The sequence below is a fragment of the Aythya ferina genome (genome assembly GCF_964211825.1).
Source record: "Aythya ferina genome assembly, chromosome: 20".
In the NCBI taxonomy this organism is placed as follows: Eukaryota; Metazoa; Chordata; class Aves; order Anseriformes; family Anatidae; genus Aythya; species Aythya ferina.
Genome location: NC_140318.1, coordinates 7,257,884 through 7,329,972, shown reverse-complemented (window position 1 = coordinate 7,329,972; position 72,089 = coordinate 7,257,884). Strand labels below are relative to the sequence as shown.

Below are 72,089 nucleotides of genomic sequence, written 5' to 3'. Positions count from 1 at the left end.
AGGGAAGGAGAGAAGCCGGAGACTGCACCGCAACGGGCACTGCCATTCTCAGGTGCTCACTCTAATCTCCAACACGCAAAGCCTGGTCAAAATATTGTCAGATTTGTGTCAAATTTTATTACAAATCAAAACATAATCCTGGCCTAGGGAAGAAGAGATGAGCAGAGAGACAGTTTCTAATACCTTAATTTAACAAACAACACAGAGTTATTTAAAGGGAAATATAGTATTTTTAAGAAAGCTGAGTTATGGATGCGAAGCTCTGTGCCTGCTATTTATTCAAATTTAAACAAAGAGAAATGGCTGAAAAAAATCTGTTGTTTCTTTTTTTCCTCTCAAAAGAGGTGTTGTTTTTGTTTTGTTTTTGGTTTTGTTTTTGTTTTTCTAAATAAAATTGTTTAGAATTTCTAAAACATTTTTGTTTGTGTTAATATTTGAATATTTAATAACATGAATGAAAACTGCCAACCTTCTCTAGTTATGGTAAAATTTTTCCTCTTTTGCTAGATGAGTTGCAGAAGTGCTTCTCATCACAACTGCTATCCAAACACAATCACTGAGCAATCCTTCATTCCTCTTGGTCAGAACGGATATAGCTAATTCCCTGAAATTTTAACATTTGTTTTTGTTATACATCAAAATGCAAATGCAAAATTACCCTCAGATCAAAAATGTCACAATATTATTGGGAAGCATCATGATGCTTGATTTTTATGAACATCTTCTACTCCAACAATTTCAAGCTATTATAATGAAAAGCGAACATAACAGGAAACATCAAATAATATTTGTTCATTGTTTCAATATAAGCCATGTGTTTAAAGAACATTGCTTCAACAGTGTCATCAGCATGAACATTTTCACTACAGCCAAAAGAAAAAGTCCCACTTCAACAAAATGAAAAAGAAACTGTGCTTATGTTTTCTTCTGCTGAAAATGTGATGGAAATTGAAGCATTAGTGCGACATGCTTTTGTTTCAATACAGTTATGCTTTTGTTTCAGTAGAATAATGAAAAAAAAATCATTCTTTTTAATTACAGATCTATTCTCCTAAACCTCAAATAATTGTGCTGGGGATTATGCACAGGGGAAAGGGGAGGTGTGGGGGACTGGCAGCAGACAGCAGAGATCAGGTTGAACTCTGTGCTCGGCTTGTTCTTTATTCTCTGGCAACTTGAATGAATCTGATAGATGTTTAAAGACAGAAATGATAATATGGTGTCTAATCAGTTTTGCAGATCCTGCTCCTTTGAGTAATGGGACTCCAAAGGGGTCTACAAATGGGATGGAGAGGCTCCAGCAGCTGACAACGAGAGCTCTGGTGACAGCATTTTCTTGTTGTTTCCTAACTTGTCATCAGATTCAATCAACACAAAGGTTGACTTACAAAGATGGACAATAAAATATTTATAGGTTCCTTCTCTGGGAAACTGGTTGGCCCTGGGAAGAGAGACCAAGGTGAGGAGCAGAACGGAAAAGAGAGTGAGGTGAAGACCACAATGAAACTGGCTTAATTTTCACTTGAAAAATGAAAGAGAACAAAACTGACCTTAAAGTGAATCCTTTAAAAACTTGATGCTTAGGCAGAGAAAAAGTAGGGCTTTAAGGATGGGGAAGGTATCAAAATGAAGGAACCACATTTGAGGGAGCAGAAGTTTTGTCCTCTCAAGGTGGCATGGAGAGATCTCAAGAGGCTGGTGGAGGATTTCTCAGTGATTGTGTTTGGACAGCAGTTGTGATGAGAAGCACTTGCACAGCCCATCTAGTAAAGAAGGACATTTTTTACTGTAATTAAAGAGGGTTGGCAGTTTCCATTTGTGATATTAAAAAATTAATTATTAACCAAAATAAGCAGGTAGATTAGTTCTGCAAAGTCAATCTAGATTTTTTAACTTGACGTAGGGCCAAATGGCATGAAAACAACAAGTGTTTGCAAATTTGCTACAGAGGAAAAATATTAAAAATAATAATAATAGCACACCCAAGCAAATAACATATTTGAAGTTGGACGGACATCTAATTTCTACAAATTATTTTGCTTCAATTTGTCAGTAAGAAAAAAAAAAAAAAGCATTAATAATACAATACAAAGCGGAAAGGTTTTAAAAAACTCTGACAAAAATTGTTACAGTGAAAATGTTGAAAGAGACTTTTTGACATTGTTTAGTTTTTCTCATGCGAAGCTCTCTTTCCAAACTGAAATGTTAGCAGAGAAACATGACTACACAAATGGTTTCAACTCAACCAAAGATCCAGCAAAAATAAAAAAATAAAACAAGTTTTGAAAGGTGGATTGAAATCGGTGTGAAAGGGGGAAAAGGCAGCAACCTGCCCCAGATGGCCTAGGGATGCTGAAAGTGCTGGGGGACTGCTCTTGCAGCAGCCAGAGCCCATCCTTGTATCCCTGGTGCTACTACACATTGCTTGCACCTAAGTCTCTGAAAAGACAAACTTTGCCCTTCGTCAGCCTTTTTAATTCAGACAGAGGTGTTTGATACCAGCAAGGTCTTTCCATTTTCTTTTTTTCCTTTCAAATAGGGAAATGTCTTTGAAAGACAAAACTTAGAAAAGGGACTCTTGCTGTCTTTATTTTGTTACTGCTCTTACTATTATTATTTTTCCAGAGGTTTTCTTAATTATTATGCACAAACAAAACTGCCAAGGGAGAATCTGAGCAATTCTCTCAGAACTGCAGATGAAAGTAATGGGCTTCTTAAAGACTTTATTTACATTATTGAACACAGGGAGAACAGAGAGACCCAGACAGACATGCTCACATATTAAAAGGACAGCTTGCCTGCCCCTTCAATATTAGCCAGCTGACTGTCAGATCACTGTGGGTTTGTTCCTCACAGGTTTATTCCCCTGGTAGCTTTGGTGATGGAGTACTGGTGGGCCCCACCTGGGTCCCCCAGGCAGAAGCAGCTTCATCTGTTGTGCTCAGGGAGACCTCATCTTTGAAAGTTTTGAGGGCTGAGTTTCCAACTTGCATTGTTTTTGCTGGAGATCAGGAGAGGGAGAGAGGTTGGACATTGATAGCTCTATTTTTCCTCCACCTTTCCAGCTCTTCCTCCATCCTTCCCCAGCTATGCATCAGGGAGCTGGAAGTTGAAATTCCAAAAATGTGGTGGAATTTTCAGGCTCCAAATGACTGTCCAAAATATTGCTTTTTTATATCACCCTGTACTGCTACAGCCCCCACAAAAAAGACTTCATAAACTTCTCATCAGAACTTTTTGGAGTGTGATTTATCATGATCTGAAATTATGGCATTTTAATTTCATTTAAAGTGTTTTTAGCTAGCTCTGTGAACTCTATTTTGAATACCTGTGTAGTGCCTGAAACGGGAGATTTAAAAGCACTTCAGGAAAGTTAATGAATTATGCTTGCTGAGAACTACGTCAGGAAGCAAAGTGTTATAATTTATAGTCTTCAGATAAGGAAACCAAGACATGGTTTGTTTATAATTCTTCTTCAAAGCTATGCCTTGAAACTGTGTCAGAAGAAAGAATAGATCCATTTGGTCTGTTTTGGTCTTTTTTTTTTTTTTTTTTTTTTTTTTCTCCTGATGCAGAATCAAAAGCTCTACTGGATATAGAAGATATATTTTGTTGCAGCACTGTCAGCCCTTAAATTCTTCTGGATTATCCTATAATTTTCACCTTGCTGCAAGCTGCTCTTCTTGCAGACATTACCACGAACACAACACTTGCAGCCATCACAGGACATTAAAAAAAAAAAAAAAAAAAAAAATCAAAGGCAACTCTTCTCTGATGTACACTGAAACTCTCAGGTGATGTCCTGGCTTTTCAGGATGTGGCTCACTGCCCTGCAAAGTCTCAAACTGGCTGAAGATTTAAGAAGACCCAATGTCCAGCGGAGAACCACCCGCTGACACCTGCCTTATGCTGCCACAAAAGCTGGATTTGGCTTCCTCCCACGCTGCTGCTGTTGCCAGCACCAAGGACCATGTTGGGCAGATGGCTCGTCCCTGCCTGGGATCCGATGCCGGCACCACTGCTGCAGCGCCACGCTCGTGGCTGGCACGGGGACTGGGAGCCAGGAAGGAGACTCATGTAAAGGGGGTGAGTGGTCAGATTGATGTGACGGGCTTGAATCTCAGACTTGGGTTTATCTGCAGGATGGAAATGGGGTGGAGGGGCTGTATGGTCTGTGCAATTAGATGCTGACCCCTGTGCACATTATGTATTACCATATGTGATCTATTTGCTGAATTGTGGTAGGACCAAAACGTTCCAAGCAATAGTATGGCCTGGCTTCCTGACATGGTAAATAAATAAATAAATAAAATAAAAAGCAGCAAAATGTGCTTTTTGTGCTCATGATTTAGTCTAAGAGCTGTGCTCAGCAGACATCAAGGAATTCATTTTATTTCGTGGAAATGTACCTGTCTTTTCTATCATGGAGAAGTTTTTTTCTTTTTGTGTTTGTTTTCAGATGTTTCTAATAACACTTTTTGGTTGAAAAATAGCAAACTGTCAAAAATGAAAATATTTTCAGTAAAAAGACTGTTTTCATGACTTTTTTACACATTGCAAAAACATTATTCCTTTTAAGATTGCCAAAATTTCCATTTTCCTGCTTTGAAACAAAACCTTCCAGATTTCCCCTTTAAAATGACTTGTCTGTTACAAACTGAAGTAGTTTTTTTAGAAAATGCCCAAATCAAAGCAAAATATTTCAAAATTATTTAAATTATATTTTCCAGAGCTCAATTTTGTGAACATTTTCAGCAGTTTGGCTTCCCGTGCTGCCTGAGGATGAGACAGGGCGTTCATAAGCAAAAATAAATAAATAAATAAATAAATAGGTTTACAAGGCAAAGAAACCATTTTCTCCCTATTCCACTGAAATGTTTTACTTTGTCTAGCAGTAAATGACTGGTTTTTACTTCACGTGCAGGTCAGGAACAGCCTCCATGAGCTTCCAGGCTTTTAAGGTCAAGTCCTACTGGCTTGGAGGCTGCAATGTACAGCTGATATCGCAGGGAGCTGGGCTGTTGCTCTCCATCTGCTCCTATGTGAAAACAGTAATAGGAACCAGCTCTTGCTGTAATTGTGTTCCTTCAGTTAATTCTGTCCCATTAAGCTCAAAAAGCACAATCACACCAAATCGTGGCTCTTCCTTCAGTGGCAGTGCTTAAGGATGCTGAAAACTACGTCCAAGGAGGAGCACACACAATGGACATGGGTCCCTCTGGATGACAACGCCAAGGCTCTCCTGCCCTCCAGGGCCAACCCTGTCAGCTGTTGGCTCCTTTTTTTTCCCCCAGTGAAGATCTTCCTTCATTAACACTTGCCCTCATTGCAGTACTTTTGCCTTTTCAGCTTCTTCCTCAGCCGCGGGATATTTAACCCCTGTCTGCTGGAGGATATTGCCTTTTCAGCAAGAAGAGGTTATTGCAATCGAAACATGGGGTTTGTTAAACTGCGCAGATAACCCTGTAATTCATCCTTTGTCATTTCCCTGCGCTGGACACTAGGCAGATATCCGTGTGCTGCTTGCTCAACCCTTTCAAATGAACTGGCCATTTATTCCCAAAGTTTAACAGAAAACAATTTACAGAGCCTGCAACCCGCTACGCAGCTGAAATGTTCCAGACGGAGAATGTGTTAGTCACATCTCCGGCTGAGTTAATTTACAATTTAGGATCCTGGGAAGGACGGAGTGTTGAGCAGAGCTGTACCCTGTCAATCAGCCTCACAGAGCGAGCTCCCTCATAAGAGTGCCCTCAAGAGATGTTTTAAGTGCTTTCAATACCAATAGGTCATGTTCGCCTCTCACTTATGTCGGCCACTCCATTGGCATCAAAGGAATTGCTCTTGATTTACACCCGTGTAAGTAAAATCAAGCTCTTCAAGCACACCACCATGTCCTGATAAAAGCACTGCACACCTCCTAATGAGAGCTTTTCCTCCCTGGTCCTGCTCAGAAACCCAGGAGAGGTGATGCCCAATATTTCCCCACCAGCTCAAGTGAGACTTGGCATTCTCTTTCCTGTGTTTGGTCGTGTTATTTCTTCACAAAATGGTGTCTAATTATCCATACACAAACCTGTTTAATACTAACAGAAGCATCTCCAAATTCCATCCATGGGATGGGGCAGGGGATAAATGCTCTGCTTCTAAATTTCACACATCCACCCCTTTTCATGCACAGGGCAGAGCCAGGCTTAGGAACAGATCCTGAGCCCCCACTCCAGCAAATTGTGCTGCCTCCATGTCTGCTGGGAACTGCCAGATATTCTGCAGGCTCTCGCTCTGCTTTTGACTTGCTCTAAACCCAGGGAGAGAGCAAAGCAAAGCTTTCTAAAGATTTGCAAAAACCTTTGCCCTGCTCCCACCTCCACCTCCAGCCCCGCCAGAGAAAGAAGCATTGAGAGCCAGGAGCCACAGCCTTGCACTCTGAGATTGTTAATGAACACGTTTTCTGTAGATAATTATAGGGACTGGGATATTGAAAGCACTTAAAACATCTCATTCTTTTAATTCATTAATTATATTGCAATTACGCAATTCTCAGGCACTCGCTGGCACTTTGGAAATCAGCCATTCTTGGGAGACAGGGCAGGGATGGGAACTGGGGAGGGGGAGAGCAGAAAAGTGAGAGAAGGGATGATGGGCAAAGTCAGAGGGTTTGGCAAGGTAAAATGGGTCTGAAGAGCAGGTAACTAGAAACCAGTTCAGCTCAAACCCCTCTCTCATGAATTTTAGTGATGTCTGGTAGCCTTGCACCAAAGTGCTAACCCTGCAGTTATTGTTATTCTAGACATGCTGCTGCAGATATCTGCTTAGGATGGATTTATTTCGCCTTCTTACACCAAAGTTCCAGCAGCTCCACACCCCTGAGGAGCTGCTTTTTTTTTTGGGGGGGGGGGTACTAGTCAATAAGTCGATAATGTTATTGACTTGGCCTTACAGGGTACTCTATAGACTGGATATCCTGGCATCTATGGGGATCCTCAAAGGTCATTGCAAAAGGTCCATGAAGATGGTCTCCTTAAGTTTCCCCTTCTATTTAAAGTTCTCTGCTCCCCCTGCTCAAGGGATGCAGCACAAGAAAAGGGTACTCCAGAGCAGAGCTGATGTTTCCCAGCTGACCAACAGCTTTCTAGGGGCCATCATTCACAGCAGTCATTGCCAGTTCCCCTGCAAAACTGGGAAAGGGCATGCAAAATGTTGAAAATCATCTTTTCTGCCACCGCATGGGCTGTCAGCATAGTTTACATCCTCATAGGATGTAGCAAATATTAATATGCTAAGGAGAGCAGAGAACTCGCTGGCCTGTCAGAGAAGCAGGGTCCCACTCACTCTGCCTTCACAAGAACTCCTCCTCCATCACATAGATGGGTTTCACTGTGCACATCACACCCACAATCCCCAAGATGTGTCCCAGCTCTGTATCAGGATTAAAGATTGGGTCCAAAGCCCCTGATTTCTGTTAATGCTCTCCAGCAGTGGAGAATAGCGTGGGCAGCCAGGAGAGCAGGGAGCCTCAAAAAGCACCGCACAGACCCAGCCTGGCAGTCCCCAGTGCCAAAACCCCAAAAGGGCTCTTTGGCCTGCAGTTTTTCCAGAGAAGGCAGCAGGAGCCCAACAGGGAATTTGCTTTTCCTGCAATTCTCATTTGTTTCAGGTGATTTTCAGAGAAAGGGAGAAAAGCACGATGGAGGCAAGAGAATGCAGTCAGCAAGGGCTGACCAGGCTTCTCTTTTTCTCTCCTGCCCTCCTGGGATCTTTGGCCTCTGTCTGAATTGGCTAATTTTGTATTCACCAGCCTCTCTGTTGGCTGTAGGGAAAAAAAAATAAAAAGGGAAGAAGGGAAAAAAGACAAAAAAAGAAAACCCAGATATGAAAACCTGGGTGCAGCAAGCAAAGAAATAGGGAGGAAAATCTGTGCTTTTACATCATCATCCAGACAACAAGAGAGGAAAAAGTGCTGGGATTTACCAGCGATGAGGACCTGGATCTGTTGTGATTCAAAGCCAATATTTTTCCCCTGCACATCTCAACCCAGCCATGCTTAAGTACACAGCAGAAGGGAGCAGATACAGGTGTGATGTGTGACATAGGAGTTCAGACTAGATGGCTCCTGCAGTTGAAGCCAGATGAGAATAAATCTTAAGGACAAAAATATAGATGTGCATATTTCCCAGGAATTACAGCATTAGGACTCCTGTTAATTGCTATTTTGGTCTCATTAGAGAAAGAAACATTCACTAAGCGTATTCACGCTGCAAATGGGATTCATAACAATTTGTTTGAGTCTGAAACCACTTGTACCTCCTCCTGGAGCAGAGCCAATGCCTATATTTAAACCGAAAGGCTGAGGGGAGCTGACACGGAGGCTGGTGCCATGTTGGTGTGTTTATTTATAGGCAGCTGCATGTAGTTTGCGTGCAAGAGGAACATGAAGGCAGTGGGGAGTGCATGTGGGTGGCTGCGGGTTTGCTACCTGCTTGTGCCCAGAATTGATCCTTACCCATGCAGCTGCTGACACGAGGGACGTGTAAAGCCATCTTGGGGAGAAACAGTCAGCTTTGGGGCTCTGCCTTCAGGAGCCAAAGCTGCCCAAGTGCAGCAAAATACCTGCAGTAGCAAAATACCTGCAGAACATCACTGCTTGATTTGAGTTGTATTTGACCCTTGCGGCCTGCACGCCTAATCCCAGCATTGATTCTCTATGGACTAGCCTGCTTTGCTATTTTCTTCTGTTATTCTTTTTTTTTTTTTTTTTTTGCTTAATTTTCTTTTTCTCCAAGTCCTGTCTGGGAGCTGGGGACAACAGGGCAGGCACAAGGCTAAAGCCCAGACCGCTCACAAGCTGCTTCACTGCCAACACACAGCAAGCTCAAAGGCTTCTCCTCTGCTCCTGCCTCTGATTGCTCCTGCAGAGGGACGCCTTCCCTCCAGCCCTTCCGGGGGGTGGGTGAGCTCTGCTGGGGAACTCAGATGAAGGCATCAAAACAAGAAAGCTGCTCGAGGAAGTGGCAAGGCAAAGGAAGGGCATCAATCTGATAAAGCACATCTGAACCCACAGGCGACCCAGGGTGACTTTCCAATGATTGCGGCTCGTAACATCCGTTACAAAGGATTGTCAAAGCTTGGCCAAGAAAGAGCATAAACTGAGATGGATTTGATCATATCAAACTGTTGGTCTCATATAATGCACTGCTCTTCCTGAGCAGAGGGTGAGGCATGAAGCAGGAGCTCCCAAATAATTGCAGTGGAACAAGACGCCACAGTGAACGGGTCCGGACAGTGGCACGCCTGCAGGAGCCTGCCAGCTGATCACTGCTTGAAGGCCTTTAAAAACCAAGATGGGTTTTCAGCTGAAGAGATTGGCTCTCTTTTTCAGAGACTGTTTTGTTCACTTAATGTTTTTAATTATTTCTTTTCCTCAGGCAACCAGAAAGCCCGAGGATCAACAAGTCTCTGTTCTCAGCAGTGCTCAGGCGAGCACTGGGAGAGTTTCCATTTGTCTTTTTCTTTTTTTCTTTTTTCTTTTTTTTTTTTTTTTTTTTATTTCTTCTGTAGTCTTAAAACAGATATATCTCTATCAAATTTGGTTATTTTTTTCTAACAAAAAAAAATGTTGCTCTTATTCTTTTTTCCCTCTGGAAAGTGTGTAAGATTATTTTTCAATTTTGTTGAAATATTTCAGAAGAGAGAAAGAAAGAGAGAAAAGGAGTGAGGGGAAAAAAGCCACAGTGTTTTCCTATCGTATCAGTTAGTTGAAATCTTAACCGAAATCTGTCCTGAACAGAGTCTGGAGATTGTTAAATCCATGGCTACATCTGCCTCAATCAATCCTGCACTGTAGGTGGGATATAACCAATTCTAGAAGGGAAGAGGTAGAAAAGGGAAAAGGTCTGAAAAAAAAGAAAATTTAAAGAGATTTGCACTAAAAATTCAAATTTGGATAAATATATCCACTCCTATGAAGGTTCTCCATCCTGGTATCAGCTGCTGAGCCAGAAGTGTGTAAATGGAGGGTAAGAGCCCTGCTGGATGTATGGAGACAGACTGGACAGCAAGGATGAATGTGGAGATTCATGGCCGTTTCCCCCTCAGGAAGGGAAAATCACTCCCCTGCAGCAGGGGAATGCTCCTGGGGGATCACAACATGTATCTGGGGACAGCAGACACTTCAGGAAACTCGTGGCCACCCGGCTTCTCTGATGCTGGCCTCCATGGCCCTGCCACAGGGTGTGGGTGGCTACATCTGAAGGAGCTCATGTTTGGCCAAGTCTTGAGGCTTTTAGGCAGATCTTTTTCTTGCTGGAATCAGCTGGAGAATTACTATGGAAGGATCTCAGTACCAACCTGAACAACACAAACTGTTTATATAATTTCTACCAGAAAGCCATTTTGCTCCCAGAAATTCTTGACCAAGTCATGCTCCGTCCTGCACAGATCTGCCTTATGATAGCACGACCCAAAAAATTGAAAACAGTGGAGCGCAGAGAAATTCCACCTGTGAACGTGCATTTAATGCTGTTAAGCTGTTTCAAAGAGCCTAGTCTCATGGACTGGTAACTCAGTTTCCCCATGCAGACGTGTGAAGGGAGCAAAAAGCTTTCAAGCACAGACAGCCTGGGGTGAAAAATAAACGCATGTCATACAGACATGGCCTGGGATGTGAGTGATTGTTATCATTGCAGATGCAGAGACGTGCCATTTCTTTAAATCTTGTTTTTTTTTTTTTTTTTTTTTTTTTTTTTTTTTTTTTTTTTACATGCAACTAGCCTGTGGAAATGTACTGCACTCACTAAAAGGAGGCAACGCTTCCAAAGGGGGTAATTCAACACCTCAAGTTATAATTGTTTCCTAATGCAACATCTTTATCCTATAACACAAATAAACACTTGCCGGTAATGGTGTGCTTTGTTAATTACAATGATTCTTAAAATCTGCCCTAAATATGCATTATATTACAGCGACAATATTATAAATGAGCATCGAGTGACATTCATATCACCTATTAATAGCTGGAGGGTTTTGGCAGGTAGGATTCTGGGATTTATGCAAATGAAGAATGTGTTCTTCTATTCTAATTTCAGTGGATCTCCTCTGTAAACTTCTGCTGTGCTGAATTAATGTCTACAATGCGTTTTGCTTTTTAAAAAATAAAAAATAAAAAAAAGAAGCCACTTACATATATTATAGAGGGATAATGAATTATTATTATTCAAAATGTAGTTTTGTTGCACTCATTTGCATATAATGTTTAATTTTTACAGAATATTTCATTTTAATGCATGCAAAAATGATCAAAAAACTCTCAAAATATGCTAATGTAAATTCTATTGCAACTACACTTCAGCCTTTATTTCTGGGACTTTATTATAAAACATTAAAAAAAGAAAGCTCAACATTAGGATAATTTTTAAAAAATATGGCAATTGTTATGATTTAAGTGCAGGGTGAAACTCCCCACATGTCTCCAATTACTGAAAAGCCTTGGACAAAAATACCTTTGTTGGGGTATGATAGAAATCTCTTTGAACTCAAGGAAAAAGGCATCCAGGGATGTAGTTTTCTGTTAGTTTTGTTGCTTGTTTTGTTGATTTTTCTTAATTTTGCAGTGGGTGGTGTGTTTAAAGGCACTGATGAACATCTCAGCTGGGTTCTGCTGGAGGCATGGGAGTGCTCCAGCAGGGACCAGGAGCTGCCCTGCTGAGGACCTCGAGGCACAGCACCAACCTGTCTCTGTGACAATCAGTTTTTCCAATCTGTAGCATGGGGATTTTATTATATATCTCAAGACAGGCAATTAGGATACATTCATTAGCTAAAGACTCTTCTATCTGTTCTCACCTCATCATCAAAAAGTCCTCATTGGTTCCCTGCTAGTCACTGCTTTACAACCCTGATAACAGGGTTACTGTACTACTGTAGCTAATGCCTTAAAGTCCCTGTCCACTATTGCTCCTTCTGTCCTGCTAAGGACAAATATTATTAAAAGACCCCACAAGAGTGCTGGAACAGCCCTTGCCTGCTCTGCTCAGGGCCATATTCAGATGATGCAGAATTGGGTTTGGTCTTCTCTGGGCTCTGAGGGGTTCCCGTGCCAATTGCAGCTCAAAGGTGAAAGCAGTGAGTTCCAGATCATGAGAGTGTGTCATGTATAGACTCTTCTTCTGCTCTTATTATACCAAACCTTTTTTTAAATCTTCCTATCAATTACAATGATTCAATTAAGCACCATGTTCTGGATTTACACACACAAATGTACACACATTCTTCTAAGGAAAACCAAAATGATCATCAATTCATATCTAAATGTCTCTCTTTTTTTTTTTTTTTTTTTTTCCCCACAGAGTTCACTGACTGGTCTGTGGTTTGAGTGCCTATCTTAAAGACATCTGCTACTGAAAACCTCCTTCCTATGTATATAATTAAGGACATTATTTTACAGCACTCACATTTTTACAGTTTGGCATCATTTCTGTACATAAAAGCTTTGGTACTTCCATCTCTCCCTTATTGCATTACACTTGTTTAAGTTCAGTAGTTCTTATTCTGGGAATAATACTGATGGCCATTCTGCAGCCACAATTATTAAGCCAGGACCTATAAAAGGAGATGAGTTTTGGATTGCACCTATAAATGATGATATGTGGGTTTCTAATGCTTTTCTGTGACTAGAAGTCCTACATCAGATGAACTCCACAGAAAACTACCTGCATCCATACTCTGGGTTGCTTTTAGAAAAATCAGAAAAACTTTCTCCTGGGCACTCCTGTAACAGAAAAGAGATGACAGACTCCACAAGGAAGCACCTTTACCACTTCCAGATGTGAGGGCTGGTGAACAGCACATGGAAATTAAACATGCTGGGAAAGTCTATCCAGGGAACAACACCCATGCTGGACTTGTAAGCAAGGGCGTTGGAGATATTGCCATGCTACGCATGCATATCGTGCCAGAATGATCATAAATGTTCAACAAATAATGAATTATAATAACATATGACTTCACAATATGGACTCCGTTCATATCACAGCTGTCATGAACTTACATCCTCATTTATTTGGAAAGGGCATCTGCCTGAAGTATGCTAAACATAGGGAAAGGGAAATACATTGGCTAAATTGAAAAGTGATGTTTTTTGTTTTTTGTTTTTTGTTTTTTGTTTTTTTTTTTTTCTGATGTTTTTAGTATTCAGCTTAGCAGAATATTTTACTATAGATCGTTTTTTTTCAAGAGTTAAGCATGCAAACCAAGAGGTTTATTTGAAAGACAATAAAAAGGGAAAAAAAGAGCTGAAGCTGGACAGATTTCCAACTTTTTTTTAAGGGAGAGTTTCTCCTGCCACCCCCTGAGCCCAGCCCCTGCTGACCCAGCACTGGGGGAAGGCGAAGCACCTGGAGAGCAGGGATGCTCACCGTCTGCAGGATTCCTCCACCCCAGCACTATTCCCTTCATAAATCATTCCTGGAGCTGAGCTCGGGATCAGGTTTCTCCCCAGCTGAAGTTGGGGGACAGCTGAACACAGCTCACCGCCTGTCCTCATCCTTTGGTTTGAGAGCATCAGCACTCTCTGCTGCTTTGAAAGGATAATCCTGTTTGCTTTAACCTTGCTGTTAGTACTCAGGAGCTGCCTCATTTTTTTGTCCACTCTGACAGCTCCTGGTCTGGTACTGCAGTCCTGTTATTATCTCTGCGAACTCTGTTCGGGGGTAAACAGGCGCAGAAATCGGGGGAGAATTCGGGGTGCCTGGCTGACAGGTGGGGGGGATGGCTACCAGCCTTGTCGTGCCAGGGAGCATCAGTGTTAAAGTGATTAATTTCTCTTCTCCATTACTCTAAATTAGCTAAACAAATCCCTCGCTAGGGCTGTCATGCTGATGTTCAGCATGCAAATCGTTTCTAATGAGCGGGGCACTGTGGCTGGTGGCGAGCTCGTAAATCTGTCGGTTCTGATGCTTGGTTCCTGCACCCAGAAGATGATATTAGTGATGAGGCAGCGGCATGCGGTTACTGCTTGGAGAGAGAAACCTCGATTGGGAAAAGGAGGAAAAGATCTGGAACAAGAACATGAGAAGGGGGCAGAGCAGCCCCTATGCAACCCCAGGCCAAGCTCTGCTTAATAACCTCACCTGCAAGGGAGAGAAAATGTCCCGTGGTCTGTGCCATGAAGGAAACTTTCTGCAGAGAGAAGGATGGGGGTTGTTTTCTTCCGAATGGCAATGACTCAGCTGTGCTTTGCAAGCTAAACCCTAAGCACAGTGCCCTCACTTTCACCCTGAGTGCAAAATCCTAGCAACAAAACCTCGCCAACCTTCTCCAGAAGTTTCAGTGGAAAGGGGTTTTCAGTGAATACAAAAGGCTTTTTCAGTTGAAGGTGTTTGCCTGTTTTCTACAGAAAAATATTGATTTCAATAGTAATCATTAATTTGCTCAAACCAAATGCCTTTCAGCTAAAATGTGAAAAAAACTTGTTCCCAACTTTTTTGTTGTTCTTTGTTTCTCTAACAAAATGTCATTACTTCCAATTGAAAAACAAGCAAATAAAACCTTTGCCTCCACCAGCTCTATTCCTTCCCTGATGTCCTGGAGGAGTCAATTCCTCAGCCCTCAGCCCAGTGAGAAACCCTGGAGGGATCACAGCATCTCCTCTGCTTCTTTGCTCTTTTCTCCCCACACTGGGATCACAAACATGTCCTCAACAGAACTCCCACCACCAACGGGATTTGAGCATGTGCCTCAGGGACAGGCATGTGCCTAAAGCTTTTTGTTTCATAACTAATGATTTCAGGAGATGCTTTCGTGGCCTCATGCTGAGATCACTGGGTGAGGTTAAGGTTTTCAAAGGATGCTGATACGTAGCTCGCAGGAATTTCAGATGCAGGAAAGCATCTGCTTGCGCTGCACCCTAGGCATTCTGCTGGCTTAAGCACCATTGAAAGTCCTAGTGGGTGTCCATTGGCATTTTTTGGCACTTACTGCTTTTGACCATCTACCTGAGTAAATTAAAATACTCCGTTGGGTGAACAATGATTCTTAAAGTCATATTATTTTTTAATGAGTATCCAGGCAACAACAGAGAATTTATGAAAATGTTTGCAAATTTTTAATATTTCACCCACTTCAGCACGAAGACTCAAACCAGGAAGTATGTTATTCATTATTCATTAATCCTTTTCCTCCCCCACCTCCCTTTCCTGTTCACAAGCATCATGTGTTGCACTTGACCAATCATAATGAATAATGAATTACTGGCAAACAGTCTAAAGCAAACAGTAAAAGCCGATAGGTTGAAAAATTATTTGTTCATCCTATTTGGTGAATACTTACAAATAATAAACCCATTCATATAAATCAGGATCAGTTCATGACAAGTTTGCTAACTGGACTAAGGCTCTGGTTCAACAATACATTAAGCACATGCTGAAGTCAACAGGATTTTTTCATTTGTGCATATGATTAAGGAGTTGAAAAGTTAAGCAACTTGTTGATTCAGAGCTTGGCTTCTTAACACACTTCTCACAACAAACAGCTCCATCCATCTTAATGAGCCCAATCCCCAGTGTTCAATCTCTGGGAGAACGGTAAGAAAACAAATGCATCCTCTCCTGAGTCCCCCCTCCAAAAATCTGCTGAAACATTTCTGTATTTGTTTCTCATATAACTCAAAGGCTTGCCCACTTCAGTGCAGCACTCAGGCTCTGTGCTGACAAGAGGGGCAGCCAAGATCACGTTTCCTTCTCAGCATGTTTGTGATGCTGGCTGAAACTCATGAAATGTCTCTTTGGACTGGTAAAACACAAATTTGAGCTTGTTTAGCCCTGGGGCGCTGAAGCCAAGTTTCTGGTAACAGTAATTCCTGGTTCTTCAGCTACACAGGCAGCTTGTCCTGGAAAAAGAGGCTGGAAGGCTCTGTTATGAGGAGTCAACACACGAATCCAGCAGCCCTGGGGGAGTTGGTGGTTCAAAGGAAATGCCCAGGTGCTTTGTCCAGCATGTCCAGTTTAGGATTTGATCTGAGGCCCCCAGAGTTTTCTGGCCCTTGAGAATGTTTTTAAGCCACAGCCTTGTAATGAACTTCTATTTTGCAATCTTTGCTAAAACAGATTTTTGGCTATTTTGAAATTCTGACAATGTAGTTTTAAAGGAGAGAGAGAACAAGAGAGAGAGAAAGGACAGGAAGGAAAGGAAGAAAGGAAATAAGGAAGGAAGGGAGGAAGGAAGGAAGAGAGAGAGAGAGAGAGAGAGAAAGAAAAAGAAAGAAAGAAAGAAAGAAAGAAAGAAAGAAAGAAAGAAAGAAAGAAAGAAAGAAAGAAAGAAAAGGAAGAAAAACCCTACTTAAGATACTTTTAAGATACTTAAGCAGAAAGCAACTTTTTTGTTTGTTTTGTTTTGTTTTTAAATAATCTTTCCCAAATAAATTGTTTTTTAAAAAGGATGAAAACTAGCTTTTTTTTAAGAGAAGTTATGATCAGCATAATTTATGAACTAATGTACCTGTTCCAGTATGAGCCTGTTACCATGCACACTGGTGTTTTATTTAGCAATCAATCTGTCAGAAATGGTTATGCCAGTAAAGACAATGCAGATGCCATTGGTGATAGACATCATATAAAAGTTTGAATTGTTCTATCCATATTTTAGAGAAAATAAGCAATCTTTGGAGCAAATATCATAATCATAATCTATTCATTTGTTAGAAGCACTTCACAGAAAGATCTGACTGCCTTCTGTGGATGTTTGGACATGTCATACTTTTGCACCCAGGGAATCCAAACAGCTTTCCCTAAAGTTCAGAATAAAAAAAGTTCTATTTTATTAATCTTTTGATCTAATAAGAAATGCTCATTACAAAACATTATTATAAAGCTTCTGGGAATATAAATCAATATGTATGTTGCCCCCCACTCCCATCCACCCACTCACATGTCCACAGTTTTTCTTTTTTGTACCTGAAGACCTTTCTGGAAGTTAGTAAGATCAGCCAAGACTGGACAAAGCAAGAGTCCAAAGCAAGAGACATACCTGAGGTCTGTTCCTGAGCCAGGATCAGTCACTGTAGCCCAGGGAGGAATTCGAAGAGAAATTCAAGTCCTTGTGAAGCTGTGATTAAATATTCAACATCACCAATGAGGGGAAGGAGAGCAAAACCAGCAGCAAAAAAAAACTTAATTTCTTTTTTGTTTCTGTTCAAATACAGAAACCTTTGGTGTCCAGGCAGAACTTTTCTTGGGGATTTTTAGAAATGTTCTTCTTATATGAGACCAAAGAAGGAGGATTATGTCTGCTGGAAAGTAATGAGTTTACAATTGGTTATCACCATCCAGGTTTCTGAGGATCCCACCAAAGCAAGAAGGTGGAGGTGGAGGACAACTGTAGAGCTCCTCTGCAAAGGTGACAGTGCAAACACCATTGTCTCTGCCAGGCATTAGAGACAGACAATTAGCAGACAATTAGCAGAGATCCCTACTCCTGAGCCACTATCTGGGTCTGCAAGGTATATGTACATGATGATGAAGGAACTTTTGTCCAAAGTCCTTCATGGGCCACCTGCAAATCTCTTTACAAAAGGAACTTCAAGATGCTTGAAGAGGTCCATGCAACTGGGCAAAAACTGCTAGTCATCCAAAGCAGGCAGATTGTTTAATCCCTGGCTTTTCAATGAAATATGTAATTTAGCTGAAGTTTTTGTACAAGGTGGAATTTCGTATCACAAACTGCTGCTGATTCCTAGAAATGGTGATGATAGAAAGGCAGGAGACACAGTTTCAAATCCCCACTCCAAAACAGAGCTTTAATTTGGTTGTTCATCCCAATAGCCTCAACAGTCTGTTGATTATTAATGGCTATTTCTGCAGACTGTTAGTCCTTTCACCAGAAAGAAATCTGTTTACAGTGGCAACACAGCAGAAAGACCTGCAGCTTTGGAGGGCTCAGCACAATACCAGCACTTCCATCACTTTGGGCTCTTATGTTCCTTTAGAGATCTCTTTCTACTGCAACAACACAGAACAAATGTTCCCCAAATTAACTCTTGAAAGACCTTTTTCCTCAAAAGAACTCTGAGGCAGAGCCCCTTCAAAGCAGGGATATGAACTGGCCAATGGAGTGAATACCTAAGCAGCCATGATTTCTCTGGTATTAGAGATGATGTGACACCAATTGCAGGACTGTCTTCAGAAAGAAAGAGCAGGTCCTTGAGCCTCACAACATGATGTGAACAATTGTGGCTGGGAACTGCAACCTCTCAGGCATAAGAGAAGCCCTTACTATCTTTGTGCATCATGAAGCACAAAATGGAACCCGCTCTCAGTTGGGTCCTTTAGCTGCCACAGTAAAATAATATTATTCAGACAGAGAGCTCAGAGCAGAACTGAGCTCAGTTTCTCTCATATGCACTGATGGAAAACAAAAACAAAAACAAAAACAAAAACAAAAACTGAAAAGAGGCAGTTTGTGACTTGGCTATGGGTCTTAGCAGGTGTCACAGCTTCAAGTCTTCCACATGGTGCCCACTGCTGTGATGGACACTTTGCTGTGGTGGACACTTTGCTGAAGGACCTCACTTAAGGACTGATCACATGAAAAAGATACATATGCATACAGTCTCTAACTACTTTGCTGTTCAAAATGAAAACTAGAGGTTGAATTAGGCTTATTATGGAAATTGAGAGGGGAAAATTCCTTGTAGTGACTGCAGTGGATTTGGCAAACAAAGGGTTAATGGAGTCAAGAAGGGTCTGATGAGTTTGAGATCTCTGATAATGAGTTGCTAAAACTGGCTGGGATAAGAACTGGGAGGACTGAGAGGAGAGTGGTCACCAAATAATGGACTTTCTTTGGGGTGGGAGGAAAGCAAGGCAGGCTTTTGTCTCAGGAACCTTATCAGACTATGAATCAGTAGTATCTAAACAGGGTAATCACCTAAAGAAAAAGAAAGCTTTCCTAAACACTGCTAGTCATTGAGTTAAGAGATCTGCAGGAAGGATTAAAAAAGATGAGGGATTATCCATGAAGGCAACTGAGCTTGTTTCTCCCAATCAGGGACTGAAAGACTGTGCTTTGGGGGTGTAAAATAGCTCTCTGATTCATTTGGGAGTGAAAACTGTTCCCTCATTGGGGTGATTTGCCTATAAATCGTGAAGTTTGCTCTGTCAGTATGTGTAGAGCATCTGGCTGAGTGAGCTCTGTAGTGTGCTTGGGAAGGTTACAGTAATGAAAATGTATTTTCCATTATCTTTTATTTAGAAGTGTTTTTGTTTTTGTTTTTTTTTTTTCTTTTTTCTTTTCTTTTTTTTTTTTTTTTCCCTAAACAAATACAAAGATCAATTATATTCAATATAAGTGGAAGAAATCTAGATCTGACCCCTCTCTACTTCAGCAGAGAAGTGGTTAATCCATTGGAGTCAAAGGAAACAACCTTGTGAAGTAAATGGGCTCAGAATATGACCTGCTGTTAGTGTGCCGGGGGTTGGGATTGTTCTGGAATGACATCAGTGTACTAAAGAAAACAGTGCCAATTAAGTGCTCTGAATCAATTTACATGCCCATAGTGTTACCTTTGACACATGCTTTCAGCAGTACCCTTGAGATGACTGTTTTCCCTTGTGATGGACATTTTCCAAGCATATTTATTTAGATATGACAAACTTGAATATCATGAGGAGGTGGAGCAGCTGTCTGCACTTCTACTCTTTCCAGCCAACAAGTTTCAAGTTTTTCTCTCCCCCTGGCTTTCTTTCTTCCAGACGCAGCAAATGCAATTCCTTGCATGGCCATTACAATGCAAATTTAAGACATGAGCCATTCAATGTGATAACGATTTTAAAGTGTGGCTTGTCTGCAAAATGGGAGCCCTCAGAAGTGCACTGTAACCCATCCAGATTTACACTTGAACACACTGCCATCAGGAGCACGACACTCCAGCAGCACTAAGTCATTTCAGCACGAATGCAGTCTGGTAGATACCTTCAGAAATCATCATCACTGTGTTCTTGTATGGCAGTGTACAACTTGTGATAGGAGATTCAGTTTTAAGGGGCCATGAAGATGACTTGAAGACCAGGCTGCTACTGCAGGAGCGACATATCATGCTCTTAATAAGATAAGTGATATCACTGTTTTGTTGTCCCTTTGGTGAGCACCTAACTTGGGGCCCTTGCTTCTGTATAAGAGTGAAAACTGCAAATTCTTGGAGATCAAATGAGCAGAATGTGAAAGGGAGTTAGAGCTGTAGCATAGGAAGAAAAGGAAACCCAAAGACGTGGTGAAGTTACATTCAGGTGATGTTGAGGGGTCTTCACTCCACTCCCATTCAGTGCCCAGGTTTGTATGGGTGGTCAGTGCTGGCATGGGTGCATGGATACGGACCTGAAATGGGGAAGGAGAACAGGGAAGGCAGAACCTCAGCACTTCTGTGTGTGTGCTCTCCTGGGAAACGCTTGTGTCCTCATTGGGAAGAGTGCAGAAAAGAAAGGATGTCCCAGGTGAGGTGCGAAGTTGTGAGGCTCCCTCTCACCATCCCTATTCCAAGCCCCCCAGGAGAGTCATTACCTCCAATTTAGTTCCACGAATGTCAACAGAAAGGCTGTAATCATTTGTTTGGCAGAGGCAGGGCAGGCCTGAATGTCGGAGGGACCTGTCAGGGTGTCACTTCATCTCTCGCACACTTTGTTAGAGGCTGACAGCCAGCTTGCCATTACCACTGCAGGGCCAATTATCTCTGCACTGCAGGAACATGCCCCACTTGTCACCCCCCCTTCCTCTCCCACTTGCCCTTCCGCTGTGGATCATTAAAATGATTTTGCACACACGAAACACGCGCACACGTGCAGCTGCTCAGCTCAGTGCATTAAACCAGTCCCAGCCGTGGATTCCTCAAACCTGTCACCATGGGCAGGAGTACTGTGGAGTGGAGGGGAAAGATGTACTTTTTTTTTTCTTTTTTTAATATTTCAGAAATTATGAGACATTAAAGGCTTGTGTTTCCCCCTGGGTTTAATTACACTGAATGTATTTAAACCGCTCTAATAAGTAGTAAATCTCTGAAAAGCTAGAGAATACAAGAGGGTTTGTCACCTTCACACAAGGCAGGGGGAAAGTAGTTCTTCATCCTAGAGGGATCTCTCTGGGATATAGAGAAGGGGGTTTTAACCAGCCTCTGGGGCTTGGTCTTCTTCATTCTATACCAGGATGCTGGAAGAGGTTTGAAGTTCCCTGTCACTGACCACACAGCTTCACCTCTTTGGGCACTTGCAGAGGTGTTCAGGAAGCCAGGGCTCTCCTGTTCACAGCCAAAGCCCAGTGCCTTCCCATGGGCAGCTGTATCAGGGGCCCCACACCCCTTATATCAGCACTAGGGATGAGCTGTGCTCCTAGGTCTCCAATTGCTTTCCTTCCTCCAAGCTTCATTTCCCCTGTCCTGAGCATGCACAGCTGATATCATTCCACTCTGAGCTGAGATTGCTATTCAGGACAAACCTTTTGCCACTTATTCGTAAACTCCCTGGCCTCTGGAGATCTTAGACAGACTGTCTTCTCCTTCACCCTATCCAACCATGCCATCTTTCTTTTTTTTTCTTTTTATTTTTTTCCTTCTCTCTCTCTTTTTTTTTTCTTTTCTTTTCTTTTTCTTTTTTCTTTTTTTTTTTTTTTTTTTTCATTGCCACTTTTGTAAAACAACTTAAATGTCATCTTCCTGCAATTACCCACAGAAGAGAGAAATGAATAGGAACATTCCCACAGGGGTCCCTGTCTTAAATGAGGCTTTTGTTGTTATAAATTGTTACTCAAAGCAGTACAAGCCTTTGGAACCACTCACGTGTTCCTGGTAACTTGAAGCATGGGGCTTTGAATTCAAAGAGCTTGTTTGGAATCTGCCAGCCTTTCTGGAGGTATGAAATCTGAACACGTAAGTCATAGCAGTAGCAGCAAGTCCTTTTGCTTGAGGCTAGCTGCCACTTCACCAGGCAGAGGTGACTTTGAGTGGTGCCTGCCACAGGATCCTTGTTCCCAGGCACCTGCTGGCCCTTGGTGCTTTCCTTGCATCTGCCTTGGAGGGACCGAACAAGGAGAACATAAAGTAGTATGGCTTCAAAATTTTCCTTACCACCCTGAACCACAACCACCCTGCTTCAGAATAGAAGTCCAATGCCCTGTCTCAACCCCAAAAGATGCAATATGACCTAGTGGTTATAAGGTCTAAGTTTGAAGAAGGCCCAGGAATCCCTTTGCTTCTCTGCTGCTACCTGGGGCTCCTTTGGGTGAAGGATTGCACCACCCCTCCCCACATCTCTGCTTCCCCATCTGTGAAGTGTGAAGGTAGTGGACAGCCTTCCCAGAGCATGTGGGGAATTGCTGGGAGGTTTAACATGAAATGATTTAAATCCCTCTTCTGAAGGCTGGGAGAAACCTAAGTGTTGGCTGAGCTCCACAGTGAGCTGCCATCCTTGCCTGCAGCACCTGAACAGAAAATGCCATGGGAGAGCTAAGCCTTGGGATTACATGGTTGAGAAAAGTAGCTTCTTGTTTTAGTTTTCCCCCTTTCTGTGGGATTTAGGTTTGGGAACATAAACTCCAAGCTTTGAGCAGGGTTATGGAAAGAAACCTCAACAGCTGTACAAAGCTGATCTGCTGCACTCCTGTGTGAGCTCAGGATGCTCAGGATGGAAAGCCAAGACCCACCAACCATGTAACCCCATAGCAGAGTCCTCTGGGAACTCAAGTAGCAATGTCAGACTACTGCTACCAGGCCAGGCCATATATATTTTTTCTCCTCCATGAGAAGGAACTGGATGGGGCATGGATGCAAAGCACTGATATGACCAGAGCTGCAATGCCAAGTTAAGCTGCCAGTCTGAAATTAAACTGTGTAATGAGGGTGTCACTCAATTCTGTAAGGCTCAGGGAGGTGAGAGAGAAGGGAGACAGCCTGGCTCTGTCATGCCACACATACAGGCACACACTTTTCTCCATCCCCTGCCTGTACCTCTCCCCACCACAGAAAGAACAAAACAAAACCTACCGCATCTTCCCAAACAGATCACAAAATCAGCATCCTTTGAAAAGGGGCTAAAAAAAGATATTAAACTTTAAATACCATTTCTTTCCATGCTGCTAAGCAGCTTATTTATCACAGCGTGAGCCCACCTTAAGAGCTGTGACGACAGAAAGCTCCGCTGGTAATTACTGCAGAGAGCCAGCAGGCATGAATGAGTCACCACAATGCCAGTGTGCAGCAGACAAGGTAAGGGGAGACAGACAGACAGACAGGGAACAAGGGCCAGCCAAGCATGGGGCCTTGAAACCCTCTTGGGAAGGTGTGCTGGTACATCTTCTTTGCCTCTTGCCAGGAACCAGGTCTCCAAGCAGAGAGAAGCTGCTGGAGCTTGCTCAGAGGAACATCCTCAGGTCTGCATCACCCCTTTGGGTACGTGGTCCTGCTGTGCCAGAGGAAAATAAGTCTTCTTGTGCAAAAGACCCTCAGCTGGTTTGGTCTGTGCATACATTCAAGTTGTGCCCTTCAGAAATGGTGCTGAGCAAAGATACCCTTGGTTTATTGCTGGCTGTCCTTCCTGCTAGCAGACATGCTGGCTTCCTCAGCAAGCCCTGTCCTCCCAGCCCCATGAATTGGGGGGGAATTGAGCCACTTCAGTTAAATGAGTGACATCAGAGTGAATCTAAGGCGACAAGCTGAGCCTGCTGGGAAGGGCAGGCAGCTCAGCACCAAGAAACCTTGGCAACTCCTGCCTAGCCATTAGAATATGTCCCCTCCTCCTGTGCAGTGCTGGAGCTGACAGCAGGGTCAGCCCATGCCTTGCAGCAGAAACAGCAGCTCTGGGAGAAAGGGAGATCATCTCCCCTCGCATCCTGGGAGATGACAGTAGGTGCCATCCTCCTGCCATCCTCCTCTGAGAGAATCGATGGCAGATGTCATCCCTCTTTTTCCTGTAATTGGATGCTCTCAGAGCAACTTACTTCCAAGGTATTTTAGGAGGACTTTACCATTGCAAAAAAAGCATTTCAAACATTATCAGAGCCTGGTGATGGATGCTGAACAAACACATGCAGCACTAAAATTTACTGTGCCAAAGAGTTGACTGAAATAACCAAGTCCCTTTGCAGAGGGGAGAAGAGCTGCCCACATTTACTTCCTAGTCCGGTGGCTGAGTTGGGAGCAGGACTCAGATCTCCTCTTTTCTGTCCACCAGGTTTCTTGGAAAAGGGCCCAACCTGTTCTTCAAGATGGTAATTAAATGGGACACCAGCCCTGAGCAGTGTCTGATTTAGCCTCACACCTGGTGGGCTTAGTCACCAGCACACAGCCTCATCTCCATAAGAACAGTGCCTGTTACCTGGGCTCTGACACATCAAATATGGTCTTAAAATAGCACTGGGTTTCTGACTGAGCTCCTCTGGGATTTCTCCAGATCTGCCTTTCTTGCCAATCACACTTAACTACTGGTGTGGTGTTCTCTAAGAGATGAAAACTTTGTGGTCTTTCACTCCCCCTTGCAAGGGAGCTCATTGCTCCTCTCCCCAACTGTTCAGGTTCCTCTTACAGCCTTCTGCAGGGCCTGGTGGCATCCGTCTGCTGTGGCTACTCCCAGGAGCAGGTCTTTAGGCTGTAGAGATGCAGAAGTAGTCTTTGGCAGTCAACCCAGCAGTAGCAGATGGAAGTGTGAAGTGCAGGAAGAAAGCTACAAATAGCCGAACAAGAAAAAACTGACATGTCCTGGGCTTGCACATCATGAACCCTTTCAAGCTGTGGGATAGCACTGACTTCTGAAAAGGGCTATTTTAGGCAACATCTCATGAAGTTTGGCTCTCTTCACACACTGGCCTTCATCTGCATGTGGAGAAGACAGTTCCTACACCAGCAGCTTCTTTACTATCACTTGGTTCCCTCCAGTGATGAGCTAACACAGAACCATGTGGAGCATCACCCTGAGCAGCAGGGAGAGCCCTAGTGGTCTTCTGCATGCATCCCTTCCAGATAACGATCCAAAGTAGCTTTCTCGTGCATAAAAAGCCTGAGGTTCACAGGTTTCTCCCTGTCCTTCTGCAGAGCCATGACCTTCAGGAGGGTCAGACAAGTGCAGAGCCATGTGGCTGCTCAGCTGACTTGTTAATGGCCGCCCCGCTTCCAGCAGAGAGGCCTGAGGGGAAGATGGCTTTGACTCCAGAAGGGAAACGGCTATTTCCATGGACACTTATCAAGATGGTGGCTCCGTGCCATCATTTCAATCTGAGGTCCTGACTGGAAACTTCCAGCAGCCCCAGCAGGAGCAACTTGGGTCTGGCCGTGCCAGTAATGAGGCCCAGCTGGCACCTTGGCCAGCAGCTCTCTGCAATAACCCTGCCAAGAGCTGGCTGGGACTGGATGGCAGCAAGGATGAGGAGGACAGGAGTTAGGGAGGCATGAGTGTGGCACCCATCAGCTCTGGAGCTGCTCTGTTGCTGCAGTGAAGCAGCTCTGTGTCATGGGGATGAGGAAAACTCCCCCTCCCCAGAAGGCCTGGGAAGCAAATTTAACTTCCCCCCATGACCTTCAGAGCTCCTCTGGGCTGATCTCTGTGATCATGACTTAGTCTTTTCCCAGTTAAGCATCTTTGGAAGCTGCCAGGTCCTGATCCCGAGGGGCATCTCCATAATTTCTGCTGCACTTCAGATCCTGCAAGAGCATCTCATACTGTCCATCTCCCCCACTACTGGCCATGATAGGCTGGAGCAGACGGGTGAGACAGTGGCATGTTGTATATTTACAGTGCCTGTACCTAACCAGCACATACCAGCAGCCAAAGACTGCACAGAACAGAGCAACTTTTACTTTTCAGAGGGAAGAGACAACTACAGAAGCTTCACGGGCTGGAGGAAAGAGGGATTTTCCCCTCTGATGTCCCTGTAACCATGCAGCAAGAGCTGAGGCTGCATTTTTCCCATGCGGCCACCGGAGGGCAGCCCGAGGGAGGGAGCCGACCCCAAACCTCCCCCAAAAACGGGGCTGGAGGGAGCTGCGGGGGGGCAGCAATAGGGGTGCTGGGGCCGAGCAGTAGGGTGGGCTGTGGGGTGCAAACCCAGAGGGGAGTGGGCAGCAGGGAGCAGCTGTAACTGCTGGGGGAAGTTTAACAGTGCAGCGTGAACTAGTTCAGCTCTCTGTTAGGGAGAGGAATTTTATGCCTGTGAGACGAGGAAACCAATTAAAAGCGTAATTCAATCAGTGTGGTTTAGTGGCAGCTTTAAGGGACCTGGATGGGGCATCAGCAAGGAGCTGCCAACACACGGCGGTGGTGTCCAAAGAGGTAAAGCCCCTTTCTAAACAGAGCCTCAATGAGGGATATTTGTAGCCTCCAGCCAGGTCAGGGCTGAAGTTGTGACAGGGCAAGTCGTAGCTACTGCTGACATGAGCTGGGTTTAGAAATAAATCAGGTGGATCTGACAGATCCCTCTGGACACCATGGTAAGTCCTTCCCCATTGAAGTTGGCAGGGCCAAGGGATGTCATGTTAGTGACCGCGGGGCCTGGCTTTCTCTGTTTGAAAGCTGCTTTGATAAAAGCATGTAGGCCAAAATATTCATCTGTGGCTCATGATCATAACCACCTTTGCTCTTAGCATCACTGCAGCACCCGGCAGGAGTAGGCCAAGCTGCTGTGCAAGCACAGGGCAGTCACCAGGAGGGTTTGACTCCCCAGAAATCGTAATTGAATGCTTTGGATTGACCTCTTGGATTGTGCTCACCCCCTGATGGAGCTATAGGCATGTCTGTCCTCTTCTGAAATACAGAGAATGGTGTGGCAGGACAGTGTGGCAGGAACGATGTCTTGGAGACATTAGAGACATGGATTTTGAGCAAGATATAATATAGTCCCAAGCTGCTTGCTTGAAATGCAGATGTGCTGTATTATTCCCAGGGGAAAAGCAGTAAGGGACTCTGATGAACTGATTTTTCCTGCTTTGATTTTGCAATTTCACTTGTTCCTCCCATTGCATCTCAAAAGTCCCAGTGGTTTAGGTGCAAATGTCTTTCTTTTCCATGCACTGGAGGCTGCATTTCAATAGTAGGTGAAACAATGCTTTATACAGATATCTGCAAAGTGATTAAGGACCCAGCAGCAGGAGAGGTTCTACATGTAAGTAAAATATTATGGCACCATTGAAAAAAATAAGGACTTTGCCATTTGGACATAAGTCAGAGTGACCTTTCTTTTCCCTAGTAGACACCAAGTCCCAGCTTCGTGTCAGGAAAGTGAGCGTTGTGTCTCTGACAGCATTCAGAACCAAAGAACATTTACTGTCTGTGAACTCACTTTAGCCTAAAAATATAAGGGTATCTAGGGAAAGAAGACTAAAAGGGAGATAAATGATGAGGCAAATGATTTAAAACTGTTTGGCTGAGGTCACAGTCTGTAGAAAATGCTACTTCTGTGAGCAAAGACTCAGATTTTGTTCTGTCACCAGTATGTACATCATACACAGCCATGAGTATCTTGCCATCACTAAAATGGGCGTCATCTCACTTTTTTCAGGAGTCTGTAGGAAATAAATACTTTGCAAGCCATGATGGACTCACATGCTACAACAATATGAACTACGTAAATACCTAAAATAGACCCATTCCTGTCAGCAAATATCCAGACATTCTGAAATCATTCTCATCAGCTCAATTTCCAAAGATAGATGGTTCCAGACTAGCCTCATTTCTCCAAGGATTTTTTTTTTCTTTTTTGAGTCAGAGAGGGAAAGAGAGAGAGAGAAAGGAACACTAATGTATTTAACCAATCTTGATTTCAGTGTAATATTTCAACTAAACCATATTAGTTTCATTAGTTTTGCTGAGAATTAACATCAGACTTGTAAACTAGTCTCTGCTAATGGTTAAAGGGCAGATGAGAACAAATTAAGCTGAAAGAGGAGTGGGTTTTGGAAGTCAATGAAGGTTTATTCATGAATGACCTTGGGCTGTAATTTTTCAGCTGTGGTCAAGTATTTGTTTATTGGGATTTGGGAGGCAAGGTTTCACAGAAGCAGGCAGGTATTGCACAGAGGAGGATTTGGATGATCTCAAAAGCTGGGGTAAGGGCCTGGCATGCAATGCTATAATTCACAGTTACATGTGTTGGGACTGGGAACACATCCTCTGCAAATGTCACGAGAGCAGAAACATCAGGGTTTACAAGCTGATCAAAGGAGGACTGTGAATCACCAATGAGTTTTGTCCATGAAAATGTCAAATGATATCCTAGGATGTACGAGGCAAAGAATTCCCCAAAGAGATAGGGAGATATTAATGCCATTATGCAAAGTCCTAATGCTCTTTTATCAGGAATATGGCATGACAGCTTTGGTCACCCAGGGTCAGAAAAGATAAATTCAGTGTGGATGGATTCAGGGAGACCATTTGAAAGGCTCTCCTTCCCTTCACTCAGTTTCTGAAACGTGACTAGAAGAGTTTAGTTTGGGATAGAGTGTCTGAGAGAAGGTGATCCCTCTCTGTACGGCAAGGGAGGTAAAGACCCAGGAGACAGTGCAGTGTTGAAACTAGAGAAAAGTATCAGAATGAAATCTAGTGGGCATGCACAGAGCTGGCAACTAGAGTAAGGCAACTAGAGTAAGGTGTCTGTATCTAGATCAGTGGGATTAAAAGCAGCAAGCAACCTTAAACCACCTTCAGCAGCCTGTGCATGAAGTGCTGCTAAGGGGCAGTGAGGAGAAGGGAGCTGGTAGTTTTGGAGGCCGTGACGGTGTCTTTTCCACTAAGTTTGTGGCGAGAGTCATAGCTGTATTATGCCCATGATAATCTGAGGATGTAAAACAGAGGGTGTCAGGACTAACCATTTCTAGGCCAGGCAATAAATCTGGGAAATACCAAGTGGGATTCTGGACACATGAAACATAAAGAAGCCACCATCCAAAATATACTGTGCTAACTATGGAGGTATTGCCTTCTCCTTGCTAGAGAAATATGTCTTTTGGCCTAAAGGTCGTATTTCTGTTTTTCCACTTACTCTAAACAAAGGTTCCTTTTCTAGCCTATCCCCTAAGACAACTGAGGTCTCCCCTTCACCTACACATCCTTCCATGCTCCCTGAAAAGGGAAAACTGGGCTGTTGGCAGCCTGTGCCAGTCCTCCCTAGGAACTGAAGCAATTCAGAATGTACTTGAACAACTCTCCTTTATTTTTCAACAAGCAGGGCTAGACTGGTCTCCTCTGGTTTCCATGTGTCCAAATAAGCAACCTCTCTATAAATCCATCCATAAACATGTAATCTGTACTGCATCAAAGTCTCCTTTGGTATAATCCCTAAAAGAGGCTTTCACATGAGAAAAATATGGTCCATTCATTCTCTTGACATTCGGTGCTGCATGGTTAGTCATCTCAATCTCACTAATGCCCAATAAGTAAAGGATGTTTTCGACAAGTCCTGACTAGTATGAGATACATAGAAAAGTAATAAAACATATTTCAAAAAGAGATCTGTTATATTTTCAGATCACAGTAAATCTGAACATAAGCCATGTACAATACCGAGCAGCTCTTTCCTCTGTGTCATACAAATGCAGGCAAGCTTCATCTCCTTCCCAGCAAGCCCCAGACAGGTTACACCCGAGATGTGCTGGGAGAAATCTCTCTGTTCAGCCTTTTGAAAAGGAACAGAGAAAAGGGCCATGGAGTTGCTGTCTGTGGTTTGGGAAGATGAAAGCTCTGCAAAGCAGAGTTTTAACTCCCAGAAAGAGTCCAGATCCACAGCAGTGTCCTGGAGGAAGACATCAATAACAAGGCAGCCCATGGTTCCCCAGCCAAAGGCAACCTCTAATTAACATGGGCTAATTATTTGTCTGCTGCTTGGAAGAAGATGACTTAGGCAGTGGGTGAGCACAAGTTCCCTGGAGGCTGGTGTTACCCCAGGAGGGGATTTCACCAGTGTCTTCCATGAAGTCAGAGCAGGATGGGTGCCTATTGCTTTTTCACCGCTGATTCAGCATCCCCAGCTTTGCCAAGTGTTCAGGCTTTCGAGCCATTTACATCCAAAAGCAATCGGAGAAATCATTTGACAAGCTTCATCCCAAGATGTTGGCAGATAACCAAGACCAACTTTGTTACTCAAAGATTATGTTTGCAGTGAAATAATTTAGGGATTGAGGGATTATCCAACATGGGCCCACAGCCCAACACCACCAGAAGTACCAATCACCTCACAATTCCTGACAGTGGGAAACAATCTCCAGGAGCTGAGATTATTTTTATTTATTTATTTTTATTTTTTTCCTCGGATAAACAAAACCTTTCTGTTCAAACAGTGCTGTCTACAAATCATTAAGGCGATTGGCTGATTTACATCTGGCATTACAGAGGTCAGAACAATAAAACATGGCTTTATTTTTCAGCGAACACACACTCTCTGCTATCCTTTATGAAGGCTGTCAGAAGCCAGTGCACGGGGGGAAGTGAGGTGGGATGCTGCAAGGAGCTAGATGGGGAGGACTGGGAATTAGTAGTGTCAGGGGGATATTGCAGAAGTGCATTTCTAACAGGGTGGAAGTGGGTTTTGGTTGTTGGAAAGTTTTATGACAAAAAGTACTTTTTAATATTTTATTTTATTTTATTTTATTTTATTTTATTTTATTTTATTTTATTTTATTTTATTTTATTTTATTTTATTATTATTTTTTGAGATGACCACTGTGTTACTCCCATCAGGGAGCAGATTTTTGCTTGGCTTTTTGAAAATGGATATGTTGTGGCCCCATGACTACTTCCCACTGGAAACCCCAGCCCAATCAGGGAAATCTGCTATAAAATGTTTTTAGATCAACGCTTACAGTAAATGGAGCTTTTTTAAATTAAAAGTATTTAGCGGCACATTTTGAAACAGTACAGGGCTTTATGGCTTTGGCATCCTTGACTCCCTTGTGCTCAGAAACCAGGAACACAGTGGGTTTTTATGTATCTCTCCCAAGATATTTTTGTTATTTTTATTGGGGTATTTAAAATACTGACCTTAAATAAATGTACTGGGGCCAAGAGATGCCGGGGACAGAGCCTGACAGTTAACTAAGGTCCAGGTCCTACAAGCTGCTGCTCACAGCTGCACTCAGCTGGCTGCAAGAAGCAGCAGACAGCCCCATACAGCTTGTTTGTTCGGATTATTAGACAGCATAATTAGTGGCTAGTGCTAGATCTTGTGCTGCTTCCTCATTTTAGGAAATCACAGTTAACAAATTGCTGTATCACTCATGCCTCATATATTTTTCAGAAATACCACACTGAATATTGTCTTTTCTACATACAAAAGCCTCACCCCTCCACAAAAGCAGAAAACTATCTGAAAACTAAGTGCACAAAAAATAAAAAATAAAAAATAAACATTTGCTCTGAAAAAAAAACCTTCGTCTTCCCTGTGTCATTCTGATCAAAACCTTGGTTAAATGCCAGACAGCAGGTCACAGCCATTTTCTTAAACTCTAGGGGCATCAAATTTTCCTGTCCATCCCTCAGCCTTTCAGGCTGCTTCCCTTAATGATGATATTGATTTTGATTTTAGTTTCATCTAGTTTTAGTCTATTCCAGTGATGGACTCCCACTGCTCCCAACAGGAGATTATTCTATGCTCTGCCAGACCTCACTGATAGGAATCTTTCCCTGACATCCAACTTAAGTTTTCTTTTTTGTTTTGTTTAAACTTTTTATGCTTTGATTGGGTGAAGTACTTAAAGCCAGGAGTTAAGGGTTAGAGAGAGAGGAGAGAGAAGGGGAGGGGAGGCCAGATGAGATAAATTGGCAACCAACTGCAGAAATGTGCAGAAGTTTCCTCCCGAGGCCTGACTTTCTGTTGCAGCCATAGGTTCTATAGAAAATGTATTTGCCCAGAATCCTTTGTAAGGGAAAGAAAGGAAAAGAATCATTATTTAGAGGAACCTGAGCCCTACAGGAGACATATCAAATACTTTCTGGATTAGAAAAAGGGCTGTCATTAAGATGTGAGTTTCAGGTTAGATTTATATATATGTTTTATACATACTTTTAAAATCACCTAGAATTGACTCTGATTATCTATGTGGATCATTTTGCTACTGTACCCTCAAATATTCTTATACTGCTGTAAATGCCACATCAGTCAGATGAGAAGACCATCTAGGACACTATCCTGTCTCTAAAAGTTATTAATAATGGATGCTAGGGAAGAGCATAGGAACTATCACTACTCCCCATGGACCTTCCTAAGCAATTCTTCTTTCTTCTTTTCGTACATGCATTTCCCAGACTGGGAGTCCTTGTAATCCCCTTTCATTCCTCTGATTAGAGTGGGGTAGGATCAGTCATAGGCACGTTGGAAGATCAGCAGATGAACAGCTCAGAAATCTCCTGCATTCCTCTATCTGCTGCCTGGAGTTGCAGCTTTTGAGCCCCAAGGGATATAATGGGAGTTATTTTGTGAACCCAGACAGTTACAAACTCACATCAAAAGAAGTCAGACATAAAGATCTCCATGCAATAATCTACTGAACTGTGAACTACTGAAAAATCTACAAAGAAAATTGCTTGGGAGGAGCAAAGGAAACATAAGACATAGAAGGAGCAGAGGAGGAAAAGTAAAATAAAGTTGGGCAGGAGGAAGTCTGTGAAAATCCTTGATATTGAACTTGAATTCCACTTAGGACAGAAGTCATGTACATTTTAAGGCCAAAGGAGGCCATTAGGATGATTGCAGCCTGATGCTGCAAAACACAAACGGCAGGAGCTCACCCAGTGATTCTCTCATCAAGCCCAAGAACTTGTGATTTTAATTCAAAAGTACAGCCTTTGGAAAAGTTAGTCAGCTTCACAAAAGAGGCTGACTCACTATACCTCTTAGGAACCTGCTCTGATGACTAATTGCTCTTATTGTTAAAAATGAGCCTCTAATTTGCGACATCAACACTGACAACCTCAAATTCCAGCCACCTGATCTTGGTCTTTTATCTGCTAGAAGTAACTGAAGAAGTGGGTGTGTGTGAAAGAAAGAGACACTAAGTCTTGACATAAAGTGTTTTCCCTGTAAACTGCAGGCTGAGGGAGAGGCAAGCCAGTGAGCCAGGAAAGAAATGCAATAACGCAACATGATGACCAGGGCAGGCATGTTATTAGGGCACTGCTGACAGAAGGGATTAGATTGAGATTAGGAACTTTTGGATTTCGTGAATCTTTTGATCTTTTGTGGGGACAGGAAATCAAAACCAATCTCTTCCTTGCTTACTTCAGGGAACAGAGAGTGGAAGGAACAGAGTGATGATGAGGAAGAGACACTGAGGTGCAGAAAAACAAGAAAGTGGGTTTTTGCAAGAGCAGCAGCAAAATCAAGGGAAGATACACAGCAAAATGGACTCAGGTGCAAAACAGTGCATGGAGAGGTTCAGGATGAACAGGTAAAACAAACGTGATAGCAAACCAGAAGGTATGGACTGGGGAAAGAGATGCAAGAGCAGACAAGGAGCCAGAAAAGACTAGATACATCACATGGTGTCTTCTGTTTCTAATTCTCTGCTAATAGATCTAAGCCCTGATTGTTCTACTTGAAAGCCACCAACTTCAGTGATGTTTTGCACAACAGAGAAATATGTATCAGTTGTACATGGCTGTTGCAAAAATCAACAAGTAATTCCTAATTTAAAATGTAGAACTTAACCAAATACTGGAAAGCAAGATTTTTTTTCCCCTTCTGAGCAGTTTATTACTCAGCCGTATAAAAATACTGCTACTAGTGAAAGACAAATTGCCCATATATTCTGATTTTTGCATGATGAATTCTAAGGTCACAAAGAGTCTGTTAAACACAAAACGAAGGAACAGAAATTGTAACCAAGGAGTTCTGGCAAGACAGATGTTAAATCTGCACAATTTGACAAACTTGATTCCCTTGCCAAGCATTTCTGTAGCCAGTTATGACCGTGTCCCTTCTAAAAGCCTGTTAATAAGACCAGCATATAATTGTGGTGTCCTGTATGTATCAACAGCCAGTAAGATTAGAACTCCTTGTTGACTGGTGGGAGTCGGAGTTCTTGCCCCGTGTCACTGGAAGGTAATTTCCTTTAGCTCTGCAATAAACTCTCTGCATTGACCTAAGACCTCCAACATTACGAGTGGTTAACAGCATCCATAAAAATAAAATGTGGATACAAAATATCTGAATTTAAGTAGATTTGCTGGAATTTTATTAATTTATAGAAGTTGAAGGTTATGCCATATGTCACTAGAAAGTAATTTTCTCTGGATGTGCAATAAGGGCTTAGATTTGATTTATGACCTAAATATTGCAAGATATTAATACATCTCCACGCCAGATGGTAATGTACATGTGAGGAAATGTACCTTTTCTATTCTAAAATTACAAGAATTTTCTTTAATTTACTAGGATAAATTCTATCAATGGCATTCATTAATTTTTGAATGCTCAGTACTTACGGGGAACATCCCCATCTCTCAAACAGATAGCTGTGTTATTCCTCTATGAAATATATTCAAAATGTTTTCAAAAACTGCTTCAGAGACTATATATGTGGTACCCACATGTATATCTGCTAGAGTTGTCCAGACTTGACATGCTTCTTGAAACAGACAATGTTTTGGACTCCTGGGATCCAATTTAGATACTGTTGGGGATTACAGCTGCAAACAAATAAGTGGGAAATATGTATTCAGAATCTAGTTACAGAAGCTAACAAAAACATCAGGCAGGTTGGAAAGAAGGGCTCCTTTACAACTCCAGGGCAAAAATTCATGAGAAGGCTGAACAGCTATTTTAAAATTTACCGATGTGTTCTTGTGAAATGCAAAGATATCCCAAACTTTGTTTTCTAGGGACAAGAGCTGGCTCGCTATTTTCCGCTCTTTGCTTACAACTGCATTACATCCAGTGATTTCCTGGAGAGATGTTAATATCTTATTTATATACTAGGTAAACAAGATGCACTATTCTACCACCAGAATAAAAGCTGTGCACCAGGACTTCTCATATTCCCTGGCTATCAGTGCATAAAATCAACCGTTATGCCAGTTCCTTTTGGAACTACAAGTCCAGACTAAATAATAAAGGTTTGTTTCAAAGGATTTCAATTTCTGAGGAAACTCCAGTCTCTCAAAAAGCAGTTTCCTTGTGAATGAGGGGGTCTCAGTACGACAGTCATCTGCCCCATGGGAGGACCACAGTGTGTGATGGGAACTGATGTCCAGCTGAGGAATCAAAAGCACAGGCAAGAAGAGAGAGGCAAAGCACACATGAACTGTTCCCAAATCCTCTTGCAAAGTCCATTTTAATGTTGTTCCAGTACAAAACACAGCAATTTTGATTTTGCAGGTGGACGCTTTCATTTCAGATTCACTTCTCCTCTGCTCACTGCCATGAACTCACCTTAAATGTGACTTTAGCACAAATGGAAAATGTGGTGGAGGTGTGATTTTGATGAGGGAAATGATATCATTTCCAAGGCTAAGTAGGCATTATTCAAATGCATAGTGTTGTGTGTTTAGAGTTTTGCTTCATAGTTTATTCATGCCCTTGGGTCACTTTTCTGCTCTTAGCGTGGAGCCAGAGTCAGATCTACGCTCGCATTTCCTTGGCAGCCACTCTTGTTCCCGGGCTGTTTCTTTTTTTTTTTTTTTTTTTTTTTTTCTTTCTGATGTTTGCCTCAGCTCTGCCTGTTGCATTTTTTCCTGCATCCTCGTAGGGAGCCATCTAAAGGGCCTCCAGGCTCTGGGAGCTCGGGGAATGGTTTACACAGGTTCTGTCTGCAGTGAAAGACTGGACCAAAGGCTTTAAATGCCTTGTGATTGCCTGCCGGGAAGCTGATGGACATGTGAACAGCAGGGGTCCCATCAAATGATGGAGGAGAAGGGTTATTATTTCCCCTACCCTTCCCTGACATCCCAGACCTGTTATTTCAGGGCAGAGCAGCGAGCAGAGGAAACAGAGCCTGACTCCCTGGCTAGGTTAGCATTTCAGATGCAAGACACCAGGTGGCTGGAGTGACGAGAGGCTGTCACAGGCTGAAACGTTTGCTGCCTTGAATGAGAAATAGCACTCTGAGAAAAGTCTCCCCTTTGCAAAAAGGTCCAATGCAAATGGGTCGGGGGTGGAGGGGAGCTTTGCAGGTCCACAGCTGAATTCACAGCAATAACCCATTTTCTGGTTTTGCTACAGACAAAGGCATATGGGGCTGGGAAGCGCAGGATGAGGTGTTGTAGTTACTGCGGCATCCAGAAAAAGCATTAGCAGGAGAAGTGAGTGACTGATGGCTGATTTGTCCTGAGCGCATGTCGAAAGAACAAGCTTCCTCCTGCAAATTGTTTTCTCCCTGCCTCAACCAAGAGACGGCTGCTATTCTGGTGAAGTGACAGATGCTGCTACCAGTCATATGACTAGGCAAAAACGCTCTCATTTTTAGGAATATGGGATGATGTGTTCTAGTATCCAAGGGTAATTTCTTACTATTTATTCTTGCTTGCCCCTGACACATCCCCTGCCATCTATTTCTAGATTTTTCCTCTTGGGTAGCAGACTTAAGTCTGTACTTTTTCTTACAAGCCATAAACAGAGAAGAACAGTGTTTCTGCAAAAATACACACAGATACAGAGATACTTATGCAATACTGCATGTCCCAGTACCATCCCACAGCCATTGGTGAGGACTGGAGGATCTCTGTCTTGGATGTTATATAGGTGCAATTGTGACCGTGAAGTGAAGGCAAATGAGAATCCAATTTCACAGAAATTTAAAGTAGTATTTTTCCACTTAGAAAAAGTGACACACAATTACCTTGTGTCATTTCTGTGTCACTACTCATCTTAAGCTGGGACTGAGTTGTGTATACATTAGTTGTTGTACATAAAGCATGAAAATCAGACACGGCTTCAAAGAGCTTTCTGTCTAGGTATAAAGCACGAAATGCATAAGACAGATGGGAATGTAGGGAAGTAATGAGATGAAGTGGGTCAGAGCGAGAGACCAGAGCCAGCACGGTAACTGCCAGGTTTTTTGCAGACACCATGACGATGAGTTTGATTTAGAACGGGATTTGGGGAAGTGTGACAAGATAGCCTCGGAGATGTTAAAGAGAGCATGAGGAGCAGTATGGGATAAACACAAAGATAACACGTTTGAAGATGGAAGCAGTGGGCAAGGGAAGGCTGGCACCGGGGGCCAGTTGGAGGTGAGAAGCACCCTTTCCAAGCTGAGTGACAGATGAGGCAGAGGGTGGGTGAAGATGGACTGCGATAGCAAGTGTGTGCAGCATATGTTTGAAGTGATAGGGAAGAGGTGCCACCGGAGGAGAGGATGCGGAGGGATGACACACTGACAGCAGTGGGCTGGGGAAGAGATCTCTGCACCCGTATCCTGCAAAGAGGTGGGAGCGGAGCCGGGCTGTATTTATTAATACCAGGGCAGTCCCTGCAGTCGTTACAAGACATGAAGTGTGAGGCTGGACAAAAGCTTTGGCTGCAAGGCAAGACAGGAAAGGCCACATCTATTTAGAGATGTTATAAGTAAAAAGGCTTCTAGAGGCATAGCCTGGGTGTGAGGCTTTGGACGGTGACCTGGGCTGACGCCCAGGCTGTGGGGTTAAGTGACAGCCAGCACAGGGGTACTCACGCTGCTGGAGCTAAGTGGCAGCAGGAAAACACTGGGGTGAAAAGTAAGGTCCTTGCACTAGCCATTATGACCCCAAACTGATGGTTAGACAGCCCCAAGGAGATGTCAAAGGTTTCCTAGTAAAGTGGTAGAAATAGAGAAGCCATTGTTATCCTGAAGTAATAATACAGGTGGTGTTTATCCAGTGCAGAAATGACAGCCTGACGTCTTAGTAGAAATTGCACTGGCACTGATTTGCCTTTGGATAATTGTTCATCTTATGTGTTGCAAGCTACTTGTTGGCTAACACCCAGAACTCCTCAGACTAGCTTTGGCATCCTTCGTCTAAGCTGTGATCATTTTCATATTTCACATGTCTTGGCTTTCACGTAGGCACATGGCACGTATAGGGATTTCTTCTGTGAGTGGCGGGTACATCTAAAGCAGGGATGTCTCAACAATATTATTGAGAGGTGGGGTTCTGCCCCTGGTCCCCATGAGCCAACCTAGACCTGACTGGGGCCAAGGGGATGGGTTTCACTGTCTGCAGATGCTCATAGCTGTCACCATAATGCTCGATAAACTGTACTTTTCATTCCTCTGGTTTTCATTATTCAGTATTTATCTCTAATAGGAACATATTTATTTACATATTTTCCTGCAGGCAGAGGAAGGGATTTCCATAGTGTGGAGCATAACATCTCTGTAAAAGCAGGGGAGGGACAGCTGGTTGGATTCCCCTCTAGCCCTGGGCACAAACCCTACCACCGCACTTTTCCCAAGGGACCAAGCTTTCCATGTGGTGAAGGCCCCACAGTCTGCCCTATTGACAGCTGATCTCTCAGTGCCCCCGTATCAGATCTGTCCCAGCCACGTTCACTGAACACATCAAGAGGTGGGTGGGAGCCACAGCCTCTACCCTCCAAGCCTCCTTCCAGAGCCTCCAGCAAGTAACAGCAAGCAGGAATTTAGAAGCAGCTTTTCCTGGCAACGGAAGTCATATTTTGTTTTGAAAACATCCCTGTGCTTGTGGAAAAAGCTAAAATAAAAACTCCATGCCCACAAAGTCTATCTATCTTTTGCATTCGCTTTGTCTCAGTGTCACCTGCCCTCCTGGGGAACCATTACGACACACTTGCTGCAGCCCCCGGCTTTATGTCAGCCTCCTGACGGCTTTGTCCTCTCCTTCTTTGTGGGTCCAGTCCTTTAGCAGATCAGTGTCTTTTGATCTCACTCCTCTCAGCGTTGTCAAAACAGCCCTGTCAAAACAAACCTGTCACAGGGATTGGGAATGAGGAGTCCTCAGCTATAAACCTCGCTGTTATGTCTGGGAGCATACCGCTTATCCGGGCCACTCTTTTATAGCTCCTGTCTTTTTCTCTCAGCTCCTCCTGCTGGAGTGATGAATTCCAGCAGGGTGACTTTACACAGGTGTGCTGAGGGGTACACGGTATTAATGAGTCATATGGCAAATATTTCCTTGCTTTCCCTAAATTTTGTCGCTGCAGTACTTGGCCACCTCGGGACACCAAAGCATGACAGGGAAGTAGGGAATTTAAGGCATGTGGAAACTCTGCATTTTTTGTTAAAAGTCATAGGGGATGTCTGTGAAACTCGAATGGTAGGTTTTGTTGGTCCTGGACTTGTGTTCCAGCAATCTCAAAAGGGCTTAATTAAAGTTTATGCTAAAAGAATCCTATTTTTATGTAGCTAAAATAATTGCGATAAGCTACAGCTACCCATGGGTATATAATGACTCCCTCTTAGGCAAGGGGCACGTAGAGAAAGTATAGAAAATGATTAAAGAACTCAACCTTAGTGGGCAGGGTTTTGGAGGAAAGACTTTGGGATTTAGCCTCTTATCTCCAGTTTTCCACTTTCACCAAGATTCAAGAGAGATAGGAGAACTAATTTCTTCTCTCTTTCCATTATAAGGAGTACATTTTTCCAATGTAACCCCTGGAAAAGGTATCATCAATCACTGTTCTTTTAATCTGGGAGCTGTGACTTCCAAGAGTTTGATGAATAGGTCCAGAAGTTCCTGTAGTTTGTGACCTTCCTTTCTGGAGAGATGGAAGGAGAAATTCTAAATTTCTTATACTTTATACTTCTCTGACTTTGATTAGGAGTCACAATGTAGAGAATATTTAGTAAAAACCTGGCTGGATATTGGCATGGGGGGAAGAATACTTGGCTGAAAATTGTAGCATTTGTCACACACACAAAAATAGTAATAATAACAACTCCATGGGAGGAAAAGCAATTTTTGATGTTATTTGTCCCACAGAAAAAAACACACCTCTATGATGCTTTATTTGTGGCTTATGGGTAACAGATAGGAAAGATCTTAAAAAAAGAATTTGAACCACTGTATATGGAACTTTATATAAAATTAAGTTTGATGTCTGGAAACAGAGATGTTCAGTATTTTAATAGCTGATGATAACAAACAGTAAGGTAGTTAGACTCCCTCGTTGCGCAAGTCCTCTGTGATCCTTTCATCCATCAGCACAGGGTACCTGGCATATCTGCAGCTCTGCAGAGCTGCTCTTTCTGGTGTGTGAACAGCGGAGACCCAGGAGATGCAACCAGCAAAAGCAATGTGTATGTTATAGTTTTAACATCAATGGATTTCAAAGTCCTCAGACATGGGTGAACAGCTACTTTATTTTGGGGATAATAGGAGGTATTAGTAAGGGTAAAATCTTCCAGCATCCCAGGCTTCAGACTTGATGTTTCTGATGGGAGAAGATGCCTCTGACCTGCGATTACTGTATTGTGCAAGTGTGATCCTGCTGTAATTCTGGCTTGAATCAATCATGCCAGCAAAATCAGTGCCTCTTTGATCAGAACAGCTCCCTGTCCCGCATGGCTGAAGGTATAAAAACACCAGTCCTCCTGTTCAAAAGAGAACAGGCATTCATAAATCAGGTTGGCAGACCATAAATTCATTTACCCAACAGTGACATGGTCAAAAGCAATTTGGTGGGCTATTAAAAGCCTATGGGCAATGCTGGAATAAACAAGGGATGGAAGAGGTGTGAGGAGAAGAAGAAAGAGGCATCTTTATCCTCTGCTGGGTGAGGTACCACTGCCCTGAGGCAGCTACGTGGAGCTGAGGGGCTGGGGTGTCTGTCCTGGAGCTGTAAGACATCCATCCCCCTCGCTGCCAAAGCAGAGGTGGGAGGAAGAGGTTGGCTTAAGTCTCAGCCCAGTCCATAAAAACAGAGGCACGTAAGAAGCCTGCACGCAGTCAGGCAAAACTCATCAGATGAAACCCTCCCCGTACATCGGGACAAACGTGAGACATGGTGTTTCCATGCCTGCCTCCCCTTTCCTGGTACCCGATTTCATCTTGAGATATATATGTATTATATATTATACATATATATATATATTTAAAGAAAATTACAGCAACTCTGCCAGTTGCTTCAAATAAAATAGCTCTGTTGAAATAACGCCATGTCTGAGAGATTGGGTGTAATATGGTTAAATGCTTTTACAATCCCCATTAAAGTAAGTGGATAGAAATTCATAAAATATTTATAGCATTTGAAAAGTATTCATTCACAGATCCATCCAGAATGCGAAACAGGCCCAGAGCAGCAAGCGCTGAAGACAGATGTTGATACCATGATGTTCCTCTTGCACGGGGACAGAAGACGGACTTAAGTTAAATCACACAGCTGAAAAGGAAAGAGCCTGAGTTCAAATCCTGTGCTGCAGTTTGTTTTAATCCAGTTACTAAACCAAGCAGTGCTCCGTTTTCCTGCTGAGTATAACGGAAATAACAATCCCAAGCTGACAAGTATACTGCATTACCACTATTTCTACCAAGAGGCCGGGGGCATTAATGAGACCTCGGAGTGGGAGAGGAGCTCTGATTTAAATCGAAGTGATGAGAGAGGGGCCGGTTGCCTTTGAGTCAGCACGGAGATGACCTGATCTCTCTCAAAAGGCAGCCGGCTGCATGGCTTCCTGCCTGTGGCAAAGGTAATAGCAAAGCTGGCTGCATCCCCCTCTTTGGCAATTATACGTGAGTCTCCTGGGTGTTAAAATCAGCTGACGCTCCTCTGAAGGAGGAAGGTTTTTAAAAGAGGAAGAAAATAAAGTTGTGTCTCTGGAGTTGGTTGGCGTGCGAGTAAAATGCGTGTCTGACTTCTTGCCTCGAGTCCTGTGTCTGCAGCTATGGACTGCTCAGTGCCACCCCTGGGGAAAGAGAAAAAGGCCTGGCAAGCTGAAGGGCTAGAAAAATGACAGCAGGATTAGGAGAAGTCGCTACGGAGAGAGGGACCAGAAGGAAATGCCTGGGCAGGATTAAGTCAAGATCTGGTGTTAATCTAGCAGCTTCATGTTGGGAGCAGCTTTGAACTCTTTGGCCAAGATGTGGACAAGGTTTTGACCAAAGGAATCGACAGTAGCTGAGGAGCAGTAAGGTGAAGGAGGAAACCTTCTGCTGGTGGGGAAGGAGTGGAAAATGACCAGTGCAGAACTGTCTGCCCTTGTCTGAGGGTGTCACACCAGAAGGAACTCATGTACATCACACAGGGAAAGGTCCCAGACTTATCTCTGTCATCAGGTTTTAGAGAAATCCCTCTAAAGGGAAGCACGTAGAAGAAATCAAGACAACGGTGGCTCCCAGGGGACGTTGTCCCAGGGCTGAATTCTTGCAGTGAATGTCACCTTCTGTTGTTTCCAGAACAAATCTGTGAAAAAAAATCAGGACACAACGCTCTCCATCCTCTTGTGTCAGTCTCTTTTGAGCGGTCATCACCTTGTCATCTCCTGTGAGGATCAGAAGGCTCCTAGTGGTTCCTCTTCATTAGAGATCTCAGTTTTCATTCACGCCAGCTTTACCTTCACGTCACTCACTCAACTCAATAACAAAGGAGCAGAGGACCTGGGTTCCTACTTCTTCATTTTGCAAAACAGTTAAATTAGCCTTGGGGTCATAGGCAAACGCCAGTCCCTCTGAACTCTTCTAGCATACAGTGGCTACACAGCAGTTTTGCTGTAAGCATAACCAAGCTTACTTTAAACTTAGCAGAACACTGCTCAAAGTGGGCAAATTTATTCTTTTTTTTTTTTTTTTTTTTTTAAGGGGCTTTGTAATCCTCATCGACCTCCAACCTGCTGTTATCTAACTCAGAAAGCTTATGTATGTATCCCCCATATACAGACCTTTAATACAGACATCCTCTCATCTGGATACTGCAGGTAGGACCTTACAATAAACTAAAAATAATTTCACCCAAGCTGAGGACTTTGCCCAAGTTTCACTGGAAAAAAAAAAAAAATAAAAAAAAAGTATTTTACTTCCTGCACTCAACTGCGGTGCTGCCATTCCAGTTACACAATTACTGTATCTCAGAGGCTGCTGCACATCAGAACCAAATCTCTCACCAGTGTGCAAATTAGAGTAAAACAGAGCTTTGGGATCCATTAGACAGAAAGTGTCAATCTAAGGTTATTTTTTACTGAGGTTAACTTCCCATTCTCTTCGCCTTGTTTTATCCTCCAGCATGGCAGCAAGTTGTGTATGTTTATTAAATGCATTAAATATTCCCCTATAAATATGTATTTATTTAGTTTAATAAATATATATTTACAAAGACATATTTATACATATGTTTATAAATATTAGTATAAATACGTGTCTATTTATACATTAGCATACTACAGAAATACAGTTAGCGAATGCATTAAATATAATGAAGAGCTTGCTATTTTCCATCACACTGGAAGCTGATCTGTCTTTCTTCTGCTTGTTCTGAGCTGCTATCTAGACTTGCCTGTGTGTTAAACCTTCATATCCTCCACACTTTGGGGGCTTTCTCTCATGTTGTACAACAGAGTATCTGTCTGAGAAGGAGCAGGAAATTCGGTCTCCTGATTTATTGCTGATCGGGAGCCATAAATTTTCCTTAGGGGAAACACAAGGATGTAGATCATAGATGTGGGAACTCTGGATCAATATAATTTTTTTCTTATATAGGGTGTAAGCAGCCAATGATCCTCTCTCACTGGAGCAAGCAAAGTGATTCACCTCTCAGTGTTATCTTCCTCATGCCTGTACTACTACACGAGACAAGTTCAAAAAGCCTGAAGACTTTTTTTCCTAACCTCTGCAGTGATTTTTTTAGCCCATACTTTTCAGGCCCACTAAATGCTTAGTAAATATGACCTCTTCTTTGTACAGCAAACCATCCCTGTGGCTTGTGTAGCTGCTTCTCCTACCTAATGTGAAGGACAGCATTATAATCACTCTATCTTCTTCTTCTCTTCAGAGACAGAGATGAAACAGTATATTCCTGGCAGTGGAAAGAGATGCTCTAATTAAAACCTGAGCATATGAACTTAGGAGGAGTGGGAATCTCCTGCAGGCTTCCCCAATGAGACACGCTCCCCAAAAGTTCTTGCTGTGTAGTAAGCATTCAGTGCCCTAAACCAAGTGATGGACTCTTTGCAATCATACATTATAGTGATAAGATACAAGTTCATTTAATTCATTCATTTTTATTCAAGACTACTGTTTACCATCTTTGTCTTCAGCATTAGTAGACCTCTGAAGGATTAGATGAATGATAACAGAGATAACATACCAGGAACCTTTCATGTAGAGCAGCTGTGATCATGTTTTTTAGATCCTGGACATCTCCTGTCCAAGGATTTAAGTCCTCTTACCGATGTTTATTATCTACCAAAGAAGATGTGCTTGTATTATAACCATCACAATCCTCTTGCTTGGCTAAAATCACGTATTAAACCCGTGTCCGAGCCTAGAATTAGGACCTGCAACAAAGATGCCTCCTGCTTCCTGTATCTCAAATCTCCTTATCCATAACCCATGTTCTCCACCTGTCTGCCCTATAATGCAAGAAAACATTGCTCATGGAAGGCATTCTCTTGGAAATTTGCCCTAGCACTGCAGTAAATCCACACAGGGGCACGTGGTCTTCTGCTACCTGCCCTCAAGGGCAGATTTGCCAGGCCAAGACGAGTAGTTCTGCTTTCTTGTATTAATAGATGGGATAGATTTGAAAGACCATGCACACTTTTCCTACAGAGCAAATGCTGAATAACCTCTTTTTCTTCCTCCTTCTCCTCCTTTTCTCACTTACAGTTGCTGTCTGCACAGCTGGTAAAATAGATAGGTCTTTCTAACCCTTTCATGCATGCTCTGTGAGTCCAGGTAGCTTTATGAATATGGTAATGGTTTCCAAAGCATGTCTGGACTGGAAATAAGACAGAAAGCCACAGAGGCTGGACTTGGAGAGATAACTGCAGAAACAGCTCCGCTGCAGGAGAGACTAAATCCTCACTCCAGGTCAAATTAACTGCCTCCCCCCATTAGTATGAGGAAAGCTCCAGTGCTCACCTGTTTGCTGATTACATCCATGAAGAAAGCAGCAGCTCTTGTTTAGTTTATTACTAGAAGGCCCAAGCTTGTGATAAAACGCATTGATTTATACAATGGGGGATCCTGCCTGGCACTTCAATGCAGTTGTCCTGCTGAGAAAATTACAGATAAACTCTTAATTTATTCTCCCTTTAAGGTAGAGAGGGGAAAAAAAAAAAAGAGAGAAAGAAATAAAGAAAGAAAACAGAAACAAAACAAACAAAAAGTCAACAACAACCTTTTGGTAGTGCTCATGAAAATTACTTTTTATCAGCCTGCTTCTGAAGGTTGATTCCCCAGAGATACCACCCTAGGTTCTCTCCCAGCAGGGACCATGCATTACGGTCCCTCCAGCTCTGCTTCTTCCCCCGGAGGCTGACTCCAGGTGGTATCTCACACATGGTGTGAGATGCTGACACCAGCTCCTGTGCTTCTGGCAGGGAGGAGGTGGCAACTCTGCAATAGTCAGCACCCAGGCATTTCCAGGACTCTGCAAAAGTCATCTCCTGCTCTATGCAGGCAATGATGAATAGTGACTGATGGTTTAGCCAAGGGGGGAGGCAAAGGGGAGAGCTCTGATTTCTGGGGCAGGTAAGAGGCATTTTAGACAAGGGAAGCAGGAAAAAAAAAAAAAAAAAAAAAAAAAAAGGAGAAAAAGGGAGTGGCAAGAGGAAGGAGATGGATCTTAGCTTTACAAGTGATGCCTTTGACAAATGTTTGAGATCTAACCTTGCTTTAAAAAATTAATATTGCCCAGAGCCCAGAAATAAAATGAAGCAGTACATCTAACCTGCCAAGAGCGCAGCGTTGGCATCGTGCATGCTTCTGCCCCTGTAGGTGCTTGTTTTTGCTGGGATTTAGGGGATGACTGATAACATAAATGATTGCTCAGGAAAGAAGCCACTGCTCCACATCTTTGGCTTCCCTTGGAGCTTCTCAAAGCACCAAAGCCTTATAATTGGTGATAAGTTTAGAGGGGGTGGGATGCCATCCTGTGAGGGAAGAGATGTTCAAAAACATCTAGTGGAACAAAAATCTAAAATCCATGTCCCATGGTTCCCAAGCATTTGGGAAGTCCGGCATCCTGGAAGGAACTCCATAGCTGAAATGAAATTGTGGATTAGCAAGCAAGCTCAAGGTGAAGTCACCTCTCCCACATGAATGCTTAAAGATACTTACAGTGTCTCTATTCTGCCTCTTTCTTTCATTGCCTGATCTGGCCAGGTGCTTCTTTTTTCCTGATAGACCTCCTTTCTTTCACATTTTGAGAAAGCTGAGCTCTTCAATTGCTGATGTCATGCTCTTCACACTTTGCTGCATTTTCTTGCTTTCTCTAATATCTTTTATACAATAAGGTGACCAAAACATGTACATTGTCCCTGTTCTTGCAACTGAGCAAGAGCTTTTTTTTTGTCTGGGCACCTGCCTGAAACAACCGAGCAGCCCTCCTGGCCAGCCCACAGGGGCCTGGAGTTTGCAGCTGTTAAGAAAATTCCTTTAAGAGTCTTTCCAAATTTTAATGGCCTGGCATGATATCTTTCAGGAATTTCAGTTCTGTTTGTACAGCAAATACATAGAAAAAATGTTCCCTAGATCGTTACCACACATTTCCCATCTAGAGGTGGGAAAGAGAGAAAGAGAGAGAGAAAGAGAGAGAGAAAGAAGACAAAATTATAGCAAAGAAAGAACTCATCCTTTCCTGGGATTTTCCTGGGTAATATATGTGTATAGTACATACCTTCTTCAGCTTTTAGATTTATTTCCTAAGGTTGGAAGAAATAGCTTGAAGCCCCACTCCACGGAGCATTACTCTGACCTCTCCTTTTTTTCTGACATTGATGGATTTTACCTTCTGCACTTAAAAAACCTTGCCCTCAGACGTGCCTTCCCTGGACAGCAAGAGAAAAAACAACCAGATGTCATCTTTCCATCCCCAGCCCACACTGGGCCCATGCTCGCTATACCTCTGAGCTTTGTGGCTGCAGAGCTGCTCCAGTGCCAACAGCTCTGCTCCCAAACAGGTGCTATATATATGAGAAGCTCTATGAGATGCTGTCAGGAGGAAACCGGTGCTGGGCTCTGGTTAAACTTTTCCATTTTCTCTCTGTACAGGGAGCTGACGTGGGTTCCCTGCCCACCTTGTGTCTGCCAGCGCTTGCCCAGACTTTGCATTCACACGGAAGCTGGTGCCTCGTTCCAGTTGTGCTGCCTGCACAGATATGCCACCGTTTTCCATCCCGATGGCTGGGAGAACATGCTCAGAAGAGGGATCATGATACCTATTCACAGCTTTCCTCCTGCCAAAGTTAACAGCATTCTCCTCTTTGATCTTGACATTTTTTTTTTTTTTTTTTTTTTGTGTGTGTGTGTGTGTGTATGTGCATCTCCAAATGGTTTCTCCAAATGGTTTGTTAGACTTTTTTTCTTTTTTTTTCCTTTCTGAATCCCTGGCAGCTATCTTTAATTAAATCGCAATTCCCTAGGTGGCTTCCCTCTTCTGTTGCTGATTAGCAGAAACAGCATCTATAACCCCCCACTGCTGGAACCAAGACTTGTATGTCTCACACTTCCCAAATCTCCTCTCCATCTCCCTCTAAATACAAGTGTTCCCATTAATAATGATAAAAACATCTCATGGAGCTTCTCATTCCTTCAGGGCCCAAAGGTGCTTTACAGGCCCTGCAGGGAGATAGAGAGGCTGGGAGGATACCCAGCACCTTCCAAAAAGCTGCTGTCTGTGCAGAAAAGTGCAGCACACATCCCGTAGTGGGAGCACTGCACAACAGAGACAGCTCCTGGCCCAGGAGATGAGGGACGCTCATACTCTGGCCCCTTTGCAAGCACCCCCAAGTCATCTTGCACTGACTTGGGCTGAGGCTTGCGGCAGGTGTCTGAACCAAAATACAAAAAGCAGGGATGTTGTGCTTGCTCACACAAGCTGCTTTTGTACCAAGGAAGAGGGAATTATCCCAAAGGTTCAGCAGAGCAGCCCTGGCTAATAAAACACCGCCCCTCTCCAGGTGAACCAGGTGCCCTGTCTTGACTGAAAGTAGCTTTTTGCAATACTTTCTCTTCTGAAAGGCAGATCTTTTCGCTATTCAGCCTGTCTCTGCCTCATACCCTGCTGCAACTGTTTGCTTAATGCTGCATCTCAAGGAAAAGCATCAATTACTGAATCACTCGCCTCGCCTCCCGCAGCACCACGGCTTTGTGCCGGCCCCCAGCCTCCCGCAGCACCACGGCTTTGTGCCGGCCCCCAGCCCTCCGTCAGCTGTGGCTGATGCTAATTAGGTTATAACAGGACTGTGGCTTGGGGCATTATGAAGGACATTATCACTGTATTTTAACCCCATTGGTATTTCTCCTGATATTTTTCTTTCCCTCTTCCACTCCTTTCCTTGTGTTCTTTCCTTTGACATCTTAATTCTAGGGCTCCACAGGACTGGTTTTTAGAAGGTTTTATTTTCCTCTGCAGATACATATTGCTTTGTCACAGTCTGTTTTACTTTAGAATTTTTTTCCCTCTTATATTATTATTTTTTTTCCCTTTCAAAAGATATAACTGCCAAAACGGAATCAAATTTGATGCAATTTCTATTTAAAAGACTTTGATTGCAGGGGGAGGAGGAGGTTAAATGTCAATGAATATATTGCTCAAGCTTTTCTCTGAAGAATTTCAATTAATTGTTGCATATATGCATATTTTTAATATAAAAAAATTATCAGCCCCCAGCGTGCTCACAAATTTCTATGAGAGACTTGACAAGGAGTGAGAGGCAGAAAAGACTACTTTTCATTTCTAGATGAAATCTGAGTTCTGCATGTGCAATGCCATGCCTGTTCTCTACTTGTGCAGCCACACAGCATCAGGAAAAGGACAAAATCTGCCCCGGGCAGAGGCCAGGGCTGACACGGAGGAAAGCAGGAGGCAGCAGCCCTGCCTGCATCCCCTGCCTGTGCCCTGTGCTGCAAAGCAGAGGGGAAGGTGCAGACTCAACTTGGTCCCATAAGTTGTTGCCTTGCTTTTAACCACACTCTCCTTTACCCTCCTGATTCATCTCAGGGGCATTTCTCGCTGAAACTTTGCTGGGTGTGAGGTGTTTCTGGAGGAAACACAGCCCGGAGCAGGCAGGTAGTTCAGTGTCTGTGTTTGCAGCTTCTCCCACAGCACCCTCATCCCTGTTGTTTCCCAGGGACCTGGCTAACACCTTTGCAGGCCTCTTGATCCCCGTGTATTTGAAACACTTCTTGCCATCTAGCTTATCTCTCACCACCACCACGTGCCCTCGCTCTTCATCTGCTTTTTCCCCTTACACCAGTTCATGCTGTTTATTGCAGAAGTCTCATTTACTCAGTTGATGACATCAATTCTTACCCCTTTGGTTTGTTCATCCATAGGGGAAAAAAAAAAAAAAAAAAAAAAAAGAAATCATAACCCATAGAAATCACAAAGTTTGGTTATGGCTGGAGCAGGGTTAATTTCCTTTAAGAGTGAAGCCCCACCTTGAAATTAAGGGTGAACCAGCCATCAGATGGCTCTGAGCTTCAGGCTCATTAATTCAAAATGTCCTGGATGCTAAAACAACAAGAAACAAGCCTACCCAGGATGCTGCCAGCACTTTCTCCCTCTGCAGTTTCATCTGGAGTAAAAACTCTTTCAGCTCCTCAAAAACAACAACAGAAGTACGAGGCTAAAGATGCACAAAGGTCTGGCATTTAAATATCACAGCTGTAGCCTTCTTAGAAATACCAGAGATACATAATGAATTATAGATTGGCCTGAGCTGCAAAATTCACAGCACCACCCCCACCACACGCTTGTCCTTTAGCAAAGTCCTGCTCTGACCCAGGGGGTTGGGTCAGGTCCGTCTCCGGTTCTGAGTTCGCCCCCTCTCTGATCCCTGACTTTTCCTGAACTCCCCCAGGTTTATCTCTGAATGTTAATGAACTGGGAGGCAGTGTCAGGGGGAGCGAGGTAAAGCCGTGGCTAAAACATCAGGCACTTGAGCTGAGGGTGAAGTTAGAGTTCCTGAGGTTTGGTATCAGCTTCTTCACTTTTTCTGTTTCTCTTCCACTCCAGTAATAGCATTGCCAACACTCCTTAACATGAGAAGTTAAATCTTTAAGGGCTCCCTTGCAGTGGCACTGCTCAATATCCATCCTGATGCTAATGGTGCAGAGAGAAACAGGGAGGATGCCTGGGTCCAGCACTTTCAATGCCAAGTCCTCCTTTTTGTCTGTGTCACCATGGCCCACCTCTTCTATTTATTCATTTCACAGAAGCACCATGACCTGGTGATATCTCTTCCATCTCAGTATCTCTTCCAGGTTTTCCTTCCTCAGAAGTAGCCCTGTGGGAAGAGACCCCTGGTGACTCCAGTCCAACCCAGACCTGCTGCCTGTTTCACTCCTGTCTCACACCACCTTAAGGTGTTCCCCAACATGGGACCGTGCTGTCACCATTCCCACCCTGTAGGGCCTCACTGGCATTGGGGTAAGAGCAGGAAGGTGAGTGGCAGCCGCTGGGTATGGGATTTGCAGCACTGAAAGGATGCTCGTCAGCACAAGGAGAAGGTGATCAGTCCCAAGAAGTCCTGTCTAAGCGAAAATTGAAACTGTCAGACTGCCTGCACTCCCTGTTCTGTCTCTGCTTTGGGACTTTTTAATTATTGCGCACTGGATTTTTTTTTCCCCTCCTGTCTTAGTTTCATTTAGAAAATATTGTCTGCAGATATAAAAGCAGAACAAATCCCTTGTGACCTTAAAACGTGACACCAACAAAGTCTTCCTCCTCCCAGTGCTCTTGGGCCAGCCCTGGGCAGAGCCGTGTGCACTTTGGGATGCCTCAGGTCCCTGTGCTCACTGACTTCTGAACCTCATTTTCCTGCTGGGAAAGGGTTTGCATCCCCTTCTACTAGCACTGACTAGTAACATTTGCACTGCCCAAGAGAAAACTTAATCTGGGGTAAAAATATATTTATCTCACCTTTCCCCCTCACCTCTCTCTCTTCATGGGGCAGGGGGAGCTCAGGGCTTCCCAGAGCCTTGGCACAGCCTCTTTCTGTCCCCTCCAGCCCAGGGATGTTTGCTCAGGCTGGCAGCTGACTGGACATGGTAGGAAGTTACTGTGCAGGGGAGGAGCTGCAGAGCCCTACAGCATCCATACTTTGAGCTGTTTCCAGCCTCAACCTGCCGAGCCTTTCCATCCCTTCCTCCCCATTTTGGTGCCAGGGCTGTGTCTCTTGTTCCTGGGTCCCACACTTTAAGCATCACCGCTGTACAAGTAAGAGCCACAGGATGCAAGAGAGCTGTGCTGTGATTCAGGTCACCAGCATATCCAGCCTATACACGCTACCTACTGAGGCCCCTTTAAAACCCATTCTGCAACACATAAATCGTGGTGCTGCTCCTCAGAGCCTGGGGCTGCTCGGTGCCTGGACAGGGGAGGTGGCAGGAGAAAGCCAAGGACCCGAGCTGGGACATGGGCCAGCCAGGGTCTGCTCTGTGTTGGCAGCACCGCCTACAGAAACTGCCTCTGGGAGCCCTCATTTGTCAGGCAAATGGAAAATACGAGCAGCCTGACCCTCCAGGACCCCTGACAACAGCCCCAGTCCCAGGCCAGCAGGCAGACTTAATCTTCCTTTGATAGGGCACTGCGGGAGGACGGTGTGCTCTCCAGCACAGCAGTGCTACTCGTATCAGACATCCACAGCCCCTCCAGGAGGACTTCCACCCTCTGGCTGATTAGCTCTGCTCAGCATTTCTCAGGATAGATGTATACATAAATACAGGTGGAAGTGTGTCATGGCTAGGAAGACGCGCTGGTTTAGTATTCCCTTTGTTTTAAAGATAATTCTCCAGTAGAGGCCTCCTGCAGTGCTGGAGTTTGGGGTTGTTGGGTGGCGGAGCTGTTTTTCCTTTCATAATCAGACATTTTGTGCAAGGCTTCGACAAAACATATTAAATAAATCTGGCCAAATATAAGAAAATGGAGAGTGAGATGGAAGCGAGAACATGAAGGCCAGCAAAGCTGCCTCATAAACCACTCCAGATTTTTTGAGATAGACATCCCCAGGAGAAGATAATGGTAAAGTGAAGACAGCATGACGGGCTAACTATAGAGTGTCTGAAATTGCAGAACCAGAGATGGAAACCCCTACCAAGGTTTTCAAAGTGTTCAGATTTTGTAGGATGATTCCTGAGCCTGAATTAACTTGTGAGCATCTTCATGTCAAACATGAGATGCTTGTTACTTGCAGGCTGAGGTTTGTGCACTGAAGACTTAGGACACCACAGCAGGGGCTGATATGCCCATCTTTTGCATAGCATCTTTCCGTAGTCATTGAAATTGTACTCATGGAAGTGGTGCTGTGGAATAAAGGGCATGAAAACAAATGGTTAATGGTCCTTAGCAAAACCAGCACCAATGCTGGTAATGGGAATGAGCCACTTTGTCTTCATGGCTGCCCTTTGTGGGCCCTCTCATACTGCTCAGTGTTCAGCGGGTACCAAACACTTCCAAATACTCCCAGGACAGGCAGACAACCTGCCATAGCCCCCATCTGGGGTCTGAGCTCCTGCAATGGAAAGACAGCCACAGTGGAAGCCAATGCAGAGACATCCCATTGTGTCCCCTCATCTCTGTGGAGACTCATCCTGACGGAGATTTTTTTTTTCTTTTTCTTTTTGCATTTCCACTTCCCATTAAGCCTCCTCAGCCCTTTTATTAAGGTTTATTTTTACCTCAGTGCAAGAGGTTAGGAGCACGCGGCTCCGGCTTTGACTGCTTGGCATTTTGTGCAGATTGTGTCACGTGGCACTTCATACCCAGCCAAAAATAACTCCCTGCACACCGAGCTGCTTACCTACCTACAGAGACCGCTTATTCCCAGCTCCTTTGGTCTTGTTTTAGGGGGATTTCTGGGGACGGCAGGGGGGTGAACAGCCACTGGGTTTGAAGCTTGAGGGACAGGAGAAGCCAGCGTGACATGTTTCTGCTTTTTTAATTAGATGAGCCTTGTGCGTTCTTCCTTCCCCCTTTGTTATGGGGGAGGAGAAGCAAGGAAAAGACAACATTTCTCAGCACCAAGTGGGCCTGTGTTTGAAAAGAAAAAACAAGGGAAGTGTTGGAGGAAAGGAAAGACTTGCTTTAGTGATGCCCTAGGGAAAAGCAAACTGATTTACACCAATGTGAGGTCCTCCTACCCTCAGCTGGAGGATTGGGACCCAGTAGTAGTGATGGGCTTTTCCACAGCCCCTCTTTCTCTAGAAACGGTGTGAGAGAAGGAAGCACAGAGCCCTGTGTGATGATGGTGGCTGTGCTGCTGCCCCAGCAGGACAGCCGCAGGATGGCCCTTCCCTGCTTTCTTCCCTCCCTACTCCATGTAGACATCTGGGGAACCAAACCCAAAGCAGCGATAAAGTCAATCTCGTGGAGTATGTTATTTTCAAACTCTTTTCTTCTGAATCTTGAGTTTGCATTTAGTAAGAATGTACAATGTCTCAAACCAGTTTTTTCTCCTGTAAATGTCTAAATAAGTACAGAAAGCCTTATTTTCTGAAAGCCATCGGGAAAAAAAAAAAAAAAATCTCCCCTTTATCGTAAAAGTTCTTTGCCTCCCAGTCAGATAAAGGAAGGAAAAATTATTAAATCAGAAAATTCCCAGTTACCCACACAGTGCAAAGTAGCAGTTGGTGTCTGTGCAAATTCCACCCTTTTTATTATTCAAAATCCATGTCACAGAAGCTCAGAGGAGGGAACAAGCTCCTTGCTGAAGGTGACGCAACACCTTTCCATGCACGTCCTATGCCCGATGCTGCCAGAGCAAGGGGATCCCATCCTGCTGGGTTAACACGTGCCAGTGTCTTGGAGTGCAGTGAGCAGAATAGCAGGAGCGACAGAGCTGGCGGTAACACTGCCCTAAATAGCGAGCTGGGGGATTCGTTTTCTATATTAAAGTATTGATTTTTCATAAACTAAGAGCACAAAAGGCCATGGAAAACAATCAAGTCCCAGTGCAGGAAGCTGAAAAATTAGACAGCGCTCTAAGCCCTCGTGGCTGTGATTTGTGATGAGACTTTCAGTTAAAGAAGCCTTATTTATAGGCAGTGAACTTCAAAAATATCAAAGGTGTGGTTCCAGTACACTGAAAGTTTGTTTCCTCTCAAGTGGGATGCTGCGGAGCTCTGATGCAGGCAGGCACTGTCAGCAGAATCAGACTCATGAAATTCCTTGTAAGTTCTGCTTTTGGCTATGCTAAATAGATCCTCCAAACAGTCTTTCATTTCAGCATTTCAGCTGTTACATTATCATCCTCTGATGGGAAATGAGATATGCAAAAAGACAGAGAGACAACACACTATTTCTTTTTCTTCACTTTCTGTCTGCCTCTCTGTAGAGATCCAAACTTCAATCAAAAGTGGAGTTAGAGAAGTTCAAAGCTGAATTAAGGTGTCAACTGGTTCCCAGTGAAAGTGATGAATCACTGGAAAACCCTTTTCAGGGAATGTGGTTAGATTGCTTGTCCTGAGACCGGTGTTAAAGACTGCATGTCCCTGCTTAAACCGTAACTCAATTGAGGTTCATGCAGAAACCAGTAAGTGGAAGAAATCTATGGCCCTGGTTATACAACGAGGCAGAGCAGTAAATCATGGTTGTCTTATGTTTGAAATTTATGAATCCATTACATTCAGTATTTGCTACATTTCAGTTTGTTGGTTCTAGATCATTTTTATTTCATCAAAAGAAAAGAGGACAACAGTTAGGATTCTGGTTTTGTGCTTAAATGTAAATTAAACCACTGTCAAACTGGGGTGGAAATCAAATCTGGACCAAGACTTCAGCACTCCTTGGGCTTGTTGTCAGCATGGGACTGAAAACCTGGATCTATTTCTTGGAGATATTTGAGTAGGAATAATCTTCTTGCAGTTTCAGTCTAGGAGGGGATTAAATCCCCAAAATAAGGGTACAGTCTATTCTAGACTGTAGTCATGTGTACACCTCCAAACATGCCAGGAACAGCTCTGCCACACCTCTGCTTGAAGGCTCTGAAGGTGCCTGAGAAGGCAACCATGGACAGATTTACCTGGACAACACACACAGCAAGCCTGATGCACTCCAAGAACCCTGGGCTCCCTCGGCCAGGGTAGGTCTGGCTGATCCACTCATGTGCCTTTTGTCCAGGACTTTAGGATATTCATCAGCTTCATTAAAATCTGCTTATTTCTACATCTTCCTTCCCTTTGGACACAATTTCCAAGTAGGGAGGAAACAAAAGGGGCACTTGTAGGGTAATTAAGATGCCTGTCAGCCTCTCCCATCATATTCACACATTGTTTTTATGGGGCAGGGGTCAAGCCTTGGGTGGGAGATACCTGGGCTGCAGTCCTGTGTTTTGGTCACCGGGATCCCATTTGTATGGAAATGGTTTGTTTGGCCTGGGAGGAGAGATCAGAGAAATGGTTCAGGTGCAGAACCAGTGACCCTGGTAAACTTTCACTCTCCAGCTTTATGGCTGTGCCTTTTTCTATTAGATGCGATTTTAAATAAACATGAAGGGACCAGCCAGGCCACAGATGAAGGTTTCTAAGCAACACAAATAAATCCACATCTGAGTTTATAGGTGCAGGCAGGACACCTCTGGACAGTCCTTAGTGGTTTTTTGCTTGTTTGTTTGGTTGGTTGTTTTTTTCTTCCTCCTTCTTTTCCTTCCTTTACCACCAGAATGAAAAATACTAAACAAATAGCCTTCTTTCTTGGGGAATGGATAATTGTAGGAGATTGCATGAAGAAGACAGGCAACAGAGAATATATTTTAATTCCCAGACATGACACGCTGTGGCTGCAGGTCTGTCTGTTGTCATCACATGTGGATATTTTTTGACACATGACATTCACTGCCCAGGCCTATAAAATCACACAAGGAAGATGATGGAACGTAAAGATGTGCCTTTTTCATTCACGCATGTGTGCTGGACAGTTAGGGAGAAAATCAAGGGTAGTCCCAAACTTGCAGAGCCTGAAGGCAAATGATAAATGTTTGCACAGGACAGGATATAAGCCAGGACAGAAACACAGCCTCACGTTCTGAGAAAGCATCACTTTGTTTGTTTGCTTCTCCCATGTTCAGAGAGAGCCTTGCTCACAAGTGTTGGGAGATTTAACTCTGTGCAGATGGGAGGAAATGATTTTCAAACTGCCTGTTTGTAAGCTAACTCGAAAATGACAGCACTGCCACTGCTGCTTTTGTTCTAAACACCCAATTAAACTGGCTGTTTACACCTTCCTGCCAGATTCCTGTCTCCCAGCTGAAGGGAGCTGAGCAGCTAATGAGGCGCAGCGCAGGAACCGGTGGGGGAAAGGCAGGAGGTTTCCAAAGATTTGCAGACTCAGCCCACGGTGGTGGCAAGGCTGTGGGAGGTGTGGCTGGGCCAGGGTGGGATCTTTCCCTGCCCCGTGGTGAAATGGAGGTGCATCTGTGTGACAGCTGTGCCGCCAAGCAGGTGGTGGGCAATGGGCAGCAAGCACTGCCCTGGGAGATAGAAATAAAACAACTCTGTCTTGACCCTTCCTGGTCCATAATGTAGCCAGTTTCTCATTACTGGATTATTTCAGGATGGAGCTTATAAGCTTTTTTTACACATTATAGGAACAGCGAGGTGGAAAAAAAAACAAGAGAGAACAAATTGAGGGATGCAGGAAGCAAGGTGGAGGTGGTCATCAGAGTGCTGTGGGCTGGAAGAAGCAGCTTTTGGAAAAGATTAAGAAAGGTTCACAGAGATCTCAGTAGACACTGTAAACCCACAACCTCTCATGGTTTTAATTTCCCCAGGAAAACTGCAAACCAGCAAGTAAGGGTAGGGGGAATCACTGACATTTCCTAAACTTGCCTCAGCATTTTCTCTGGAGAGAAGCAGACTTTGCTTTAGCAGTAGGGAGCTGGTGCTCAAAGCAGCCAATCTGCCTGAGCAAAACTGTTGCTGCAATGCTAACAGGTCATTAAGAGATTGCTGTCCATGACATGTGATGAGTGTTCCTATGTCTAGCACTAGTGCAGATGGAGGCAGGTATGTTCACGTTCTGCAACTGCAGGAGCTGTGGAAGCTGTGCTCACTTGCCTCTGGAGTAAAACTCCTGATGGAGCTCAGAAACATGTCCCAAATCTGGGAACTTCTGAAGCAGGAAGCCCAGCATTTCTTCTTTGGTGAGGATGATGGGGTGAGGCAGTCTTTTGTTATTTTGAGCAGTCTTCTGTTATTTTGAGCAGAGTAATCTATGTTCTCATGCTACAGAGTTAAAAAAATATTCTTCTGAAATACACCAGAAGCCTGTGCCATGGTAGACTGACTTGTAACACAAACACTTGTTTGTTTCTTAGTCTTAGCGTTCGGTAGATAAGGCAAAATCATGCTGATTTTTTATAAAATTCTGGTAAAGGCAGAGCCTTATGTAGCAACTTGCATTGCACACTGGGTTTTGTGGTTTGTGATGAACAAGTATGGATGCTGCATCCACTTTCTTAAGGAGCCCACTTAACTTAGGTACAATGATCTAAGGAGTGTTTGCTCCCCTTTTAGAGAGAGTTGCAGATCTGCAAACAGGTTAGAAATGGCCCCAAAGGGAAAAATCTGCTCAGCAAACTTTCAGACAAGCCCTTGAAGCTACAGCCCCCCCTGTGTGTGGAGAAGATCTCAGATGTTCTCTCATCCTGAGGCTATGTGAGTCTGATTATGTTTGATTGCATGTTCTGCAGGCGTTATTGATCAGTCAGATGATTGATGCCTTGGTTGCTGTCAGTGCCTCATCTTTGATGTAATTGCATGAATAATTTGCCAGGGCCAAGCACTTTGTCCTCAGAAGTGTTAATTATATAATATATGTGTGTGTGTGTATATAATTTCTTTCTCAACAGAGATTAAATTATTTCTAAAGGCTCTGTATGCCTCACCCAGAAAGTGGGGAAGTGCAGATCCATAAATCAATGGATTTACACAGATGTAAACCTGAGAGGTTTCATGGTATGTGATGAATCTTTTCCACTTGGACAAATTCTCTCTGAAGATATGAGTGGCAGAAACTCCATTGACATTGGGTTTATCCTGTGTGGAGCTTGGTGGCTTGGATCCTGGGGTTCAGAAGAGCCCCTAGTGGTAAAGCTTGTGACCCTGAGCAACTCAGCAGAGTGTTTATCCTTGCAAGCGATGGCAATATGTATATAAATATATAGATATTATAGCTGAAGTGGCACCAGATGGATAATTGCAGCCCCTGAGTGCCTAATCTACTCTCCAGGACATGGGCAGTTTTCTGAGCCAACAAAACTTAATTGAACTTTCCGTTCCAGCTGGAAAAGGTTATGGATCTAGCAAGTGCAAACGGAAGGCAGGATGAAAAGGTCAGATGTTCTGTTCTCTTTGTAATGGATTGACCGGGGACATGTTTTTATCTTTCTCACAACCGCTGGATTGTAAAACTTAATTAGCAAGTCACTTCTCTCCCCTGTTTGAAGGCATGTGTATGATGATTACACATAGATCACATTTTATGGACATGTCATGTTTTCATTTGAGAGCAACAGCCTGCATGAGGGACGTTCTTGCCACCTATTTACATCAATAGTTCAGAAAGGAGCCAGTAGGACAAAACGAAGAGCTATCCTTGATATCAGATATGCCAGTCTAGTTACAAATGATATCAACTAATGGAGCTGCAGCTGCTTAAACTGGGCTCTCACCCACTGTATTGTGAGGTGAGAAAGGAGGTATTGCACACGCAGGCAAAAAAGAGTGAGCAGATTTAGAGATGTAGAGGAATGGAGGTATGGACAAGGAAAAATATAACATGATGCAAGAGAAAATACAATAGAAAGAGGCAAAAAAAAAAAAAAAAGTGATTATTGCTGGGTAATGATAAACGTTCAAACATAAAATACAATAGTGCAATATCTGAATTCAAAGGACTATCTTGTTGCCCATACATCCTAATTGGAGAATGATACTTCTGTAATTGAAAAGTGCCATCTCATCATCTGAAAGTAGACCTTTTGTGTATCCTAAGCAGTGATAAAATTGGAATAATTGTTTACCTTAGATTAGACATGATGGAAGAACATCCAGCAGTAAGAACAGTTAAAGACTCGAATAGATTGTTGTGAGATTGGAACCACTGGAGGTTTTTAAAAGTGGGTTAAACAAACATCTGTCAAGAAATATTTGGATGTAGTTGATCGAGCCTCGGGGCAGGGATGGACTAGGTGACCTCCTGAGGTCTCTTACTTTTAAATTTATTCTCTGTGATTTTACACACTTCCACTTTCTTGGTAGTGAAGCGTACCTTCAGAGCATCAAAAATGGTCTCAGTGAGTCAAAAAGTTCCTGTAGGATGAAATCTGAGTTAGTCATACACACACACAAAGTCTCACTTCAAACCTTGGAAGATCTGTTCATTGATATTTCAAATGGGAAAGGGAGGAGAAGTTTTAAAAGACGTTTTAATTTTTCAGTGGGGTTGTTTTGAAACCTAGAAGTTCCCTTTCCATCTAGTAATATTTGTATTTATTGGAATTTTACCTAGGTACACAAAGCTCTAACTTCTTGAAGTTGTAGTATGCCTTGTAAGAAATCCTGCCATTTTCCTGGAAAGTTCCAAATATTAAATGGATTAAAAGAGAGCTGCACTTAACGCTAGGTAAAAGAACAGAACACAATGGGACTTGAGGGAACCTCTTCCTGTCTGCCAAGGTCTGGGGATTGAGACCCCTGTGCAATGCAGTATATTTGTCTCTAGAGCCATCATATATTTAGTTTTCAAGTGTTGCTCTAATCAGATTCTTCTTTCTTTTTCTCTCTGTTTTTGAATCTTCCTAGACCTCAGCTGCTGTCCTCATCAGAAGTGCCAGAACTCCAGCACCCCAGGTTCCTACTTCCCACTTCACACCTCCAGCATCTCTCACATTCACAGGCTTGGGAAGAGAGCCCAGAACCATGCTGTAGCTTGGACTGTGCATTTTGGTAGGGCCACACAAGATAAGAAACACTGGTGGAAAGCATAGTCTCTGGCTGGCAGCCTCGAGTGAGAATTTCTTCACCGTGACTCTCGGGTGGTAGGAAGCCATCTCCACTCCTGTGGCACTTGTCAGTGTTGAAGCACACCGAGCAATCTGCATGGGAGAGATAGGGTTGGCATCAGCAGTTGGGCTGGATTCAGATTTTTTCAGAGCAGCAGTTCCGTTTTTTGCACTCCTTAAGCTTTGAGACCAGAGGTTTTGATTTGAATCTTTCTCTTCTTAAAGAGCAAATTAACCACTTTCATTGCTAAGTGGGTTATTATGTTCACAAGGTCCTGCCTTACTAAAGCAGAATGGATTGCCTTATGGATGTCAGGGAGAACTGAGGAAACAAAGGCAAAAAAATCGTACTGAGAAACATCTTGTGCTGAAAGCCAGTTCAGAAGGAAAGTTGCGAATCTGTCAACATAACTGCACAGGGAAGATAAAGGCACAGGAGACACAGACTGAGCATATCTACAACACATCAAACAACAAGTCAATCAAAGAGTCATTAGCCCGTTGGACTATGAACCTTCCACTGCAATGCTGCCAGATCAATCAGTCAAGGGCCAACTGTAGAAAAGCAGTGTATCAGGTACTGGTCACCAGGGACTAGAAAAAAACAAAGCCTTTAAGTGTTCTTCTTTGCCTGAGAATCTGGACAGAGAGTTCAGTAGATTCAGGCCATCAAAGAGAATTGCTTAAGGGGATTTTAACGACTGATGGCTTCACCACTGGGGGAATCAAGCCACAAATGCATGCTGTGTTACTGTATCAGCCTCCAGCACTCCCCTCCCTGGTCCTGTTTTCCTCATCCTAGCAATTTTCCATGGTTAGGGATGTGATCCCTGGAGAAGGAAAAATAAATAAATAAATACCAGCTATATTTGAAGTTGGAGAGAAGCAGTCAAGGACATGCATCATTCTAATGAAATGAGCAAATATCACTGATATTTTTCTGAAACCTCTCCCTTTTGAGCACTTTCTTTAATAACACCAGATGACAACTCTGATCTTGTGCATGTCAAGAGGATGGCTGCCCATACTCCATGGAAGGCTGTATTTTCATTCCTTGAGTGTTGAAATGTTGAAGTTAAAAATGTCAGTTTCCAGTAGAAGACTTTGGTCATATTACATGCAGTAAAGAACAAAGTGATGATCATGGTCATTCAGTACTTACGTGGCAAGAGGTTTGTTATCAAAATGCTTTTATATTAAAACAAAAATGTTCTAACAAAATCCAGTGAATGCAAACTTCAAAGGCACATTCAAACTTAGATGTAGGTGTGACTCTAAATAGCAGTGGTAATTAATCACTACAAACGCTAAATGCTGTGGATTCCCTGCCACTTAAAGCCCTTAAAAAGACACCCGTGTTTGATTTAAAGTGTGAATGGAAAGAAAAGGATTGATATAAATTAGTGGGTGAGAGACAAGACATTAGATTAAATAAGAAGTTCCCAGGCAGCAATATGTGCGTCAGTAGTGATTTGAAATCTACTTCAAAATGGCATGTGAATGTTTCCAGGACAGCCTAATGCCACCTGCTGCTCACATTCAGATTGCAACCTAGAGCCAGAATCTACTATATCACCATGGCCGGTGATTGTGCCAAGAAAAATGAGTTTGGGAATCCACAAAGTCAATCATCATCATCATCATCCCTTCTGCCATTAAAATTTCTTAATCATCTTAACCTCTGTTGAACCAATTAATTGCTTAGAGTCTGGAATTATCCAGTCCAGTAACCTGGATCACTTAAAGACTTGTCAGGTAGATAACAAAAAGAAAAATAAAGAAAAAATAAATGAACTGAACCTAAGAATGGAAATACCTCCTTGTCAGAGGTACTTTATGATACCTGGTGAAGGATATTCTGATGAAGACTAGAAGTGGACAGGGAAAGGCCCAGAACTCCTGTTCCATATTTTGATATTCTAATAGAAATTTATTTTTGAAAACAGGCAACAGTCCTACATCTCTTCATGTTTTTATATTTTTAAAATATTAAAAGTTGATGTAAATACATGTTCTGTTCAGTCTATGTTTATTTTGGCTTTGACTTTGACACTTTTTTCTTCACATATTCCTTATGACTAAATTTCTATTTTCAAATTCTTTTTAAAGCAGGTGGAAATTTCATTAAAAAGCCTTGTAGAGGAGAAGTTTTGACAAGCTCTAAAACATCTTTTGGGTTGTTTTTATTGTTGCGGTTGCTGCTGCTGTTGGGAACATATTTTAAATTGACCTTATCCATAAAAGTGACATTTACATGGCATAATTCAATGCTACATAGAGATAACTAAACTAACTGAATAGGTGAGGCAACATAGCTATTTAGTACACAACACTGTCTGAGTTGATCTACCCTTCTGGGATCCTATTTAATTCATACAATATTGATGCTGACCTGTAAGAAAAACGTGTTTTCATTTGCCATAACCTACAACATGCACATAAGCAGTGAGTGTGAGGAGATGGAAGCGCTTTAAGTTTGGACCACTAGTTATTCCAGTAACTCTTGTTCCTCTAACAACTTCCTTAAACTGGTGAGGTCCCTCAGCTGGAGAACAACTTCTGTAGTTACAGCTCACAGACTCTGCCACAGTCATGCCGTGTTCTCAGCCTTCATCTCTGGACAAAAATCCTTTATCTTTTAGTGCAAACATTTCTCTGTTTGTAAACTGGGGGTAATAATTCACTATTTGCATCTCTAGGAGTTCTGTTCAGCCAATGTTAGTAAAGTGTTCAGAGATCTCTGGATGAAAGCTGGTGCATAAATGAATAGTGTTATTGCTGGACTAGCAAATGTTATTACTCTTAAAAAAAAAAAAAAAAAAAAAAAAAAAGTATGTAGGTAGAAAATAGCCAATCTCAATATTTATAAAATTTCTGCTTCCTCATAAATACTGAAGTTCCATAATCCTCACTGGAGCTGTTGGTTATTTATCTGCATTTGAATTTTAATGAATAAAAAAGACATTTGTTACAATTCTTACAGTCCTACAGTCCTAGCTCCCTGCAAAATTCTTCTTTCCATTTCAAAGAATTTTTTTTTCCCCCCACTGGAACAAGGCTAACAGACAACCCTAAACCTGAAAATCCTCCTACTAACCAAAAAAAATGAAAAGGCAATAAGCTGTTACTTCTAACCCAGCCACGGCTCTTGAACTGTGACTCAAAGGAAAGGTCCACAACTCATCCCAGCTGAACCTACAGAACTTGTGCTGTGGCTTGGAATGGGGATGGTCAGCTCTGCTAGAAAAGACATAATCCATGAACTCTTGGCTGAACATCAGGAGAACTAGGGCTCAGTTCCTGGCTCTCACAAGGACTTCCCATGTACCTCCATCCAGGTACTCTTTGCCCTATCCAGATTTTCTGGGACATGTCTACCTTGTCCAACTTTCCCTCTTGCAGCACTTATTTTTAAGCAGAAGTTTCAAACCGGGAAGCAGGTCCAAAAAGAACTTAAATACTCTCATTTCTCTGGAATAAATAACAATGCTGGAGGAAATACAACCAAAAATTAGGCTTGTCTACTCTAGACTTATATGAAAGGCGAATCATAGCAGGCTGATCTTTCTCTGGAGTGAATAAATATAATGTCTTCAAAGTGAGAGGACACTTGCAAGGCTTAATGGCTACCACTCAAATGTGAAATTCACTTGTGCTTCCATTATATCTTCCCATAACATTCTATAGTAACAAAGAGCAACAATAATTTCAGCAGATGAAGCTTTACAGTGTCGCAGTACATATGATAAGTATTGTCCTCGCTACACAGAGGAAAGAAGCACAGAGAGATGAAATGACTTGCTCCAAAATGTGCAGGGAGTCATTGTTCAAGTCGGTTTAAAAGTCATGTCCCCTGATAGCTCATTCTATGTTTCAATAACCAAAGCACTCTCCTGGCTACAGAGCGTAACTGTGTGACCCGGGTAATATTTGCAGTGATGTCTCTGAGATGAGGAGCTGTATGTGGCATTATTCATTCCTGGCAAGATCCACTCCCTTGCTTCATGTTCTTTTTAGGCCGGCACTACAGAGTGAGCTTCGGTCAAGCATATGAGGTCTATTCCACCAGGATGCCTTTCCTGAAGATTTCTGCTTCATTTTCTCTTTCAGAATCTTTATATGCACATAACCAAGCTCGTCTTCCTTTCTCTTATTGTTTGTGTTTTGTGGTATGAGGCATTTTCCCAGGCAAAGCTATAGCTGTATTAGGAAATCAGTTCTCAAACTGAGAGTGAAGCAGAAAAAGAAAGTTTCTGCTTTTTGAGTTTTGTTGATGATCGAAAGCAGTTTTAATATGTGACAGTTCCACCTACACAGCAGCGCTACTAGCAGCAAGGCAAAATTCTTGGCAATTGATTTATTTTTCCTAATGGAAGATGACTATCTAAAAGGGGAAAAAATATCATGGAGATCTGGGTTTCTGTTGTGGAAAATAGATCAAATTGAACTCTTCAAGCTGTGGCATCACTGAAAACTCTGATCTTCAAACCAGAGTGAAGGTGTGTCACGAGATTACTCACACAAACTCTGATTTAGCAGTGATTTAAATTTAAATTAAAATCTACCACATTGGTGGTAGATAGCAAGATTGTTCCACCACAAGGTAACCACTGGGAAAACTTTCTGCCTCTTCCCTCTTGCCACTTGTATGGCAATGCTGCTGTATTTGGAAGTGCTCAGTGTGTTGTGAGCCCAAAACTAATAGTTTATGATTACTGTCCAACTGCACCAACTGTTATACAAGTCTGAGGACAATTAAGAGCCATGGAGGCACATGCCATGCAACAAGGAAGAGGCCATGGCACTCCAGGAGACTGCTGGCTTGATGCAGCTGCACAGGCCATTTTTAAAAGTAGTCTTTTGAGTAACTAAAGAGAGAACTCCACTGTTTCGGGTGTCAAGCAAAGATTGTGTTGGCTGGGGCCATAAAATACTGCTTGAGCTCTTTTCTCTTCACCCAGCTGCCTGTGTTCACAAAGCTGGTAGGAATCTCTGTCCCACTCTGCCAAGTGCAGTTAATATTGGCCAACAGGATCCAAAATTGGCAGGGAGGGACAGTCCAGTTGCATGAATCTGTTTTCTTAGGAAACCTATTTAAAACTAAGTAAGGAAAAAGTCTTATTTTCATTCAGAGACAGTCTAAAAATGAACTCTGGATTTTTTCACCCAAGAATGTTCTTATTTTTCCAGCTATTTTGCAACTCATGACTGTCAGTCCTAACTTCTCTTTGTAAAAGTGATTGTCCCAGGTTTAAGCACTGGTCACAGGTGTTGCATGGCCCCACAAGTGAGGTATTTGAACATGAGTGGAAGTCCAGGTTCACTTCCTAGCAGTGCCCCCTTTGCTGCCTGACAGCAGGCATGTTATGCCATCTCTGTGCCTCTCCTGCAACTGATTATGTTTTTCTCCATCCAGAAGAGAAAACAACGCTCAGTCAAATTTTCTGAGGGCTGCTGTATCATTATTATTGACAACGGGAAGTGACTTTGATCATGAAGGACTTTCAGAGCTTTTCAGTAGCTCCTGAATCCAGACTTGCAGAAATCTGTGATGAATAGCAGATGATTGCTCTTTTGGAAGGACTGGGCTTGCTTCAAGTTTAATCAGTAAACAGCTTCTGATGATTTTTTCTGTTCTGTAAATATCCCTCAGCGTTTTTGAGGTGACCGTGGCCTACTGCCTTTTTCACACCATGAACTCAGCCAAACGCATGACACCCTCATCCACGCCCACTGAATTACTCTGCGAAATAAATGCAGCAAACATTGCCCTGCAATTCAGAGCTGTCATCCGAGGGTGACCAATGACTCCTGGAGAGTGTTGGACAGAGAGGCGGGATTTGTCCTTCAGGGACAGTGACCTTTCTTGCCCATGTGAAGAACTGATAATACTTTCCAAACAATCTGCAATAGAAAACCATAGTGAGCAGATGGGCACATGCAGACAGATTTTACATGCCCTGAAATTCTGCCTCCCTCCCTCATGATGAAGGGGATTAAACTTAATGAATATCTGGCTATTCAGGCTATTTTAACAAACTATCATTGAGCTGCTCTTTCAGATATAATTTCATATTGCCACAGTGTTAGGGATGCAATTTTTTCATACTTCAAAACACTGAATTTACATTTTCAAGTTTGAAAATATTTCCTGGTAACTTATTCTTTATACCAGACAATTTATACATTCCAGCTGCTAGCACTCTGGCAGATAACGGTCATGTATGTGCCTAGCTCTAATACTAACATACAGAATATAAAATCTCAAATGAGATCAAATATAAGTGCAAGCACGAACACTCACACTGGGTAGTGGCTCGTGATAGGCATGCATCTCCCTCAACATGAGCTATTGTAAATTCAAGTATTCATGTTGGGAGAATAAATCTCCAATAACAAGCCATAAACCACCAAAATCTTAGTGTCTGAACCTCAGGGTCTTGTGCTGCATAAATGATGCCAAAGATTTTGCCCAAAAGGGAGACCAAGGGCAGGTTCCCTATATAGTGAGGCAGTAGAATATGTGATCGCTTTAAATACTTTCAAGCCTTGTTTTCTCTGATATTTATGGTGGAAGAATTCCAGTTCAGGAGCACAGATTTCCTGGTAATTCACAGTGACTCCACCGACTTTTCAAGAGCGCCGTAAGATACATTATTTCAGCAATGCCTCTGCATGAATTTGAACCATTTCTGGCTTACTTCTGTCTGGTAGTGGCAGCAGGAGGAGGAGGCCTGTTTCTGCAGTCTGCTGTAGACAGTTTGATTTAATGTCTGATTGCATTTAATTTGTGGCAGCAGCCCAGATGCTATGGCCATAGGTGCCTAGAAAATCATTAAGCAAATGCAATAAGACACATGGAAACCTAAATCAGAGCCCAAGGACACCTGCATCCTGAGATATTGTCTCACAGCTATAGGCCATCTGACCTTAGTCTTTATTCCATGGTCATGAGATTTTAGCAAGCTGTTGGACAGGAACCAAAGATTTACAGAAAAAGAATATTTTCTGCAGAAAACAGACTGACCTATTTTTTATGCTAACAGTCTGCTTCTTCCTTGAGTTGAAACTTAAGCTGTGGGTTTTCACACAGCTGTGAGGTGACAGTCTTTACTCCTCAGGTAAGACTTAACAATGGAAGAATTGTACTTTTGGGCTCGTGGAGGTAGAACTGACCTGAAGGTGAAAGGCGAGGTCTGTACACATGTTGAGCCACATTTTGCCCCATTGGATAATATTTCAGAAGCCCTGAAGGCAGAAAAGCAGAGCTCAGTGTGAATAGACCAGGACCTGAAAGAAAGAGCTGCTCTTATTACTGAGATCTAGGAAACACAATTGCAAAAGGCTCCACTGAAAAGAACTCAACAAACTAAAATTAGTTTCAAGCAAGCAAATAGAAACATTAAGTTTTGAAAATGTCAAAAAAAAAAAAAAAAGAAAAAAAGAAACACACACATTTCACATTTAAAGCAATTCTTTCTTCTTTATTTCAAACTGAACTATAAAGCAAAACAGAAAGAAATGTATAAAACATACTTTTATTATCCAGTCTAAATTTTTCCCCCGAAAGCATCACTGGGTTGAAGCTAGGATCTCTGTAAGAATATGATACTAGATTTCAATGGTAACAGTCCTGTAAGGCCAACAGATATGCCTCATTTGAGCAGTCTGGACCCTGTCTGTGACATAAAAGTGTGGAAAAAAAAAAAAAAAAAACAAAGATAGGGAGACAGTATCCACAGGCTGTACACTTTGATTTATCAGACTGCTGGGGTCTGCCATGGGGGTTTGGAGGTGTTCCTGAGGATTGATTGTATTACCATATTGATTCATTTCTGCTTTTAATCAGTTTGCTGCAAATCAAAGACTCGAGTGCAGTTTGTTTTCATCTTTCCTCAATGCCAAATGGTTTTGTATCCAAATAAGAATGTAGATGGTGAGGGCTTCTTGGTTTCTACTATCAATTTTCCTGTTTCTGGAAACAAAACCTGATGCTTTTCGCAGTTGGAAGTGAGGACTCCTTGTGTGAGATTAATTTTTGGTGTATCTACCCTGACACATTCACTCTCACTCACCATCTTGCTCAGACTTCTTGTGGCCATGAAAGGTTCATGCCCTGGCTGACAATGTTAATCCTTGGGGTAGAAAAATATGGTGGCTTTTTTGTCCATGGATAGGTGAATCCATTTGGATTTCTGTTTTCTTTACAGAGAGTGTGAATGTTTCTGGGTACGGCCACATGGTAAAGCACACAAAAATACAGAAGGCAGACATGACCCAGGTGCTTCCCAGGGTCAAACCCAATGGCTTGTAATTGTAAATGCATATCTCCAGCAACTTTTGTGAAGTGTGCAAATTCTGTTGTGTTGGAAACACAGCTGGAGTTGTATAAGAGTTTTTTCAAGTATATGGAAGAAGACAGAGCAGAGCAAGGAAGAGTCTGTTCCCATGCAGTCCGTCTTTCCCATAGGGGTTTGCACCTTGAGAGAACCCAATCAGGAGCCCACGAGCAAAGGAGACATCCTCAGCATGCAGATCGTGGCTGCAACACGTGCCTGCAGGAAACAGAGGCAGCTGCATTGCCAAGGGGTAAAGCATCCTTGAAAGGCCTCATGACAGCTGTCAAAGCACCATCAATAGAGACTTCCCTGCTTGAATATTCACTTATTTGAGGCCTCACCTACAAAACCACATTGCTTGTAATACTTATAGTTAATAACAAGCATCCTGACTCCCTGTAAAAAGACCAAGAGCATGAACAGGTTAAAGCAGTCAGCTCTCTGCTGGTAGAACATTTTGAACAAGCCCGCTGCAGGGGTAGCAAAACTGTTCCTGTCACCTGTTCCCAATTTCTGTTTAATGTAACCAGAGACTTAAATACGACTGAGTTAATCTTTGAGCAAAACAGAAAATACTGTAACAATAAAGGTTCTAACATGGTTACAAATGAGAGCTACTGCTCCCCTCTGCATTTTGAATTCCTGGGATAATTCTGCGGAGCTTCATTACCGGAGTATAATTGTGTTATAGAACTCTAAATCACCCTGCTACACTTAACTGGCAATAACATTAAGATAGCACAGATATTCATTTTAATTAAAACATAGCCTCAAACTATTTCCCTGCTCTAAGCGGCAAAACTTTTTCCTCCTTTTTTTTTTTTTTTTTTCTCTAGCACCAGAAACTTTCAGTTGTTCCCAGTGTGTCTCTGCTCACCAGAGGGTCCAGAACCAAAATGCAATTAAGAAACAACCTTTCTCCAAGCCTCCTCCATCCTGTGAGCATCCTTCTCTCAGTTTGAGTGACTCTGCTGCAGGGAGGGGAACAGCTTCCTCACTTCTCCTCAGCATAACCTGCATCATCTAAGCATCTCAGAGTATGGATGATCTAAAATGAGTATTTGATCCAGTTTCAGATAATTCTAGTTAGCTGTTATATTTCAGAGCAGACCATTGGGCCAACCTTGAAGCCTACAGAGGTTAGAGTAAGTGGAAAATGGCAACAAAAGAGAAGATATGAAATGCCAGGAGTCTGCAATGTGACACCCTCCATGAGTAAATCTTGCTCCCCGTACCAATGCAACCTATCAACCACCCTCACAGAGATGCAGCCCAAGGCCTCTCCTAGCTCCAGATGTATCTAGAAATCAGATCTGGAGAACTATGGAGGGGTCTTTTGGAAGAAGTAGTCAGTTGGGAGATGAGCCCTTGAGATTCCAGGTGTTGAGATCCCCAAAACACAGCTGTGCTTAGAAATCCATGCATAGATTTGATGTGTGCGGGTGTATGTTTTGTCAAGCTGCTCAAATTCCGCTTAGATATATAACTATTCTGCTGCCAGTTCTCTTTACCCTGTAAATTTTCACAAAGCTTCTCTCACTCTGGTGATGGGAGAACTTGGTATTGAAGAGCTGCCATTTAGAGCCAGTTTCAACTCAAATACTTCTGGTACAATCATGAGCAAAGCCGAGCTTGGCTAAGCCAGAATACAGATGTGTTCTCCAACATCCGATAAAAGCTATCTCAACCTGGATTTGTCACCAAGCTCTACAGAAGGCTAATCCTAGCCATGATCTTGCTAAGAAGGGTATTTTTACCTTTGGGGCAACAGTGAACACAGGACGTAGAGGTTGCTTCTGGGTGTCCGTGTTGCCAGCAGTTTCCACTATGCTTATAGTGAAAGTTCTCTCTCCATCAGAGCAATGCCAGTGCTTCCACTATGCATTTAAACCTGTCTTTATGGTTAAACATCTTCACATTATAAATGGGTCATCTGTATATCAGATTCTTAAGAAACAGAAAGGAGAAAACAGTCAGATACATTATTTCCATAAGTGCGGGGAAAAAAAAAAAATCAAGTTAGCTTCATGGAGAGACCTTTAAGTTAGCTTTGAATGATACAGAAAAATAACAGTTTACAGATCTTGGGAGAATTGAGACTACTTATGTTGTTTTCTCAGTTGCAGAATGAATGATATTAGAGATGAGAAATGACAATCGTATGATGCCTCAAGGTTTCCATGCAGGGTTTTCAAACATTTTTAATTTCTCCAATTTAACTTAATTTAAATTTTACTTAGAGGTAATTGGGATGAATTAATATAGTTACAATTATACAGAAATCAATCCATTAATGTCTGGAAAATCTTGTTAATATGGTAGCAATTTCATGGATACAAAACAAAAATCTACCCACTTAAAATAATCTACATAGTTCAATTTTAGATAATAACAATAAAAGAGTTCTGAATTTATATGAAAAAAAAATCTTTTTTTCTTTTTTTTTTTTTTTTTACCCAATAATTGTTCTGGTTGATTATTGTTCTTACTGCAGCCATAGCACCTAACAAACACTGGTAGTTTTTTTAGGTCATCCTTTTTGTGTTCTGTTTTATATCACCTCAGACAGTGGTATTCAGATTTTACTCTCCAAAATGTTACTGTTATACTGATAAGTGACTAACAATTGGTGGACTTTAGTACCATTCATTTACTATTCAATGTGGTCCACTGGTATTTTATCCATTTTGAAGATGATCTGAGCCAGAGAAGGGTCTAAATTACAAGAATAAATGGAATGATCCTGCTAAAATTCTAAGAACTGTTCCTTCTTTCTGTTGGCCTGACATCATCTCTTCAACAAGTCCTCCAGATCAAGTTGGCATCTTTTCCAGCTAGTAGCTTCTAGCAATAGTGGAAAGGTTTATGGAGAAATAATTCATAGGGTGAAATGTATTATGCTGATAAGTAAGAAAACTGCAAAATCAAAAGAATATAGAGGATATTTACCTTATGGACTGGAAATTATTGGATTGTCTGATTATGAGGAACCCATTTTTATGAAGATGAAAACTCGATTGACTGCTCAAGGGTAAAGATGCCATAACATGTTAAAAAATATTAATGAGAATCTTAGAATATATTTTGGGTCCAATTAGGTTAATAATGCATAGAAATTTATCAGAAATGTAAGCCTTAACTAGAGGGCTTCCAAGTAAGAAAATTTTGCTCCAAAGAAACTTATAAAGAAGTGCTCATAACTGCAGCCTGGTTTTCTTTGAAGTGCCCATCACCTGAATGTGACTGACATGCAGCAAGGGTTTGTGAAATGCCAAATATATCAATCTAAATTATGCCTGGCATGTTTCAGATTTGATGAGAAATGATAAGGAAACCTGATAAGAATCAGTTCGTGTAACTATCTAAAACTTTTCCAAACTATCTGAACACCTTGCATTAAATAAATAAATAAATAAATAAATAAATAAATAAATAAATAAATAGAGCAGGAACCAGATATCTTTTAAGCAGAGCATTTCTTGATGAATTGTTGATCCTGCCAGGTATGATGCCAGGTATGATGGAAAAAGCATAAATACTAGCATTTTGTGGGTGTGGATGGGAATGTAGGTACATGTGAGCTGTTTCAGCAATTGCCTTCCATAAAGGAGAAAGACAGGAAAAAAATCTATAGTGCTTTCCAAAACCCAGTTTAAGCTTCCAGAAGTGTTTGGATCAGGTATGTCAAC

General features: G+C 42.8%; 1 long non-coding RNA gene across 2 annotated transcripts; it reads right to left on the bottom strand.

The window, feature by feature from the left end:
* Positions 1-41,208: 41,208 nt before the first annotated feature.
* On the bottom strand, positions 41,209-45,345 carry LOC311422008. 2 transcript variants are annotated; one of them, XR_014685135.1, is made up of 3 exons: positions 45,261-45,345; positions 44,976-45,109; positions 41,209-41,283 (listed from the first exon to the last, which is right to left on the bottom strand). It is a non-coding gene; the product is annotated as an uncharacterized lncRNA (long non-coding RNA). The 2 variants fall into 2 exon arrangements; XR_014685136.1 differs by lacking the exon at positions 41,209-41,283 and adding an exon at positions 42,745-42,876.
* Positions 45,346-72,089: the final 26,744 nt, after the last annotated feature.